The sequence below is a fragment of the Callionymus lyra genome, chromosome 3 (assembly GCF_982586985.1).
Source record: "Callionymus lyra chromosome 3, fCalLyr1.hap1.1, whole genome shotgun sequence".
NCBI classification, from domain to species: domain Eukaryota; kingdom Metazoa; phylum Chordata; class Actinopteri; order Syngnathiformes; family Callionymidae; genus Callionymus; species Callionymus lyra.
In genome coordinates, this window is record NC_141820.1 from 28,474,921 (window position 1) to 28,547,009 (window position 72,089).

The following is a 72,089-nucleotide window of genomic DNA, read 5'->3' on the forward strand; positions in this document are numbered from 1 at the left end:
ACACTGAGAAAATCTTAAAGAATGCAGCTGAAGTAGTAGTTCGTACATGAAATGTTAAAAGGGGTCCAGGACCGAAACAGGTTTAGAGACCACATGTAAAAAAGGTCAAAGTCTGGACAGAGAAATAACTATGTTATTTGTATGAGTAAGCCAGAGAACTTGTTAACCATTGTTACCCAGTGGCCCTGAAAACAAATGTTTGTGGTATTTGGTTCAAGGTGACCTTGGGATAACACAAGCATTAAGAACATAAACTAAGAACTAAAATACAAAAAAGGATATTACAAAGAGATTGTCACAGTAAATCATAACATAGTCTTGCAGAACGTATTCCTTAAGAAGTAATAATTGTAAATGTTACACACAGGATGAGTGTTAAAATCAGATAGAATGAAAATGACTTTCCCTGTTATATTTATTTATTTATTTGTTCATTTTGGGCATGTCAGTTTACAACATCATCATCACATTTAATATTCATTCAAATAATACAGTACATGTCCAAAAAGGAAAGCGGGAGAAGCGAAAAGCTTATCTAGTCCCGCCCCCACTGCTCAGAGAATGAAATCTTTTCTTTTTCTTATTTCATATTGATATAAAGAACATATTATTTATTTATTTATTTTAAAACAATTTGACATAACCTGTTACAACAGTAGGCAACATCAGTCTCATCCTGTAGCCTCTCTTAACCTTGTTGATACACACTATGGAACATCCTTCTACGTGCAAACTGACACAGGTTTCTCTAGTTCAACTCATTGTTTTGTTACAGAATGTCTTTTGTCATGTCAACACCATGTCTGACTTGCGTCTCGGACCTTTATCGGCCATCATGTACATTTAGTTATTGCACATACTTCTGTGAACTGGAAGATTATTTCAAATTAACAAACAATCAATGCAAATTTATATCATAGAACATGGATGACACAGTAAAAGAAACGTTGAATCTGGATTGTTCTTTTCTGAACTAAAAGTCAGTGTAATGGATGCTAGGATCAGATGATAAAAGCTTCACTGGAGAAATAAGCAACATTATTAACATATTGGCTCCGCTCACAGGTGATGGCAAAGTAGGAAGAAAATCCCACAATGCCCCATGGGTGTTGGCCCGGCCGCCAGGTGCTCGCCATTGAGCCCCACATTTTAACTTCACTTGAAAATATCACTTGAAGTCAACATATGTTCTGATTTAATGTTTTATTGGCTCATAAATTGATTATTAGATACATTCAAACTTGACTCAATTCAGGAGAGCATAAGTCTGGAAACCGTGTTGAACAAAATGTAACAGACAGAAATGTCAAGGATGGTGAAACGAACAATGTATGATAGGATTTACCAAATAAGTTCTCTTCAAGGATTTGTGTATTATAATTATTTCTGCCTCACCAGAAACTCCACTTTCCTTTCTTGTGTGCCAGATCAAAAAATCATCTTGGTATTTGGCCACTTCGTTTGTCCTCTAGCTCTTGCCATCTTGGCTCTTATTTTACTCTTGAGTGTTTTAGTTGTTATATTGTTCACACTCGTCCCATCTCCATTTTCAGATCCCTTGACTGCTTTTGTTCCCATTCGTAGTTTTTATTCAGTTGTATATAATTTTTGTGTTAAATTGTTTATTTTTATTATACTGTTCACGCTGCACTTGAGTTTCACTCTACACATAAAGTGACATGTTTGCCACCTATAATCAAGTTTTGAACCCACTTTTAGGTCAAATGTGAAACACAAGGCAACAATAAATGAAACTGCAAACAAAATGTTGTGTCGAAAGACGTCTCTAATATGAAAAAGCAACATCTCTGACATTCGGCGCGCTCTGAACTTTAATTAAGTGTTTCTTCTCAGAGGAACCGTGAGGGTGATTTATGGGACGACTCTCTGGGACTTTGTTGTAAATGTTTATGAATCTTTATGAAAAATGAACCCCCATTTCCCGTCAGGGGGCCCCCGTGGGCGCCCGTTGCGTGCGTGTGACATCTTCATTTTTCAAGACGAGGACTGTTGTTCTGTCGGGTCAGCATCATCTGAGACTTTGGGCGGAACTGATGTGATTTTTTTTTTCCCGCAGAACAGTGCATCAACTTCTGCAGTGAGCTTCATGTAAGACCTCAGTGGGTTTGTAAATGAATAAGCAAGGGGAAAGAAAATATACACCTGAGGATTGAAGGAATGATCTGGACGTTTGTCTGAAATACTAAAATAATAAAGTAAATCCCATATAAAGTGAGCCTGGAGCTCCTCTCAACATTCCTGTTCTGATTCATTAGATGGATGTTTGTGCAACATTGTTTCATAAAACTCTTCAGATGCATCAAATATCCTTTTGTTTTGGATTCATTTCCTGTCACGACTGGAAACATATTTGTTCATAACTGGAAAACTCTGCTTTGTCATTGAATGCTATGTTTTCTTAATTGTTAATATTGGATGTATAAAGTTGAGGTACAGCTTCACACCACGCTGTATGAAAGTTCTTGGGAGGATTGAGCAATATCTTAAAAAAAATGTGTTTGTTTTTTCATTTGATACTAATATTTAATTTTAATTTATTTTTACAACAAAAAAAACTCTTACAGTAATTTGTTAAGTATCTCAGTAATTAAAGTGTTAGTTATGATACTTAAAATACACTTTTGTTGAGCTTATTTAGTCGTGTTTTATTTTTACACCATTGAAGGTTATCATGAAACTCAAATCTCAATATAATGGTTTTCATTTTCATCAAACCCACAGTTCCAAGTCTTTTTTATTGTGAATAACCTTTAAAAATAGTGATTTAAAATTGTATTTTTAGACATACAACGATTCACACACACACAAAAAACTGAGTTTAAACAGTTCATTAAAGAGGAGAATAAAAACGTGACATACCATGGACCTTAGATTATAATCTGGCACCTGCTACTGGGAAAGACGTGGCTTTATACTCTTCAGCTGTAATTGCTGAAGAGCTGCAGCTGTTGCAGCAACAGGCGCCGAGGTTCTAAACAAACAGAACAAAACAGGAAGTGTGTAAAATAACAAGACATGACATTTTGGACTGTGGGAGGAAAACCAGAGTTCCCGGAGTAAACCCAGACAACAAGGGGAGAACATAGAAAAATCCAAACAGAAGTCCAACCTTTTTAATAAAAATGTGGTTGTAGTAAACCTTTATTACAATCCTCTGAGTACTTCGAATTCCCTCTCTACGTACTTAGGTTCGGTTAGTTATGTGCATCAGAACTAAAGTGACTTCTTCATGAAAGGATAGAACCTGGATGCCTCAGGAAGTACAAAGTTGAGAAGAAATGATAAAAACCATGCAGAGCGACTGTCACTGAAGAAGAGTACGTTGAAAAATATATGTTAAAAGTAAATCATTTGAAATAAAGATTGTGGTACCTTCTTTATTTCTTGATTCATTTCAATTTTTTTATACTTTAATTCAGTGTGAGCCATCGATGTCAGTTTGTGCCAACAGGTACATTTAATTGTCCACATATAAATTCAATCTATCAAACTATCCAAAATGGCAGGTCATCAGGGTAGACGTCTATCCTGCAACAAAGGCTTCATACAATATTTCTGTGCGATTCCCAAACAGTCTGTTAGTTTTAATTCACCCGGAGAGTATGTTCTCCAGGCTCCTCTGTGATTGAAGGTGCGAGAGGAAGCTTTTATGAGTTTCCTGTCCAAACCAGGGTTCCATTACTCATGTCCTGTCAACGCCGATCTCAATCCCAAACCCCTTCGACCCAAGCCCACCTGAAACAAAATAAAAAAACAAAAACACACTGACGTACGTCCCCCCCGCTGACCAGCAAACTGTTTCCCTTCATCGGGAGCCACTATTTCCAGTCAACTCTGGGAGGAAAAAGACTTTATGTTGGTGTGGAAATAGAAATTGGTAATTTTCTTCCGGCAATCATCTTCAAACAGATTACTCAAATGACATAAGTGGTTTTTCATTTGTTTTACAAATTGCTGCACACAAAAGAGTCCCTGAAGAAACCAGCACTCAATCAAAAACACAAAAGAAAATTTAATTTGTGAAATAATGTCATCGCTCGGGGAACAGTGATGCCGATAAGTGAGGTTTCTCCACAGTGAGGTGGCACAAATGCACTGTAACAGGCTGATTGGCCACTTTTGACCCATTAACATTGGAAAGCTTTCAAGAACAAGCTTTTTAAAGTCTCTTTTCTAACGTTGATGAAGGTAAACATCCCTATTTACAAGTAAATCTCTTGAATTTGAGGTTTATTTTTGACTAGTCACGGCCCTGGACTTTCATTTCACGTTCCCATTTAAACAACTTGTGAGATTCTTTTGTGCCCACCACTCTGTTCCCAGGTAATGGTTGGCAGGTGGAACTCATCCCATAATCAGCATCAATCCACCTGCTGCTCAAGTTCCAGAGTTCCATCATCTCGTGTCAGGTGAACTTGACACACACTGGTAGCTTCGCTCATAGCATCTGACGTTCTCTGGACTTTGATTCCTTCTGGGTTTGTTCTGTTTTCTGCCCAAATGTTGTTTTTCATTTAAAAACTGCTGTTTTCATTAAACTTCATTTAAGTGATAGTTCATCCAAAATTCAAACGTCACTCATTTACTACTCACCCTCATGTCGACTAAGGGTTCGGATTATTTTTCAGAGTAATCTATTACTTTTTAAAGTTGAAGACAAAAAGTCTATTTCATGGTCTTCGTCTTTATCTTGATCCAAAAACTTAAAAACATCCAAATACCTCCATACTGTTCGTCTGTAACTTCCATCTTGTATTGAAGCCTCGACAATCAATGGTTCCAAAAATGTAATAAATGAATTAATACATTAGACAAAGAACTACTTTGGTTGACATTCGCTTTAAATTACGTTTTTTTTTGTGTGAGTTTGTTATGAGGCGCTACACCTTTTCTCTACTTGGAGTTGGACAGTTTTTGATTTTTTCTTCAAAATTTTGTATTTATTATAATTGTGGTTGTTGAGTTTGTATTGACCAGGATTAATCTTTATTATTCTCATTTATTTTTAACTATCGCAAATGTCAAAGGTGACCCGAAGGTCCAAAAACAAATGTGTTTGAGGTATCCCTTGTGTTGCCTTTGGGTCAAGTTGAACGGCCTCCCTGGCTTCCATATATACATATGCAACGGTGGAGGTTGTTCACTTGACAAAAGGGTTAAATCAATTGACAATTTGGAGTTAGTAATAGTAAAGGAACATTCTCGTTAATTTCTTGAAAGCAAACCCATTTTTATGTAATTCAAATTCCATAGCAAGGCACTCGCAAACCAAGATGTGTAAAATGTATACAAAGGTAGCACAGGTCATTCATGGGTAATTAATGTAGAGCCATATAAAAGTGCCACAAATGTGTTTAGGGTGTCTTGCACAAGACACCCTAAAATGAAGTCACAGACTTAAAATGAAGTCACAGAGGTCACTTGAATCTTAAGACTCATGTTTTGGTTGATAAACACAGAGATGGTTGAATTCCCCAGTGGGACTCGTCTGCTACAAACATCTCCAGGGAGCCGAAAAAAAGTTTTACTCGGCTATCGGATGAAGACAACGTAAAGGAATAGAGAGAAAGTGTTTTCTTTAAAACAATCACCTTTTGAATATGTGTAAACAAAAGTTGTATAAAAGTGTCAACGAAAATTCAATCAGGGTTTTATCTTTAATAATCTTCATTTTAATGTGTTTATTCAAGTAACTATCTTTAGTTTATCATTAGTTGTAGTAACAAGTAATATACATTCAAAATTAATGATATTTAATCTGTAATTAACTTTGATTAAAACTAAGGAGCCGTTTTGGATATACTTTAGAAAACTATGATGTTTGAAAGTGTTGTTTTTGGGTCTTCTGATGCTCCTACCGTGACACACCAATAAACACTGCTGCCTACAAAATTGTCCTTGTCCAGTTGATGGTGTCAAACGCAATTGTATTCTACGACATTGGCCTGTCTTCCTAAATCTGTTTTCCCTCACTTATGCTTTAAAGGCTTTTTATAGATTCTTCTGTTTATTATTCTGATCCTCAAGGGAATTTGGGTTTCCTTCTTAATTCTAACTATTTTAACTATAGTTATTTTTGTTCGACTCTTTATTTTTCCAGTGTGTCCTCCTGGTTTGTTTGTCCACGTGTAAATAAACCAGTTCAAGGTTTATTACAAAATGAATAGAACTACAAAGTACATAAACAAGTAACTGCAGTCGATCCAAGTGGAATATTCCCTTTAACATCGTCGTGTCTGCTAAACCATATGTTAAATTCCAAACAAGGCCAAAGCCGAGCCCTGTGTAATCCTGAAGATGTTTGATTTTCTTTGAGGTTAAACCGCACACTTGTATAAATTATTCATCATCTCTTTATCTGCGGTTGTCCTTTTTATCCGTCTGCTGGTGTCAGTAAGTAAGCTTAAACACGGATCTCTGTGCAGCCAAATCACAGATAATCAATGTTCTTGGAGAGGAGAGGAAGACGTTCGGGCTGAAAAGACCTCAAACAAAGCGAAGATGAGACAGCAGGGTGGTGGCTCGACTTAAAAGGATCGTGCCACAGCCTCCAGCTGGAGCTCACGAAGACAGAAAACTTTGCTCTGTGCTTGTGTGTCTTTGCCATCGGTCACACAGTCGGATGCATCCGAGTGAAGTATCTCAGAGGGTTGACTCATCAAAACTATTTTCATATCTTGCTCTTTTATTTGATAAAAGCTTCAACCATCCACAAAAGTTGTTAAACATTCATGTATTAATGTGACTTTAGTTTTTAATTTGACCCTTATCAGGTCAGTGTCAATATGTGTCAGGTCAGCTATATTAAATAAAAAACAAAAGAGAAACATTTTATAAAAAATATATATATTATAAATGTGCTGTTATTGTACTCCTGTCCTGTGTGTTTTGTATGTTTTCAATGTGTTTATCTGGCCCTGCTTTCTGTTCTACTCTCAACAGTTTAATGAAACACATCCGGAATCAACACCAGCTTTATTCCAGTCCGTGGTGTCACATTAGGCAAAATATTATCCTGGTAACGATGGCCCCTCTACTGTTCTTCAATAACTCTTTATTTTCTCCCTGATGGTTTTAAATCTTTTTTCTTTACTATCGTACTATTGTAGTAGTTAATTCCTTATAAAGAACATCTAAGTTCTGGTAGATTTTACTTTAAAATTGCCTCTAGGTAAGATTTACCTGAAGAAAGGGGACACCACCATTGTTTTATAGTTCAAGGGAAACTATTAAATTTACGTGAATAATAATTAATTAATTCGCCTAATTAATTAACTATGAAACACTATTTTTAATCAATCTCATTTAACTGAAGTTTACTACTTTTTGTCGTGATTATCTGTTCTTTACTGAGTAAGAGGCTCTTAAATTGACCGTTAATTACACCAGAATAGAGACGTGAACAACGACGTGACGTTTTATACATTTTTTTAAAAAGGGATGAATAATGAATGACAAAAATGAGTATTTTATGGTAAGTTTCGGAAACGAGAATAAAAACGAAAAAGGGAATAGAATCGTGTACGAAATCTTACTAGACTACCCGCATATTAAACAACCCAGACACAAATCAATGTGTTCAAGATGAAGCGATCAGCTTCAACGAGGGAGCCAAGCGATTGCGTTCGGTCCACCGAACGTTCCGATGAATCACAGTGTCGACTTCCTGGTTGTAGACACCTCACGTGAACGCGCTGAACGCCTGGAATGTTCACTTCGCCGAGGGAAAGTCTTTAGGTCAGGAACACTTGCTTCTTACGGGAGGTAAGGATGATTCACGGGCTGTTGCTTCTTGATGGAGATTCGCAGTCTGGGAGACGTGCTGCGAATATTGGAATAATCGGACCGGTCTGGTCCAGATTAAAAAGAAACTCACGAAAACTTTGCGGAGTCTGGAAGGATGCTGGAAGCGGGTCCTTAAGCGCTGTCCTCAGTTTGGGCTTGCAGGAGCTCAAGTCAGGGGGCCGGAGATCGTCTTTTTTTTTTTTTTTTTTTTTAGAATCCCTTATTAGTCCCGCGAGGGGAAATTCAACCATTCACACATACTGATGGGAGTAGGCATGCACACTTGTGCCAAGTTCACCATCAGGAGCAATCAGGGTAAAGTGTCTTGCTCAGGGACACAACGACACAAGCTTGTCTGGAGCTGGGATTGAACCTGCAACCTTTTGGACTGCAGGCAACCACTCTACCATCTGAGCTATGTCGCCCCTAAGGCAAAGTTGGTGATGAACCAGTTTATCACGCGGGAGGTGATAAACTCTGATGTTACGAGGTACACCCTGATGTTATGAGGTACGCTCTTTCTTTTGGAGGAAACAACACGATTTCTCTAAGTTGAACACAGTTCTTATGTTGAAACTTAGTGATCGTAAAAAGGGGCAAAACCTTATGATTGGTTGATGTTTCTTCATTAAAATAAGACCAAACATGACAAATTTAGGATAAGGATTAGCAAAATGAAGGTTTTGATTATTAATTCTATTCATATATTTCAAATGTGATTTCTTTCTTCATTTTGATAACTTCAAACACCTTGCCCGTAGCTCCATTAACTTACAAGTATATTTCTTTAAACAGGTAATAAACATTTCAATGAATATTATCCAAGACACACACACACATTCTGCCTGTGAATGGTTTCAAGAGCAGCTTCATAGACTCTGCATCTGGAGGAAGCCAAAAAGTGCTTATCTGATTCTTGTTTGTTAGAATCTCACATGAAGTGTTGAATGCCTCAGTCACTGAAGGTTTAGCTTGATTGTTCGTCAAGCTTCTAATCCTCCTTGCTTCGGGAAGTCGGGCTAATGGACTTTATTGCCCTGAAATATCCCTCCTCTTGCTGTGATTACTCAGACAAAGTGGTGGAATTCTAATCTCACCTGGTTTGGTGTTGCCTTATCATCGGAAGAATGTTGACACAGATCCTGAGGAGTGTTTGAGTTTTCACAGATGGTTTCCAATGAAGATAGTTCATTACACTATTGTATTGCCAGTTCTGTTGTTTTAAGTCTTTATTTATATTTTATATCCTCATGTTTTATTGTAATTGTTGTAATGGTTCCTGACTTTTGTCTGTCTCAGAATTTCTTCTTTTTTTTTTTCATTCTAGTTTCTACACGTACGCTGCTATTAGTTGTGGGTTCATGACACTTTCCTGCTCAGGGCAGCCTTGGTGATTGTCTCGGTTATCCCACTTCATGACGATAAATTCCTTTTCTGTTTTTAACAAAATTCCTGTTGTGTTCTGACATCACTGGCAATAAAGATTTTCCAATTCTGATGAAATCCCATCATATCAATTCTTCTATTTCTCCATTGAATTAATATTACAAATGAAAATATACAAAAACCAAATTTCAATTTTCTCTAAATATTTGATTGCAATTGAAGACAGTCTGTAATAAATAATATAAACTGGTCAACTGGAAATGTAATATAAGTACCTTTGCAATATACTGTGGGTACGGAAAGTAGTCAGACCCCTTTCGATTTTTCCCTCTTTTTTTGTTGCAGGCATTCACTAAAATCATTTAAGGTCATGTTTTCCTCATTAATGTACACTCAGTACTCCATCTTGCCAAACTGAGCAATCGTGGGAGAAGAGCCTTGGTGAGACAGGTAAAGATAACCCGAAAATCACTGTGGCTGAGCTCCACAGATGCAGTGGGGAGATGGGATAGTTCCTAAAAGTCAACTATCACTGCAGCCCTCCACCAATTGGGGCTTTATCGCAGTTAGAAACATGCATAGAGTTTGCCAAAAAAAACACTCCCAGACTATGAGAAACAAGATTATCTGGTCTGATGAGACCAAGATTGAACTCTTTGGCCTCCATTCTAAGAGGTATGTGTGAAGAAAACCAGGCACTGCTCATCACCTGAACAATACTATCCCAACAGTGAAGCATGGTGGTGGCAGCATCATGATATGGGGTGTTTTTCAGCTGCAGGGACAGGTCGTCTTGCCCTTGCAGATGGTTGCAATTGAAGATGAATGCGGCCAAGTACAGAGATAACCTGGAAGAAAACCTTTTCGGGAGTGCTCAGGACCTCAGACTGGGCTGAAGGTTCACCTTCCAATAAGACAATGATACTAAGCGCACAGCTAAAATAACAAAAGAGTGGCTTCAGGACAACTCTGTGACCATTCTTTAATGGCCCAGCCAGAGCCCTGACATAAACCTAGTCGAGCATCTCTGGAGAGACCCGAAAATGGCTGTCCATACAGGTTCACCATCCAACCTGACAGAACTGGAGAGGTTCTGCAGGGAAGAATGTCAGAGGATCCACAATTACAGGTGTGAAAAACTTTTTGCATCCAAGAAGACTTGTGGCTGTATTAGCTTAAAAAAGGTACTTCTACTCAATACTGAGCAAGAGTTCGGAAAACTAATGACTGATGAATTTCTACACATCTTTTTGTATTGTCAAGATGGAGTGCTGAGTTTACAATGATGAGGAAAATAATGAACTTATATTATTTCAGCGAATGGCTGCAATGAAACAAAGAGTGAAAAATCAAAAGGGGTCTGATTACTTTCCGTACCCACTGTAAGTTAAATGTTTGAAGTGAATGCAGCAGAATCATAAAGGCAATAAAAGAAGACAAAGATAAAAAAAACATGTGGCTAAAATACATGTACATTAAAGCCACACTACTGTATATAGTAACAGTATGGAGTCCATAAATGTGTAATTGTCTCGGAGATTTAAACATATACTCTAACCCGCCTCAGGAGCCAACTCACTCCAACTTTTTTCATTAGATTCCAATTGCACTCATTATCCAAAATAGGCTTTTCAGTATCATTGGAACTTGTTTTCCATTCATCTTATTCTCTTTAACTCCTGCTGCTAGATCTGGCTTCGGGGCAGACGTTTGGCCTCACAGGCATTTCATTTTGACAGCAGAACCCACTTTATGGGGCATCCATTGTGCGTAATTGCTCTTATAATGGAGCGGTTCTTCGACAGTGAGAATGAAACCGGTCCCAGTTGAAAGTGAGTCTACTTGCAGATCGACATTTGAGTAGAAGTTTCCTGCAGAGCTGCGTGCACTGAAAGAGATGAAAGCCTCCTAATCAAAAGTGACCTTCGCCATCTTCCACTCACACATTCTAATGATGGCTTCCACTTCCCAGGCTCAGCCTTCAGATTCGCTCTGCTCTGTGTCATTTACTGGTGCTAAGAAAGAGTTGTGAGATGTATTCTAGAGGTGGAAGAAAAAAATACTAACTTAATAGTATATTGAGGAAGATCCTCGGAGGTAATCTGACCAAATCCATCTGGAGTCATCTGGGAAAAACCTAAATAAATCTGTCATATGTTACTGATGTTTTTACCCCTTATTGAAGGTGCTTCAGACATTTTGAGCTTGGAAAAATATTTGAAGTAACAAAAATACTTTAAATGTGTTAAAATACCGTTGCAATTTTACTGTACAGTACATCATATGAAACACTGTCTCGGACCCACTGCTGTAAAGCCCTTTGGTGGATGGGTGGAAACGAAAAACACAAACTCAAATCTTACCCTGTTTACAACCATTGGCTGTATATGAGAACCTGGGCCATTATTGTAACAAGTATCTGTAGTGTTGGTCTGATGAGGCTTCATGAAGTAGTGCAGAGTCCACTAGATGGTGGTCTCTGCACTATTTTTCATTGTTTTGAACAACTGTTCTAATGAAACATCACATAATTTTTAAACTGATGGTACCCCCTACTGACCACTAAACAACATGACACTGCTTCATGAAGCTTCACCAGCATATCACTAAGTATTGGTGCCCTTCCATTGTTTTGGTATGGTGTGGAAGAGAGACCATCAAAATACCAAGAATACTCATTTATGCTCCTAAAATATAATTCATACCAACTTTTTAAAAATCAAACATTTTTGTGATCGAACTTGTTTAACCATCTGATCAATGTTACCTGTTTATTTTGCGATGGTCTGGGGATAGTAAACTTGAACATGTACACCATGTGATATCATTTTCTTGCTATCGGAAACAACCACTCTCTTAAGAGGGCTTGGGAAATACTTTTGACTCATTAAGGAAGTATTATACTTCACACTAAAAGTTTCTTGATAGTTTTTTTTCAATTCCTGTAGAGGTAGCCATGACTGGAAGATCCCGAACCTTCCTCTATTTCAGTCCTCAATCAGCTCTTATTTCATAGTCACATGAGCACTAGAGGTATTCTACGGTGATGGGACAATGGCCGGGCAAAGATGCAAAGTTTAGTAGAAGACTACTGGCCCAGACAATAAGAACTATAAAAATAAATGTTTTTTTATGTGTCGGTTTAGTTAGAGAAGGGTTTTAAAGCTAATTGAGTTTGCACCTATGAAATATATTCCGTCACCTTAAATCCTAAAAGCAGTTAATGGTGCGTCCTTGTTTCCTGGAGTCACTGGGCCATGAATTAGCACATGCTACTGCTCCCTTGACACTGCTGTTGTAGTGGTCGTCCCCATCAGCAGACATGGCGGAGCAGGCCTATTAACTCAGCCTGTCCTAACAACGTCTGAAAGGTTCCCAGAAGACACCCAGGAACAATTATTAAACGCACCTCCGTGATGGCCAATATAAACCGGGGGACATAATAATGTTGCAACGCTTTCACAAGCTTGCAATGAAGACGTTGGCGCGGACGCTTTGTCGTATTGATTTAACAAGTGTAATAACAGAACAAGGTTAAACCCAGCGAGCCCGCTCAGAATGTTTTCTTTATTGCTGCCGAGGCCGCGCAGCTGGCGCGCCTCCGTCACCGACAAATCACAGATCTCAGAGCACGTGTGTTCCGATCTGTTAGTGAGTGAAACAGTGCGTGAAGTGGCGACGATTGATGAACACGCACTCACAAATCTCCTTAATGCTGCCACTTGGTTTTCTTTGTCTGTAGTGAATGCTAATGTTCCGAATGAGTAGGACATCTGCTTGTGTTTTATCTGTGTGTTTATACTACTCTGTGTGTTGTCACCTCCTATCTTAACACTTAAAGTTTGTTTCTGGAAGTCATTCTTAACAAGAACATGGACCATATTAATTAGAAACCCCCTTTATTAACCTATTTGTCACAGCTTCATTAAAACATTAAAACAACACTCTTTATTCTAAGATTGATAGTTTTATGCATCTGTATGCATAAGTTTGGGCTCCATTAACAAAAAATGTATTCATCCGTAATTTTAATTTCCTTTAGTGTGGCAACAGTATAGCATTAATTAAAAATGTAAATCAGGATACACAATGAACTAATTTTGGCCTAAGATGGTAATCCAAATACCCCCATTTGTTGATATAAATTACCTTTTTTTTTCTTTCTTTTCGTTGCTCAAATCTGTGGATTATGATGGCAAATTGAGAATGTTGTTTATTCTGTTTTTTTCAGTATTCCTGTGTTGATTTGGAACATTGTGTAGGATCAGTGTCATGTAGCAGTACCTAACCCTGCATTTGCGTACGTTAGACCAGCGTGACCATGATGGGGAGAAAGAAAAATAATTGTATACATCATCCTCGGATGAAGCTCCTGCTGCTGTAATCTTCATCTCTGGACACCATCACAGCCGCAAGATCTTCCTCGAGTTCTGTTTTGTTGGTCCTTATAAAGTTATCTGACCATTTTTATGTTTTTATCTTGTCATTATCATTGGTTTTTTATCATTTCTTCCTGCCATCAGTGTGTGATCGTGTGTGTGAATAGAGGGGGTGCGTAACTTAGTGTAAAGCTCTTTGGGTGCTGAATAAGCATATAAAAGCGATATATAAGTAAGAGTTAGGCCATTACGCCAGTAGCCTTCCATGCACCTATGACGTTCTCCAAAGTTGACACAGACTATGGAAATTGTGAGATCAGTTCTAAGAAGCTTTCCCTGAATTAGAATCATTGGAGAGCTGTTTTTTAATTCTCCTATATTGCTAGTTTATACACGAGACCAAGAAATGGGAGTAAAATTGATCCTTAACACCAATTTTTATGATATACTTTTTTTTATAGATTCGGTGAACTATTTAGATTGTTAAGATGGTGGAAATTAGTATGTTTAGGCAGTTAAGCAACGTTCAAACATATGTGAGAAGTAAGCTACCAAGGAAGCAAATAAAAATAGAGATGAAATAAATATTATTTTTAGGGTGTCCAACCCCTTTTACCCCACTGTAGATGACCGCTTACAAAGACTTTTAAAGTTTTCTAAAGTGACATAACAGAAAGCAGACGAGATCACTCAACCCCTGTTTCTCTTCCTGATTTATTAATGTTAATTAATTAACAAGGGTTTTGGGGTCACACTGGGACATCGATTTAGATACTTGAGTCAGATTATGACAATTAGAAAGCTGGAAGTAGTGACCTTCTCCTCCTACCCTCAGCCTGTTTTAGTAGGCCACCAAAAAGTCCAAAACAGGAAGTCAACTAATTATACATGCTTGACTTATTGTGGGTCAAAAAAAAACAACTTGATGCGGGGCCAGCATGTGGCAGCTGCTCACAGCAATCAGCCGAGACCTGATCTAAAAGTCCGATGTTTGCTGAGGGCCCTGCAGGACCCGGGCTTCAGACTTTTTATGCTTCAGCAACATCCCACCGGCCGCACGCTGTGAAGAATCATAAATAAACACACAGATGTTCTCAGATCACTTTGCTCCAGTTAGAGGTTTTGAAACTTTTGTTCCTGTAGGAAAAAAAAAATGTTTTCACAACTTCCACTCACAGTGTTCACGCATGTGTTGAATCATTATCAGCTCAGAGCAGCTTCAGTGTCGCCATGGAAACTGGATGGATGGTTGGTTGTATGGAAGGATGGATGAAAGGATGAATGGAGTGGAGCTGATGATGTCACACTGTCGCTTCAGTAGACAGGGGAGTGTGAGTTTCTTGATAGAAACATTTGTTCTGAGCCTTGAAGAGCAGCTGAGACACCGGCAGTGAGGATGTGGGAGTTTGATAGGATGTGCAGAACGACTGAGATACAAGCAGTAACACGATTACGAGAATAGTTTGAACCGGAAAAATACATTTATTATAAGAACGCCGATAGATAAACAAAAATGTTGTCACTTAAAGAAAAAAGTGTCTTTGTAGCCAGGACATATTAGTGTTATCTGTTATTGTTTGTAATAATGAAATAGAATAAAACTCAATTTATAAGCTTTTCATACAACACTTGAGAAGATTGACTCTTGCTGGTGTACCTCGTGAATATCACAATATTATGGAACCTTTTCATTTCTTAATTAAAGAATCATACTGCAATAAACACGGTCAGTGATTGAAGTTGTCTATCATTTTCTAATGGTTGTCATGATGCATCATGTCAGTTTCAAGCTTGTGTATGAAAAGGTATTGTTGTTTTGATGGATAAGTGACACAGGGGTGGATCTTTTCTACTTGATAAAACGTTTTATTTAATAAATAATCTGATTACAGTTGTTTGACTTTCTGCGTATTAAGTAAATCCCAATGTTCTTGTTAAAATAAATAAAAAGTGAAGCTTTCGATAAAAATCTTTTTAGAAATTACATATTTTTCAACATTTAAAGCTCATGAAATAGACACAGGTTTGTACTGTAGAATGACTATTTTATGTCATAGGTTCCATTAATCAATCACAAATCTCATTAAGGTAAGACATTTATAAATGAGCTTTCAGCATCCTGACTTTTTGAATCCAAAACAATCTTTGTAAAATAATGACCTACTAGTGATGATCTGATGAAGCTTCATGAAGCAGTGTCATCATTTTCCACTAGATGGCGGTCTCTGCACTATTATCCTTTGTTTTGAACAACTATTCTAATGAAACATCACATCATTTTAAACTGATGGCGCCACCTACTGACCTCTAAACAACATGACACTGTTTCATAAAGCTTCATCAGTCCATCAATAGTTTAAAGGCCCCTGTCGTTACCTAGGGTCAGGTAAAAGAAAAGATTACTTCTTAGACGAAACATAGAAATGTAACTTTAAACTAATATTCAAAAACAAACTCTGGGGCACAACTTTGCAAACCTCTGGAAAGATCCGACTGAAAAGGTGTTCTGTGACGTAGAATCGAGAGAAGACATAGAGTCGACATCTTAGAGCAGACAGATCGATGACCTCAATCCTTCGAGGAAGCTTGTTATTGTTACCTTTATGAGGAGACCTTGTTAGCGACGTGAAGGAAACATGGACAGATCGACATCCTCTGAAGAAGTTGTGCAGAACTTTATAAAGCTTTCACTGTCACAGATGTGGTAAGAAAAGACATTTGGCAAGTTGTCACAGGTCGATGCGGGGGAGTAGGTGGCGCCCTAGGTAGTTGGACCACTGGCTGCTGAACCCTCAACCTCCAGCAGCCAGTGGGAGACGACGAGGTGTGTTTCCTCTCAAAATGTAAAAACATTTAATGGACACAGTAAGTACAAACAGCTCACTTCCCTGAATGTCACATAGATCTTTTTTTAAGCGACAACACATAAGTTCTAAAACGTTGTTTTTCTCCCCTGTGTGTGAGAACCATGTCAATGTTGTGACTCATTCTTTCTTAGCACTCAGGTTTCCCCCCACTGTCACATACAGAAGTCTATTGGAAACTCGGGGAAATAGTCAGTAGGTATGAGTGTGTGTAAATGGTTGTATGTCTTTGGTTGTATGTCTCTGCAACAGACTGGCGTCCTGTCCAGGGTGTCCCCCACCTTTGCCTGAAGAATGTGGAATAGACTCCAGCCCCCCTGCAACCCCCATGGGGGATTAAGGAAGCGGTAAAGAAAATGAATTAATGAATATTATTACCAATTATTTCGAGAGAAATGCATTAAAAAAGTTAACTTTATTGATCTCCTTCGGGAATTTGTTTACTAGCACACAGCAACACAGATGGTAGATTCATAAAACAAGATAAAATAATGTTAAAGTTGTTGGATTAAAATTATTATAAACGTATACACCATACTTAAATTAATGCTAAAAGATAATCAAAATATAAAGGATAAGTTACTCGCTTGATCTAAGACCGGGAACGTTTGAATACACATTCACAATCAACATTCCACTCCAGACTGATTCCCACTGGTTCGAGGCAAGCTTGGATCAGAATTAGAGATACGACACCGGTAATTTGAAACATCTGTCTATCTGCAAATCACACCTTAAATTGTAGATCAAAGAGACGGAAGAGAAGATAACGCCCGCCCGATTACAAGAAAACAAATGAGGATGTCTCTCTACGGGGGATCGGGACACAGGGAACTTTAAAGGACCATTTGGCCAGAAAGAGACGACCTCCCGGACAGGTAAATTTGCCTTAAATATAGCGATGTTTCTACAGCTCGGGACCTTTTCTCTCGGGGCTATTGACCTGCACAGTCGCGGGGAGAAAGTTCGTCCGGTCGATCGTAATTGAAAACTTATGAAATTTTGTTTGACTTGAAACGGCGAATAAACGACCCATTACACACTCTGGATTGTTCATCTTTCTCCACGACGCGATATTAGAGGATGGAAGTGACGTCGTGTTGGAGCGACGGAAGCGACTCCGTGTTTTGATCGTTTTAATAACTTAAAGACAAATGACAGAAATCTAAAGATAAAGAAAATCGATCAAACAAAATTAACACAAAGAAAGGGATAGAAAGATTAACATAGAATATCATCATCTTTTCTCTCCACTCCTGCCCAAAAACTCAAAATAATACAGTCTAATAGTATGAGGAATGAAGGAGTCCCTGAGTCTATTAGTTTTGCATCTGGGAAGGAGCATTCGTTCTCCATCTGCTTCTCTGCTCACTGATGACAGTGTTGAGAGGATGACTGTCATCATCCATGATGGACAGTAGTTTGTCCAGTGATCTCCTCTCAGCAACCAGTGAGTCCAGCTTCATGATAACCACACAGCCAGCCCTCCTGATCAACCTGATTTATGAAGATCCTGTTTGCGTCTGCTCTCAAGGGATGTTTAGGAATCTGTGGGGTCAACCGAGATAATTCGTTTACATTCCATTAACCAACTGTTCCACTTTTTGGTTTTCTTACTTGCATTCCGGGGGGTTTGTAGAGATGTCGCTTCTTGTTCAGAATCAAAAACCTACTGCGGCACTTAGCATGTGGACATGATTGTGGTTTTAAATAATGTAAGTTTAACAGAATTAGAAGTGAAAGATTCAGTTTTCGCCGGCTTTTACCATCAGAATCATTGTATCCATGTTCAAGTTGAAGTGGGGTATCTTGTTATATAAATTAAACATTTTCTCATGTTGGCTTTTGAAATGTAGTTTTATTTTTAATGTACTTTTTTCTAGATTCCAGAACAATAAACATGTCACTTATTGTCTTTAATTTGAAGATGTTGTCACTGACAGACGATACAGAGATGAAAAAAAATAGCTGTACAAAGTGGTGAATGTGGACATCTAAACTATAAGACTTTATTTAATTCTGAAAAGAAAATAATACACACAATAAATACACAGAGCCAGCAACACACTAACCATAGTGTTTATAATAAAGACGTTCACTCTTTCACTGACATTTTTGGTGGAACTGACGGGTCAAGAAAACGACTGTGTCTCTGCTTGAATCTCTTCAAAATATTCTTCGCACAACCAAGAGACGTAATCTCTCACGCTGGGTTAGACCTTCCTTCCAGTTTCACACCAAGGAAGTGTCGAGGTCAATCCCATCATCAGTGACATGAAACGACAGTTCAAATTTAAGTCTCCACTGCACAGCCAAATCATCAAACCCCGTTCGGGAAACACAATTTGGCATCTTTTACCTCTTCATATATATCCACTCTTGTGACTGGATTAGTTGAAATGTAAAAAAAAAAATTATAAATTGAAACCCTCTGAATGCAGGAATGTTTCCCTCGAGGCGACTGGAAAGACATCCTCCGTCCTGTCACTGGAAAGAGTATCCCAAGTAGTACTACACCAATATCAGGAAGTAGCTTATAGCAACATCAGACGCACACAATGACGCACCACTTACAACTGTGCTACAGTTTAGTTTACATCAGTTTAGTGTACGTACTAACTAGTAAGCAAATTCTCCACAGATAGAATGTTTAAAATCAAACACTGCTGCTACACACTAACCGGTAATCACATGACAGCTTCTTCTTCTACTTCTATTTAACGATGTTTCAACCAGCTGTTTGAACGCTATCGCCGACACCTGCTGGCAGCACGTATTGCAACTTTGGAAAAAGAAATAAAGAAAAAATATGAGAATCTAAATAATCGCGAAATATTTAAGCTGGTATCAGCAGCGAAGACGTGTTTATCCTCGTACTGCTGCTGAAAATGCACCTGTAAGTATATGCATACATATGCATTTATATATGACGTTACTTCCATTTAAAACGTCACTAAGATGGAGCTGTTTAGTATGGTTAGTGTCCATCGAACCATGCTCAGTTTTGTGGGCGTGTTAGTACGCCACTTTAGTGTGCATGGCGCACTAAATTTCGCATACTAAGAATTGAGACGCACTAACGCACTAAAAATACTAACTTTTAGTACGCTAGTATGCGATTTGAGACACAGCACTGGTTTTTACCAGAAAACGGAATTGAAGAGCAACACTACTGCAATTTGTGGCAGCAGCAAGACTGTTTCTATCCATACAAACATGGATTGTTAAGGCTGGAAGTGAGACGAAGTGGATCCAGTACATTTTCAAAATTCGCATTAAGCTGAAACAAACGATACATCATATCCTATCTATGATCTCCAGTGTGAAAGATGATATCACTTCATTTGAAATCATGGACAGGATGATTGCTGTCGCCAAAAACAAGGAAAAGTGAGCGAGGCAATGGCGCGAGACAAGGAGCGATCTGGTCAATTAACCATACCAAGTTTAATGTTCCTTTAACTGGGGCTAGAGGTTGCAGTTGTCACGTGATCAACGCAGAACTGGAGGAACTGAGGCGCTTCATGTTTTTGTTGGGGACTCCAATAACTTTTCCTGTTTTAGTGGAAAATAGAGACGACTAGTAGTTTCACTTACCTTTCATTCATTCGGTGAAGTGATCCGACATCATCCAATCCGATTCTCTCCTTGTCTTAACAAGAAAGAGCTGTCTCGTCTGCAGTTGATTCAAAACTCTGCAGCGAGAATTCTGACCCGCTCAAATAGAAGAACTCACATCTCTCCGGTCCTTAAAACTCTTCACTGGCTTCCAGCTTCTTTCAGGATCAACTTTAAAATTCTGGTTCTTACTTTCAGATCTATTCATGGTCAGGCTCCTCCTTACATCACTGATCTGATCCAGCCTTACACCCCAGCTCGGGGTCTGAGGTCTGTGGATCAGAATCTACTTATGGTTCCACGCACACGGCTCAGGACCAGAGGAGAGAAATCTTTGGAACGATCTTCCTCTCTCTTTGCGCTTGATGGATCTACTGACTCCTTTAAGAAACATCTTAAGACGTTTCTATTTGTTCAGGCTTTTCCTTGAATTTCTCGAACTCCTGTGTTGTTCTCGGTGTTGTCTTGATCTTTGAAGTATGTACTTTTTTTTGAGTATTGTTTTGATTATTTAAGCGCTTTGTGACCCTGGTCTCGAAAAGCGCTATATAAATAAATATTACTTATTTACTTACTTACTTACTTCGTCAACCAGTATTCATTGAGTCTATTGGTTCCTTCTTTTTTTTCAATCAGTTTCACTCACCAGGAGGTTTGCGACTATCATTCATTTCGAGCGTCACTGACTGCAGCCTTAATTGCTATGCTAGTAGCGCTGCGATGATATTTGCTGAAGAATTGATTTGTATGTTGCCGAAGGCGGTTTCAGTTGTTGCTACCACCCACAGAGCAGAAAAGCAACAACATCAGTAAAAGCAAAACAGACATTTGTTCTGAACAAGGAGTAGCAGTTGTTATCTTGGCAGCCCTCTTGTATAATGGTGACGGTTTTTCTCAAATTTGGCAACACTTTGGCTGGGGATGTGCACATGTAATGAAGTGTGGGAAAACACATTTTTCCTTCATTAGGTCTTTCCCGCACCATTTGTCTATCTGTCAGAAACAGTTTGAAATGAAGCAGCAGTTTGTTCCTCGTCAAACATTTTCCAAAGCGTGAGGACATGAAGTGCAGAAAAAGGAAGTTAGCGCACTCGCCCATAAATGAACACTCATGGTGATTGACAGGTGATTTATTACTAATCTGACTGGCGATTTAGTCTCCTCATCTGGAGGAGGATATTAGAAAGACTCAACTGCTGAAGGCAGAAAGTCTAAGGATCGTTTAGCATAATAAAAGGTCTTGACTTTTTATTTTTTGTTCAGACCTCAGAAATGGACTTGTTAAACCCAAATTGTCTTTCATTGCATTTTCTTACATCTAAGACCATATTTTGGTCAAATCTGGAGCCAAATAGTCAAAAGCATCTTATTTTTTGTACCCAATGTGATTAACTTTTACGATGTTATGTTTAGTATTTTCAACTGTATTTATTTATTTTTTTAATGTTTAATTTTGCAAAACTATACCCAGGGCAAAATCATAATCCTAATAAAATGAATTCTAATTCAGATTTGCAATGAGCAAAAATATGGAATATTTTGTAATTCTTTTTTACAATCTCTTCTCTGATTTTATAAACAAATTAATATTTAGAAAGATGGCAAGCTTAAACTCTATGAATTCAAGAAGTTGCAATTACACTGTTCCTACATCGGGGGAGCCTGAAACACTCTTTGCTATCCTGCAGATTTTGCCTTTAACATTTTTTTTACTTCTTTTGAATTTTGTTGCTGCAGCATTTTGATTGAGAAGACTGTGAAATAAATGGTGGAATTCTGGTATGTTTGAGTCTGAGTTTTCTTCCTAGGTGTGCACTTGGATGGAAAATTTGTATATAAAATTCCACATGCTGCACTTTGTAAAGTTTTATTTGATTTTATTTGTGTATCACATCTACTGCTGTTTTTTATTTATTTATTTAATGGCAAGTTTCAATTGTCTGTTCATGTCTATGTGTCAGCTGAGGCAGAGGTTGCCAAAGCAGTCTGTATGTCAAAGGGACTAAAGTTAAAAAAAAGAAACTTCTGAAAGAAGATTTGAAATTAGTGAAATCTGAAAGGATTCCATTTTTTTCAAGCAAGCAGATAATTTATATCGAGACAGAAAAATCTAAATAGTAAATTTCACTGTATCATTGGAAACAATCAAAACAAATAAAGATTATTATTAATTATTAAAAGACCTAGCAGGGAAGCTCAGTCTCCTATCAATGATGTATTTGAAATATTTTTTAAAGTGTATCAACTCTAGTCCTTTCAAGTTCTGGATTTATGATTTCCTGTGATGCCATGACCCACTTTTTGGTCGCGACCCAGCCGTTGAGAATCTCTAATCTAAGAGAAAAATGTCTCTGGTAAACAGCAAAAGAAGGTCGTCTCGAGTCTCTGTGGTATTTGAGGAATATATATCCATGTATGTCTATGTGTTGGTCTGGTTGTTTCCAGGTCTTTAATAACCCACAGTCCTTATTTAACCACATCTACCTGTCCTCGCTTCACAGATATGCTAATGCATCTCAGATCGTCATTACTTATTTACTCCTGGCATAAATACGGAACACGTGTCGAGGCCACAGGCATGACAAAGTGTATTTTCTTCTCTAACTAGGTTATCCTTGTTTGTGTCAGATACTTTCTGCGTCAACTTAGCTGAATGTTGATCAGATCCTCAAGCTTTGACGGAAAAAGCTTTTCGCCTGCTGCTACCTGTCAATCAAAAGCCCCCTCAGTGGAGTCACCCGAAGCTCACACTGTCGGCTGTGTGTGTCGCGACCACGGAGTGTTTGTGAAAGCACAATATGCAGCTCATGCTGAATTTAAAAGCTTTGTGTTCAGGATATTGGCTTATTTTCTCCACTGAGAAGGGCAGTCTGTGGACATGAGCTGGCAATACTGATAAGCAGGCTTTGGAAGGAAACTGACAGAAGAATCTGTTCCTTTAGAAACAGTGAGAAGCAGTTCTTTTGCGGGAAAGTTTGACCTGTTTGAAGTGAAATGTTTGTGGAACTCATGTCAATATTGCTGCTGAAAAAATATAAATAAATGGCGAGACTGCAAAGGTTCATGTGTGAAGGCTGTTTTTCATAGTACATCAGTATTTGGGTGACTGTCAGGCTCCTCCTTACATCGGTGATCTGATCCAGCCTTACACCCCAGCTTGGACTCTGAGGTTTGTGGATCAGAATCTACTGATGGTTTCTGAACACGCTTTTGGACCAGAGGAGAGAAATCCTTCCAGGCTGTTGCTCCCAAGCTTTGGAACAATCTTCCTCTCCCTCTGTTTTTGATGGATCTACTGACTCCTTCAAGAAAAACATCTTAAGACATTTTTATTTGTGCAGGTTTTTACTTAATTGTCTTGGGGCTGTTGTCATTCTCCCTATGTTGTCTTGGCCTTTTAAAGTTTTTTTTAATAGTATGTATTTTCAATTGTGTATTGTTTTGTTGTTCAAGCACCTTGTGAACCTGGTCTGAGAAAAGGCACTTTACAAATAAAAGTTACTGTCTATAGTGTTTAGCTAATATTATTGGCCAACTTTTATTTATCCTTGTATTAGTATGTAACCTTCATAGCATTTGAAATACTATTGATGACAATTACCTCAGTTAAACAGCAAGTAGCAATAGAGTTATATATATACATATATTTTTTAGAATCCCTTATTTGTCCCGCGAGGGGAAATTCGGTAGTGCTTTTGACAGCCAATCACACGTATTGATGGGAGTAGGCTGCACACCTGCGCCAAGTCTACCATCAGGAGCAATCAGACACAACGACAGAAGCTTGTCTGGAGCTGGGATTGAACCTGCAACCTTTTGGACTGCAGGCAACCACTCTACCATCTGAGCTATGACGCCCCAATAGAGTTAGGGTTATAACAAAGTGAAGGTTGAAATGAACAACCAATGAAATTAACACAGTTAAGAGACCTTGGAAAACAGATGTGTTGTGAGCAGATGTCCTGCTAAAGTCTCAGTTTAGCAAAAAGGCTAAGGCAGCTTTAGCGAAATCTAGTTGTCTTGTGTCGCAACTGGAAGTGTGACTGTATACTGAGAGGCATGTGAAAAGGGTGCCTTGGCTTCCTGCTGTGAGCAGTTCACACTGACTCTGTGGAATATGATGCAGTCAAGAAGCAAAGGAATCAGGAAGCAGCAGAGGAATTGTTCTTTATGCCAACACACTAACACAACTATTGTCTTCTGTCGGCTCAATGTGACGTCATTTGGTAGGAAATCACATTCCAAATATTTCTGGTAAATACGGATAACATTGTTTTGCTGGCCATATTGGAGCACTAACTCTTGTTCAGGACGTCATCACCGGTTCTTACGCCTTCCTCTGCTTTACACTTTTTACAATTTGATTACATTATACTATGAATGTTGTGGGGGAGCATCAAGCAAAAAAGAAAAGAAAAAAGGAACAATAACAAGTAGGAAATGGAGGGCTGGGTCAAATGGAACAAATGAAGCTTAAATTGAAATCTTATTTGACCCTTGTTTAAAAGTAAAATCGTTTAAATATATATTTTCAATAATAGTATATACTTTATGGACAAGAAATGTTCACGAAATTGTAAGACAGTAAAATACGAAGTCTTACAATATTATAATTACAGTTTAATTTTTAGAAACTAATTATAATTTATATATAAAAAGGCTTTGTTTCTGCTAGCTAACAGTCTTATGCATGTGCGCCCCCAGTTAGATCATAAACTATCAGACATGATAAATCCAGTCTTCGGTATTTACTTAGACAGACAGTTTGACGATTTTGTGGCTCAGGTTAGTGAAATAAAAGAGTGGATGACTAAACGTTACTCCTGTTCATGCATTATTGCTTTACATAACTTTGGTGACGAGTATGGAGATACTGATCACACCTCATCGCCCTGCCTGGCGAGCCTCATCCACAGCCGAGGGACAGCAAATATTCCGTACTATTGGACCCATGGACACATATACAGACTGTGTTAATTTGCTGAAAGGACATTTTGCTGCTCCACAGAGCGTCATTGTCCGACGTATTGTCCAACAACATTCCGATGAGCCAGTTCACCACTATGTCGACCCACAGGGTTTAGCAAGCCTCTGTAAGTTTGGAACTTTGGAAGATGAAATGATCGTGACCAGCTAGCAGAACACACAATTGAGAGTGAACTGTGTGATGAATTCCTAACATCTCCAGATGACTTGGCACTCTCAAAAGCTGTGGAATTAGCTTTTCAACTAGAGTCTGCTAAACATTTGGCATCACGGCTACAGCCCCCCAGCATGCACCTGACAACTTCAACACTCCTGCAGACTGTGTTCCCGGCCTTTTAGTCCACCGACTCCACTTATCTTCATGAAGACATGGAGTAAACGTCTTGGGTAGACGGGGGACTACAGCACAACATGTGGAAATTGTGGTTTTACTTCCCATGCCACCCTTACAGCAACTTGCCTAGCCATAAACAAAGGTGCCAACGCTGCGGTAAACTTTTCCATAGTGTGTCGCTCAGCTCCAGCATCCATAAACACATCACAGAGATCCACCAAGTTCAACTTAATTTCTCTGTGGGTTCCTGCGCCAAGCCATTTAAGTGGTGCACTGTGGAGCTGGATGGAGTTTGCCTGCACTTGATGCTTGACTGGATGCGCATCTCCCTGGATTTCTAACCTGGTGGTGGTGAAAAAGAAGTGAGGCCTGCGTCCCTGTGTTGACAGGCAGGTTAACAAAGCAGATAAATACCTGCTGCCCACAGTTGAAGAGCTGTCCGCCAAATTCCACGGCTCAAAACTCAACCTCCACCAGGGTTATCTGCAGGTCCCTCTACACCCAGGCATTCGCAACCTCACTGCTTTTGTGACCCATGTGAGTGTTCCATTTCACCCGCATGCTTTTTCGCCTCAGCTCTGCCCCCAGCTGTTTACAAAAGATAATGACCACCATCTTTGCTGGCATCCTAGGTGTGGTGGTTTCCTGGATGACATTGTGGTTCACGGGGCAACACAAGCTCTGCACCATGAACGCCTCAGCAGGGTATTTGATGCCCTCACCTCTCACAACATCACACTCAATATTGAGAAATGTATCATTGCAGCATCCGCCATCGAATTTGTGGCTTTCCAACTGACCAGCTGGCCTGAGTCCTCTCCAGTCCAATGTAGAAGCTGTGATGCGTCTGCCTGAGCCCTCCTGCCCTGCTCGTTTCTTGGCATGACAGCCTTTTACCTCTGCTTCTTGCCCCGATACTTTGTGCCCTCCTCAAACAAGATGGGCCCTGGTTCTGGACCCCTGCATGCACTGCTGCTATATGCCAGCTAAAATCCCGGCTAACTCCTACACCTGTGCTCGCCCAGTGATGCTTCAAATACAGCTGTTGGTGCAGTCCTCTCCGAACTTCAAAAAGGGACCGAGTGTCCAGTGGCTTTTGCTTCACGGTCACTAACACCTGCTGAGCAGAAATATTCATTCGGAGAGAGAAAGGCCCTTGTCTGTCAATGGGCATATGAAAGGTGGCACCTGTATGTCTGTGGACGACATTTAACCCTGAGGACGGACCATCAGGCACTTACTGGCCACGACAGGGTCAAGACACAAGCCACTGCGACTCTAGCTATTTGCAGTCGTTTTTATTGTATTTATGTTGACCTTGTGATGCTGTCAACAGTGGTTTGGACTCCCTTGTGTTAAAAGTTATTGTCTTCTCGCTGTGTTGTCAAAACAACTTTCTGCTCACATCACTACTATGTACACGAACCAGTGGCAGTAAATTCACTTCATGATCCTGATGAATCGTGCGTCTGAAGTTGGCTTCATATTCTGGTTATGCACTGAGACATATTGTGTCGTAACTTTGTTATATTTGTGTTGTCATACCATCACAACGATGCACTTGACAAATGCTGCTTTCCATATTTCTTCTTTCGTGGATTCATCTACATATTTTGCTGAGACTAGATGTTTTTGGGATGTAGAGGAGAATGGAGAAAATGTTTCCCTTGCCTCTGGCCCTAACCAGCTGGGATAGACTCCAGGATGGAGAAGCATAGACAAAAATAGGCTCAATGTTTGTGCTACATTATCAATACATTTATTTTCCACACGACCCCTGCAAGCCAGTGAGTAGACCAGAAGTCATTTTCTGCACGTCCAGTCCATGTGCTCGGTAGCCCCTCGGTTCATTTCCAGAGTGTCCCTGGGGACCGCGGCAGACCGGCCATTTACTCAGCGCTTGCTTACAGCTCGGAAGCCTGGCTGAGGCGGCGCAGCGAGGAGCACCAGGGGAGTATCCGGATGACAGAGGACAGAATGTGAGCTGCCGCTGAGTGCATCAGACAGCAGGAGGAAAGAGATAAAACATCTCGCAGTCGCTGTCCTCACCACTTATATGACCCGTCTCTCTGTGTCACGGAGCGTTTGACTCAGATATTTACAGTAGCATCACTGATGCTGGAGCGGTTTACTTGAGAAATGATCAGTCGTAATAACCGTAACGGCGCTCTGCAGGAGTAGAATTACTAACAAACAAGAAGAAATAATTAGATCAGAGACTTTTTCTGCTACACATATTATCAAAACCACAGGTATTGAATATCATTCACATCCTATAATGATCTCACACGGTGTGATTGAGATTTAAACACACAAATTTGGCAAAGTAGGAGCAAAATGCACTTGAAAGTATGTTAGGATGAATGAAGCAGCTTTTATTTTTGAACTAATCTCTGTCTCATTTTCTGCTAAATATCAACGTGGTTTTCAATGTTGCTGAATCAACCATTAAATGTACTTTTTCTTACTGTTAATTCACTTATTTACTGTATATGGGCCAGTACCTTCTTCTATGGCTCCTAGTTGGTACAGAAGGCCATTATCACTCTTTTTTATGGACATTAATGTTTTTTTATGGACACACTTTTCTCTGATTTTATTAGTATCATTCAAATCTGACTGACTTATAAGACATAATTTACATCAGGCCAACACTTTTTGTGTGTTTTCATTACCATACCTACTATGCACTAAAACCACTACCCTAGTCTGGTTTTAGCACATTGGCCCCGCTTAACATCCTTAAGTTTCAATTCCTTCAGGATCAGAATCAAGGTTGTAACACAACACAGGAATTTGTTGTGGTGGATTTACAAGATATCAAAATAAAATAATACAAATTAAATCAAAAGAGAATAATCAAATAAAATACAATACATTTTTTAATTAAATAAAATACATTACCCTTTCTGTGTGGAGCTTCTATTTTCTACCTGTGATTCTTGGGTTTACTCTGGGCACTCCGGTTTCCTCCCACAGTCCAGAAAAATACAAAGGTTGATTGGGAACTTGGTGAAATTGTCCATATGTGTGAGTGTGTTTGTGAATGGTTGTGTGTCTTTGTGTGTCCTTCGACAGACTGATGTCGTGTTCAGTCTCTCGCCCGATGAAGACTGGGATATACTCCCGCCCCCCCGTAACTCTCAGTAAGGATTAAACGTCACAGAAAATAAATGAATAACTAGCTAGTTTCCCATTTTCTTCAAATGTCCAAAATTATTGTTTAGCCTTTACTCTTTGAAACAGCAGATGTCAAATCATGTCTAAGTATAAAAAGTCGAAAGATAGTTGTTCTCATTAAAACATTTTTTACCGAATTATATAAAGGTTAATGGTAGAAAAAGGTCAGTGTCAAAGTCAACTGTGGCTCTTTCTACGTTTCATTTTTCTAAATCAACTCCAGATAAACAAAAAGACAATATTGAGTTGCAGTGAAAAAAGCGGATCCCTGGTTTAGTGACAAAAATAGGAACATTCATGACAGACAAGAGGCAGTTTTGTGCCGCACGCATGAGCGGCTCCATGTGCTCGGGCTGGTATTTGGCTCGGACCGGACGTCAGCAGGGCTCAGCGCCCAGAGCTGAGGCAAGCAACAGCTCCGCAGACCGACTGCAGCGAGGCAGGTGATTTATTCCACCTGTCAGCTCGGCAGATGCTCCAGTAGGAACCTCCAGTGCTTTTTGGGCTCGGGCAGATGCCGCCGCTCATATTTGGTGAATCCCAGAATGAAGCCAAAAGGCTCAATGACAATTAGATCCACTCCAATCAATGGCTGCTCCCAACAGGCGCGAGTCTGAACGCCAGTCACACGTGTGATTGCACTCGAGCTCGCTTTAATCACGGCAGCGGCACATGTGTTCAAACATGTCTGCTGGAGAGTGAAACCAACCTTCAAGTGGAGCGTGCCTCTTCATCGCAGGATAAATATTTAATGGACAAAACCAAGTTCATTCAAATGAGGTTCACATAATCCATAAGATTGAAGTGGTTACTTACATCCTGACATCTGGAGCTGCTGTGGTTCTCGCATCAGGACCACTGATAACTTTCTCTTAATTACCGTCCGCCTTCATGTTTATAATCAGTTGAGATTTGATTTGATTTTTTTTGTCGGAGCAAACACTTCATGAATATGTAAACAATTATACTTGTATAAACCAGGTAATGAATCATTTGAATGCTTCAAGGCCTGACTTTTATTGTTTTAATTGTTTTCTTGTTCTTGTGTAATAATAGCAATAATAATAATGAGGTGCTTTTCAAAACACACACGGACATCATACTGATGGATTTAAAAACAACTTTGAAAAAGACAAAAGGGTTATACAAGTTAAGAAAGTTACAAAAGTTTTCGAACGTTGAAACAATAAAACATCATTTCAGTGAATAAGCCAGTTTAAAAAGGTGTGTTTTTAGCTCACTTCTTATTAACATTTACCTCAGATAAATGTGACAATAAAAATAATTACTGAGAATCAAACTTCAGACTTTAAAAACATGTTGTTTTATATGTATCCTTTATCATCATACTATTCCATTTCTAATCATAAAAAAGGAAGTAATAAATGTTGGCTGTAACTTGTTTTTTCATCTAGATTTTGTCGTTCTTAAAAAAAAATGCAAATAGATCATCATCCATTTCAATAAATTGTAGTTAATAAACATTGTTAATTTTGCTAGGTAAGACTAGTAGAGTTGTGAGTGTGTAAAGCGGATTCGAAAGGAGCTCCTTGATGGAGGTATGCGCCGTCTAAGTGCATTTCTACTTGGTTTAGTGCTTGTTCAAAATTTAGAGTAGTCAAATTGAGATTAAAAATAATGATCTGATATTTTAATGTCATGAATAATACATTTGTCGTTTTGAGAGGACACCAAAATTAAGATTGTTTCTTTTGGTCGTGTTTTTAAATGTCATTGCATCGGGATAGTGTTTTCATTGCACTGAAACAACTTAATATATTCTTGTCCTATCTGCATGATTCAACATCTGTTGTTTGGTAATAAACATGAATAATTCAGGGTTAACTTTTTCATCACTTTTGTCTGCTTGTTATCTTTGGATAGACACAATTATTAAAATATAATTCACAAGCAACACCAGGCAATAGTTTTTTTTGAAAATAATGAACACTGGTTAGCACAGAAACGCTAACATCAGTCCTGATGTTAACTTTGTTTCCTTGAACCATAAAAATAATTTCCGTCGTCCACCGGTGAAAACTAACCACTTTCCTTTGATCTGAGTACTCATGTGTATTAAAGACCTAAACAATGGAGGGATGGGCTACGATAACAGTTGGTGCAATTATTAGAAGATAGAGGAAGATTAGGATGACATTCAGTCTTCCTTGGTCTGGGGCTCCATGCAAAATCTCACTTTATGGTGATCAATGAACTTGAAAAAGGTGAGGTTTCAGCCCAGAACTACACAACAGGACCTGGTCAATGACCTAAAGAGAGCTGGGACCAAAGTCTAAACGAAAACTATTACGCCTTAATGGAAAAAGACCTTGCAGTGAACGCTGGGTCCTTCTGCTTAAGCCAGCACATATAACTGGTGTGTCTGAAGTTTGCCAATGACCATCTGGATGAACCAGAAGGAAGGTTACAAGGCCATGTGGTCAGATGAGACAAAAAGAGAGCTTTTTTGTTTAGATTCCCCTCGCCATGCTGAAAGGAAGAAGAAGGATAAGTACAACCCAAAGAACAACTCCCCAACCTCACAGTATGGAGGTGGAAACATAATTATTTTGGGATGCTTTTCTGCAAACAGGACGGGACGACTGCACCGTATTAAGGGGAGGATGGATCAGACCATGTATTGTGAGATCTTGACCAAGAACCTACTCCCCTCAGTAAGAGCATTGAAGATGACCCAGCCAGGGCAGCTGAGGACTCGGTCAGTAAGAAGGCCCTTGAGTGGACTAGCCTGTCTCCAGACTTGAACCCACCGGTGTGTCTTATATCTCACACTTCTACACTTACACTTAATACACATAATTCACACTCAATTGGTGCACTCAACGGCAAGAAAATTTAATGTAGATCAATGGTTACTTTCCACCCTTAACGGCTGCCATCTTGGTAACGTAGATGGCGCTAAACGGGAGCTACGTCACTGACTACGTGTCTTCGGAGCAGATACCGGAATAAATGTCTTAAGAAAACACTAATGTCACCACAAAAAAACACAACAACAATAATGACAAAATGAAACACAACTTAATAACTTGTTTCAATTGGCAAAAAGCGCTGGCAAGTGTCTGAGATAGTGTTCCAGCAGCTGGTTCCAAGCAGCGTCAAAAAGTAGTAGAAGAAGAATCTGTCGAGTCATTTCCAGTAAGTTTGTAGTGGCAGTGATTGTTTTGAGACAGTACTCACCTTTCGAAAATGAGTGCACTGCTTCACAGTACACTGTATGACAGTGCACTTGATTGGAGAAGTGAAGAGAAGTGCATGATTAGATCCAGAGCATCAGTCTACCTGCAACCAAGTTCAGAGCTCTAGATGAGATGTTGTTTTTGTCGCAACTAACTTTACGTTCAGCTGAACCTTACATTCATGTTTATATTGTCTGCAAAAGTCAAGATCAAAATAAACCAAACAAACACTAGATGGCGGTTCCTGTGCTATTTTCCTAGAACATGAAGTACCCGGGAGAAACCAACACAGGGACATACAAACTTAAAACAAGAAGAACCAATTCAAGTGGAATTAATCACTACATCCACTGTTCAAGGAAGAAACTTGACATTAAACGTAAGTATCAAACATTTAACCCTCTGTTCTAATGAACCATCACATCATTTTAGAACGGATGGCGCCACCTACTGACCTCTAAACAACATGACACTGCTTCATGAAGCTTCAGCAAGACATCACTACAGATCACTCTGATTTAACATAATCCAGTTTTTAACTGTATTATCTGGGAAGATTAGTCAGACTATTTTGGGTTTTGCTTTTTTAAATTCAGAACTTAGCCCGACTAAGACAATGATTGGATTTTCTTTAAGCATTATGATTACTTCAGTCTACTTTTGTTCACCACAGTCCCCTGTTTCATTTACAACAAAAAGGAGGGAAATTAAAAAACACTTTTGGAAGTAAAAATGAAAGTAGTGATGCCTAAATAATGAGGGTGAGGGGGTTGGGATATTAACTGATAACGACAGCATGTCTGTCAGAGCTGCACCGTCGGAGGCTGATGTCTTTTTGACAACAGCTGAGGTGTGTAGCTTACAGCAATTTTAAGACACACAGATTCATCGTGGGGGTTTTTCTGCACATGAGATAAGGCTGAGTGTCGAGTCTGGTTACCGCTGATCCGCCGCTGTTTTGCCCCATCGCTGATATAATGCTTGTCACACATGCGCCCCCACACACACCGCGGAGCACAGTCATCTGTCCCCGCTGAGCGTCTGAAGAGTGGAAGATGAGTTCAGACAGTCGCAGTGCTTGTCTGGATCGACCTCCTCCACCAGCCTCTGGTCCAGAGTCAGCTGCCAAATCTAGGCAGCGCTGTCAGAGCTGCAGCGTTTTAAACCAGAGATCACCGCCGTGCAGCTGATGCGAGGATCATTTCTCGCAGAATCCGAGGGCATTGTGTTGCGGCAGGAGGAAATCTGCTCCAGACGCAGCGGGCAGGCGGTCGAAGCCAGAAGGCTGGAAATGTAGTTTGAGACGGTTCCAGCTCGACAGAGTTAACGGCCTTGTTGACCACAGCGGGTTTTCCTTTTCTGCCAGTTTCCCTCCTGATGTAAAGATGACTTGGTTGTTAAATGTATTTTAGGTGCTGAACGAATGCTACTAGAACGTGAGCATGTGTGGTCTACATTAGCTTTAGTTTAGATGTTTTTCATCTTTGTGTCCATGTTACGTAAAATTCACGTTCAGTCAAGAGCTTGCACGAATGCGACAGTGGAGAAACAGTGTGTGTGTTCTTTCCTGTTAAACAAAGCAAATGGAAATACAGTATTTTAGATCAAACAAACATACATTAGAGTCGTTTAAACCCAACAATTCTTAAGTAAAGTCAAGTTTCATGGCCAACTGTTGTGCTACAATACTGGAGCGAGGGAGGCAACATGTTTGGGATGAAGGTTTGAAGCTCTACAGTGTTTCAAGGGACACACAAGCACAATTCGGAGGCGAACCAACGCCTTCAACCGCCCACAGAAAGATGGTTTGGCGGTTGAATCGCATTTCTGAATTTACGCAGCCTTAAAAAATATTTCGAGGTCAAAAGGAACTGGCGTCTCGCTCGTCCACTGTACAACCTGTGGTCGGTGCGTTTGGCCGCCACTCCGTTCTGGATTAATGCATGTTTGTCTGAACATGAACTGAGTATTTTTGTGAATATAAATTTTAATCAATTAATTTTAACATGTGTTTTCTGCATTATTTTCTACTCCTGGGCTTACTTTTTCATCTTTTATGCCAGTAAGATCATCATTTGTAAATTAAATGATATACATTTCATTAGATAACCTTCGATTACATATTGACATAAGAAAATTACACTGGAAAAAAGTATTTTACATAAAGTGGACTACAAAATTTAATAAACATTTTTCTTTTTTCATTTTTTCTTTTGCTCACAGAAGTTATTCTCTGTTTATTTATTTTTACATCATGGCATAATTACATTAGATCTTTCATGTGCCTCGGTTTTTCCCATCATGTTTAGGTTATTTTTTCTCCTCCCTTCTTTCATTTGACAAGAAAGCTCCTCACAGCAGTTACTAACATAAGCGTTCAGGCAAACTAAATGGTAAAATCCTCATTGAATCCATCCTTCCTGCAGCCCTCCCCCCCCCCCTCCATCTCCTCCCACCTGCTGTCAATCATAAATCAACATAGTCAATAAAAGAGAGTTTCTTGTCGCAGCTGTCGGGAGTCTGAGCCCCGCGGATTCTGCAGAGTTCCACGGTTGGCAACATAAATTCAAGTCGTCTCCTGAAAACACAGGCAGGATCTTGATGGACTAGTTTCTCTGTTGTTGTGCGGTGTCTTGGACTGAGAAGGATCAGAACAAACAAACACCGCAGTCTTCTGTGTCTGAGTCGGCGCACACCCCTCACTCTCCTCTTCATAATCCAAGTATGCAGGAGAGTCTCCCAGTGGGGCGACTCCACCAGTTGTAGATCGTGGAATGACGCCGTCATGACGCCGACTCATCTATCATGTAGTGCTGATCAATAGCTGTAATAACAGCTTCAACACCGCCTCACTTTCCCTCTCAGGTGCCGTTGCTGATCGATGGCTCTGGAGGATTCAGCTCTGGTTACGTTTGACCCTCATGTTCTCCGAGCCTGGCCCCTGTGATGTCACGGTAACAACTAACCATGATCTTCATCTTGAATTCAAGCTTTTTGTCATTTCAACCCTGAATTTAGTCTGGGAGGTGTTTTAACTGCAGTAACTGTGTCAGGATATACTCATTTAAGTTTGTCTGTTAATGCTGTCGCTGTTTCTCATAATTAATGGTTTGAATAAGAAACAAAAAAGATCATATATTTATCTCCTTAAGTAACTCATTATTAAATGTATTTAAGTTTTAAAGTGAAAGATCACGCAAATTTCACTCATTTTCTACTCATGTTGGGACTAGTAATCTATTCCTTTTTATTGTTATAAGAAAAATTAATATCTATCTTAATGTAGTGACTGGAGCTCAGTTTCATCTTCAGCCAAATATACACACCTAAAAAAAAATTCCAAATGGTTCTCGTCTGTAACGTGAGCAATTGTTCCGTGTCGATATTTTAAGCTGATTTGTAGCAGTAGTTTCAACAACAAGATGCTACACAGACAGGGGGTACTTCGGGTAAATATTGCGAGACTTGACTAATGATGGTCTGGTAGTGAAGCTTCATGAAGCAGTGTCATTCTAGAGTCCACTAGATGCACTATGTTCCTTTGTGTGGAACAACTGTTCTAATGAAACATCACATCATTTTTAAACTGATGGCGCCACCTACTGACCTCTAAACCTCATGACACTGCTTCATGAAGCTTCACCAGCACATCACTAGTGTAGACAGTACAATGAAAGCACCCACGATATATATACTCGGAGTAACTTTTGTTCGAATCTATCTCAACATTTCACGTGAGTAGAACGTGAGTTTGTGAGCCTACAAACTAATTCGTTGATCAAACAGAGCAACAGTTTAATCACCAAAGTCCCATCCTTGCGCTTCTTCTTCCGTTGTTCTTCGTCAGATCCTGCATTTGCATCTTATCTCCACTATTTACTCCTGAGGAATGCTTCTGTTCCAGAAGCCCAGGCGATCAATACCGGTGGCGGGTTTGGACCGTCCCCCTCATGGATTAGCTGCCGGGCAGCATGCGGTCCAGCAAGCTGCTCGTTTGTCAGAGCTCCTCCGAGTAAATCCCCATTTTCCTAAAGTGCTTGGTTGAAGGTCACCGGATGCTAATGCAGCAAAGCCGCGGTCTCCGTGGACTCAGGCTTAAGTCCATGAACACAAATCAAGACATAATGGAAGCAAACTTAAGCTTAAAATGTTGTTTTATTATCAGAATGAGGTGTGTTTTATCCTGAGGGTTTTCTCAGCGTTTGAGGAGTTTCTTTATCTTTATCTTTATCAGCCAGAGGTTGTGAGACAAACATCCCACCAAAGAGGGTTAAATGTTTGATACTTACGTTTAATGTCAAGTTTCTCCCATGAATAGTGGATGTAGTGATTAATGCCACTTGAATTGGTCCTTCTTGTTTCAAGTTTGTATGTCCCTGTGTTGGTTTCTCCCGGGTACTTCATGTTTCTGGAGGAAACAGGAGTTTAATTGGTGACTCAAATCCTCCTGCAGTTTTGACTCTGCTTGTCTGAAAGTGCCCTGTGAGGACTGTAGATTTTTACAGGGTGTCTTCTCGCCTTGCAGAAAAATATTTGAAGTAAAAATTACATGTTCAGATAGAGTGAATGTAAATCAAGAAGGAATAGATAAGAAATCATGTTGTTGAAAAATGTTGTTTGCAAAAAATATATTTTGTTATTATTTTTTGTTATTATGTTGTTTTTTTTTATTATTATTATTTTCTTTCTACACAAAGAGGATAGTTAGACAACATAATTAAAATAACAGAAAGAATCATAGAAATCATTCAATTTTAGTTTTTCACTAAAATCAGGACGTTCAAAGTTCAAAGTGTGGCCTGTATTATTTACTATATTTATGCTAAATTGGGCAAAGGTAATAAACAAGTGATAGGAATCAAATGTCTCGGCAAGAAAAAATGATTTTTTTTTTAATGATTGGAAGGTAATTGATTAGGAAAGATGGAGATGGAAAGGTGATTGTCGAATGTATATCAAATTGTTGTTGCTTCATAATTATTACTAGTTTAAAGAAAATGTAGTTATTAGGTTTTATGTTTTCAGAAAGCTATAAAAAAAAAAATTTAGTGTAATTTGTAGATTAACAATGTCTTAACTCTTAACTTAATGCTCTTTTGTATAACTTCATTTTTCTTATATTATTACCTTTTCATTTTCAATACAATATTACGTCGCAAAATTACTTTTTATACTTATTTTTGTTGTTGTCTCAGTATTGAGTTCTTTGATCAAACTTTCTTCCGAAGACTGTTGTGAATGAGCATCTTGAGCCGTGTCAGGGTGAAGGAGTGACCTCTATGGTTTTATCTCGCACCAGAAAAGCCGGCGGCGCAAAACAATATCAGGCAGGTGCTCATAATGTATAAATCACAACAGAACCACCTTCAAAAGACTTATAGTTTACTTTACGCTGCTAACACAGATGTTGCAACAATTTATAGTCAGTTCCGCCGGCAGTTTGAAGAAGCCAAAGAAAACTTCATCACTCTTCAGTTCTCTTTTATTCTCTCCGAGTTCTTCTGAAGTGTTTTCACAGCCTTTCACTAAATCTCCTTGATGTTCCTGAACACAGAAATGCATCAGATGTGAGCGTCGCACATAAAAAGGTCGAGAAGTTTCACGAAATGCCTTCAGCCAAAGAAAAAAGGGCCAATTTCTCTCTCCTAAGATCTTCGGTAAGTCTTGTATCAGGTAAAGTCTTTCTTGACTTCCAGAAGTGTAACCAGGCAACCAGAGTCGACCTTGTAGATAAACATCCCTTCATTTCTGCTTTTTCGCTCATTCGAATTAGCCTTCCAAGATGCTGAATATGAAGACGGAAAGAAAGACCTTGAAAATGGCAATGAAAAGCAAAAATGAAAAGATCATGAAAAATGTTTTTTGCGCTTGAAAAACTCTTAGTCTCAAACTCTCAACCCATATTGCAATTTATTTTAAATGTATTTTACCGAATATTAATGCATACCAATTATTTTATTTGTTTAATTACCTTTTAAAGAATTTGAAATATTATTAATATCATATTGCAAAAAGCACAGAAGCATTGAGAAAGTAAGAAAGTACATTTTTGTCATTTTTATCCAACTCTGAAGTTTTCCGTCATGTTTTGTGATTTTCGTGACACACTTCCTATTTCGTTCTACTAGTTTGAGTTACTTTAGAACCTCCACGGCTATTGCTGCAACAGCTGCAGCTCTTCAGCAATTACTCCATCAGCTGAAGAGTGTAAAGCCAGGCCTTTCCCAGCAGCAGCTGCCAGATTATAATTCCTCGCTACATGGTACGTCACTTTTGTATTCCCCTCCTGTTGGACTTTCTGGATTTGTTATTTTTGTTTGTGTTAGTTCGCCCAGCGCCCTTTTGCCGTGTTTATTAGCGTGTGTGTGTGCGCAAGACCTTAGTTTGTTCTCCACCTGGTTTGTTGGTCTGCTTTAAATTGGACTGTGATATGGACACTGACTGGTTTTGGACAATTCTTCGTGGAACTCTCATTTACTTTGTTTGAGTTGTTCTCTGAACAAACTTGTGTTTAAATTGTGTTTTTGCCTGTTGATTGGTGATTCCACTCATTCCCGGACCTCACCCTTTCATTGAAAACAGTTCATCCGTCCTTGGGTTACTTTGGCAAACAGATATATTGTCTGAGAATTCCCTGAGAGTCACTAAACTCCGAACATCGCGACGACAATGTAAGTAAGTAAGTAAGTAAGTAATATTTATTTATATAGCGTTTTCCAGACAAGGTTCACAAAGCGCTTTAACAATCAAAACAATACTCAATAAAGTATATACTTTAAAGATCAAGATAATACTGAGAACAACAGAGGAGTTCCAGAAAATCAAGGAAAAGCCTGAACAAATAGAAACGTCTTAAGATGTTTCTTAAAGGAGTCAGTAGACTCCATCAAGTGCAAAGAGAGAGGAAGATCGTTCCAAAGCTTAGGAGCAACAGCCTGAAAAGATTTCTCTCCTCTGGTCCTGAGCCGTGTTCAGGAACCATCAGTAGATTCTGATCCACAGACCTCAGAGCCCGAGCTGGGGTGTAAGGCTGGATCAGATCACTGATGTAAGGAGGAGCCTGACCATGAATAGCTCTGAAAGTAAGAACCAGAATTTTAAAGTTGATCCTGAAAGAAAGAAGAAAGAAAATGTCAGACTATCTCAACAAGGTCTACTCCATTCTGCGCAGTACAGCTCTGTTCATTTTCTCTTCTCAATGCACTCAAACCCTGTGATTAATTTCACTTCTATTGTAACAATACGTGGCAGCTTGGACAATGGTTGGAATTTCATCGATTGCATGAGTGAAAGTAGCTTGAAAGTGCGTAGTACTTTCTATGACGCTGTCTCCAGGGTCATCAATGGACTGAATGGGTCACTTAGCTCTTGTATTGTAACATGACAGCCACAAAGAAACTCTTTCTATGTCTTACGCAGCATAGTGTTGTGTTTGGCGTCTAAAGTAGAAGTTTAATATGGGAGACGCTGGGTATCTTTAGCTATCGCCCTTAATAAGAAGGCAACAATTTGATTCAGAATGCATTGAATTATCTCTTCTCGCTGTTTGGTAATGATTGGTTTCAGATCCCCTCTCTAGCTCCCTCGCTTGGTAGAAGTTCCCAGTTGTATGACTAATGTGATGCCTCAATAATTGGCACAAACCATCTGGTCTCTCTTTTTGAAGCTGTCGGACACCAGCATGGACTCTTTTGGTGCCACCCCAGACCTTGTCACTGTGTTAAGATGTGACACCAGTGTCGGGCGATGTATTTGGAAGCATTGAGAGGAGACACACTGGATATAATCTCTTTCACAATCTATCTGGCCACAATGTGTGAAGCACCACAGCATTATATTGGGTTGCTAAACAGAACATATGTTAAGAAAGATGTATGAAAACGGGAAGTAACAAGAATTTGTCACTGGACCATTGGAGCTAATGTCACCAATGTTGTGCACGAGTCAAATGGATTGAAGGATTTATGAGTTAAGTATATTAAATGTTGAAATGAAGGAGAATTATATTAGATCAGATCGTGATATTAATGGTAACAGTCCCCGAGCACATTTGAAACTGACATAACCAACCTGTCATCATTGCTTTTTATTAGCTTTTTTATTTCAACAACTGAAGAAACAGCTTAATGTTACTGAAGCAACATAAACCATCCACTCCAGAATGAACAGCTTTTTCAACCATACCTTCTTAAGTCAACATGGCTTTTCTTCTGTCCATTAGTTTACTGTAGCTACTCTCCACTGTCCTTGCGTTGGTAACATAAACACTTAAGTTAATATGGGACTTGTTGACATCACTTGGTGTTAATGGCATTTTAAAGGATTGACTTATTGATGGGTCTCTTGTGATAGGCAGAATCTTCCAATACCTAATGGTCTCATGATGGTCTTGGTGTCCCCACAACCCTCAGGTCACCATTACATGATGCAAACAATTAAAATGTATGGTAATAGAAACATTTGTTCTCCTTTAGAGATAAGGTGAAAAGGTCAACTCAAAATAGAAAAACATTCTGGGTCACTCAAGCTAGAAAGACATCCTGGACATGCCCAACCGTGAGAAAAACCCCTTGCAGAACCAGGACCAACCTGCCTCTGTATTCTCTGAAAGACGTTTGTTGTTGGGATCCCTTCCCTTTTAGAGTTATAGGCTAAAATGTACGTCCATTTTAACATAGTGACTGAAGCTCAATTGTCTTCGTCTTCATCTTTAAAAACACTTAAAAAACATCCAAATCCCTACATGGTGCTCGTCTGCAACGTTCCAACTTGTATTGAAGCCTAAGCAAGAGGAATTGTTCCGGAAGAATTTAAACAAGTGTGTAATTCAAACATGTTTTTAGCGGACACTGCTATGCTACCTGCCAGGCCAACATCCCACACAGACAGGAAGTACTCTGGGTAAATATCGCCAGCCATTCCTGTGTAGACAGTAGACTGGAAGTGTAGGCTGATGGCCCTGCAGCGTCCGCTAAAAACAAGCTTACAATACCGACTTAGTCGACAGGAGGGTGAGTAGAAAATGAGTGAATTTTGGGTGAACTATCCCTTTAATAGGGCCATGAGGGTATGGAGGCTAGCTTAGCTAAAAGGGGTCAGAGGCAGGGGACACCCTGGACAGTTCACTATTCCATCACAGTGCTACTTTCACTCACAACTAAGGACAATTTCGATACACCAATTTTGGGGTCAGTGGGAGCACATACTAGCAGTGCCAGAATTTAAAATTACCCCCAGGATGGACCCAACGCTCCCTCAAAAAGACAGAGCTTGAGAAATCTGTCATTGTGTTCTGAGGCGACTCCCCTCTTATTAGTGGAGATATCTAATAAATGGGGCTTTAAACCGAGAAAATCCCTGTTTCACATCAGGCGTTCCTGCTGACACAGCCATAAATATCATCTTGGTTGAATAATAACAAGCGCCCGATGTATTTCTTCCTCAACAAAAGTCCAATTATCCATTTAAAGTCATGTTTTTTTTTTCCTCCCTTAATCCAAAATCCATAAATATGTAAATCTAATGCCGTCAAGCCCACTCTCTGTGTTTATTACCGCACAGTTGGTGGCGAACTAGTTGGGTTGTCACCAATCATGCTCGCAGGTTCCTGTTGTTAAATCGAATTTGAATATACGAGCCGAGAGAATCATTTCCCCCCTCAGCGAATGATAAAAACTGCCTTTTGTCGCCAAATTGATGCTTAAACAGCAAATGAATGAGTAGGAAATGTGAAATGATTCAGCAGCAAAATGCGTTAAATGCACTTTGAGACGGAGGAGCTACATTCAGTTCCAGTAATTCACTGTTTTCTTTTTTTTTCTCTTGATGTTTGTCCATTACCGACGATGTGTTCGGCAGGAATTACCAGCATAAGCAGAGAACTGTGTGGATGATTTGGAGGAATATGATGATGGGTCAAAGACAGGGGTGTTAAAGAAGAAGATGGGATGAAGTTGTTGGTGGAGTGGGAAGTTTTTGTCGTTACTTTTTTCATCATGTTGCCTGAGGGGAGCGGTTTCAAGGCGCCTCCGTGAGATGGGGAGGCTGCAATCTTCCCTTGACATCACAAATGGTTTTTACACTTCAAACTCGGGCCCGGGTCAAAGTCCATTTTGACTTTAAGTCTACAGGGTGTTTTGCCAAACTTTACTGGTGGGAAAGGTTTGATATTTGGCCTGTGGCAACTCAATGCCAGATGCAGGAAATGATGCAACTGGAAGAAACAATGGAAGTTAAGAAATTCAATTAAACCCTGTTAAATTAAAAAATCAAATGCAATTAATATAAATGAGTAAAATAGAATAAATAAAAATAAGACTTTTGTTGTTTTATGTTGTAAATTATTCCAACATTCGTGATTTATAGCAATTTTATGATTTCAAAGACAATAAATACACTCATAAATATAATTAAAAAGAACAAATAAACATCTTAAAACTTTATAATTGAGTTACTTATAAATGATAAAAGATTATTATTATAATATTTGGAAGCCATCAGAAATATCTCTCTTGCACTGTGGATCAATTTAGTTAAGTTTTTCTAGATAAAAAAAAAAAACTGCAAAAATAAAATAGAACCAAATATTAAGTGAATAAAAAATACATCTCTGTATTGTAACTTTTAATCAGTGAGAGCCCTAATTTTTCCAAAACAAGATGCTTCTATGAAGTTGTTATTAAATCATTTCTGATAAATTACAGGTTTATTTTTGAAGTATAATTGACTGAAATAAATGTCTTGGCGTGTCATGAATCATATTTTTCATAATGACAAAATGTGGGGTTTTTTTTCAAAATGAGCAACACAGACATTATTAATCAATAGTGTCCTCAATTTTGAATCATTTTCCCTGCCAGTGTATTTAATCATCTTGAACCCAGCGTTGGCTCACTCGCGTCCACTGCATAAAAGGACTTGTGCATAAATCCAGCAACCACTGGCAGTTTCGATAAAGAAAAGAATCTAAAGTCGCCTTTATCTTCTTCAAGGCAGTCACGAAGTGCTACAGTGTTTCAGGGAGGATCGTAAAAAAAACGAATTAGCTTCTATTCATATCAAGATTCCGCCTTTGTTGAAAGTGAAGCCAGAGGCCAACGTCCATGTCGCATAAATCCCACACTTTTGTCAAATCCTTTGAGCCTTTTTTTTTCATTTTATTTTATCCAGTATCCAATCTAGCATCTTCTCTTCATCTTCCCCCGTCCATTTAGCAGGTAGAACACTGTCACTCCTTCTCTTTGTTCCGCTTCCTTTCATGCGCCGTTTGGACCAAAGCCCTCTCGTTTATTGCCATCACACGAAGCAGAGGAGGATGAGTCACACCACGATGACCTTTTCACTCGATAATGGTCAATGAGCGGCGGAGGTGCTGCAGCTTTGCCCGCCGTAGTCGGACGGCGGTCAGGGTGTGAAAGGTGGCGGCCTGCAAACAAATGGCTGGGAGGGAAACATGCCGCACTTTTCTCCCGGGGGCTTCAGCGCATTATGTATGTGCCCGCGCTCTTCGCCTGAAGGCTGCCATTATTAAATAAACCAGCCACGGAGAATGTGTTCTTTACGTGTCCTTGTTCTGCAGCACGTCGTCCCTCAGGAGCAGCTCATCTGCTTCTTATGTTTGCCGCACTGCCGAGGTGCTGATCAGAGAGCAAGTTCACTCTTTATTCCTGTGACACGTACAAGGTAAATTATATCTGCGGGAAAATGGATGGCAGGCGGGGTTTCATGAATTCCCTTCTTGGAGAATTGCGAGCAAGACACATTCCCGAGGGACGGAAGACACATTCGGCTCAATCTAAAAAGTGTTACGACAATATCAATTCAATCAGAGGCTCAGTCAGTGAGTTTCAACTGAAATATCGTCGTTTCTTGATTTGTTTTTCAGCGTCCAATTTAGGTTAATTTAGTTGACTTTTTGAGCCGCGCCTCATCAAATTGACAGTGTTGCAACCATAAAGCAATTCTGACACAACTAAGACTTGTTTTTCAATGGTTCACACAACACAAAAACACTGAATTCCGTATCGTGGGCGGTTTTAAATTGTGTACTGACCTATTTTTGATTGTCGGGACTTTGGTTTCTCCACATGTAATATATGAAAGAAAATTTTCCGAGATTTATTTTAATCAGATAGATTTCCAAAAGAGCAAATTCAGTAGAAAGTATATTTGAGTCGTCCCACTTCTTCTAGAAACTTTTTTGAACCTGACCTTTAGATTTAAACAGCAAAAACTAAGTAGCATGAGCAGGAAAAAAAAAACTTTTCAAAAGTGTATAATACAACTTCTCAATATAAAGTTGAATCAGCATGAGCTCCTTGCTCTTGTTTTCTCTGCAACACAATGGTCCCATTTAGTTTATTTTTAACTGATTCTCGCTTGTCTAACACGTTATTGTTTGAAATAACCTTAAACGAAAGAAGCGTATTGATGTGTCAAGAGTGACAGGTTAAAATAAAACATATATCACTCAAATTATATTAATTATTTTTTCTTTCAATGCGGCTCGCTAACTAACCCTTGCACGATATTTACCTGGAGTGTTTCCTGTCTGTGTACCATGTTAGCCTTCTAGCTTTCGCTACAAACAAGCTTGAAATATAGATTTGTTCATTTTTGTTTCTAAACAATTTAGCTTGTTGAGGCTTGAATACAAGATGGACAGTAGAGACCAGCAGTATGGAGGTATTTGGACATTTTTAAGTGTGTCTTTTTGGACGAAGAAAAGTGAGCATGCTATATGGACATATATTTATGGCTATAGCTTCAAAAAGGGAAGGATTACTCTGAAAATAATCCCAACCCTTAGTTGACATGAGGGTGAGTGGAAGACGAACTATCACTTTAAGGGATGAATGTTGGCACAAGAGGCTTAATCGGCCGACACCGGTTAATAAAAGGGAGGCTTGTACTGACAGAGCAAACACAGCAGGTAGCAGCTCGCTAATAGAATCTTTTCAAATTCCGTTGCAGCACGACTTTCTATCAACTCTCCCCACGTTTGAATGGCAGAGCAATTTAACCAAGTCTGTCCTGGTAAGTGTCGGCCTGCGCCCGTGACGGGCCTGTGGTCGGACGTGTCCATCAGATGTGATGGCCGATGTAGGCTGGGAGCGCATGAAGAAGGAGCGCTGTTTGCACCGGGGATGACGGAGTGAAAACACTGGTTACGCTGAGCGGCGGCAGGTCGCTCGTTTATTGAAATGGAGCGACAGCAGACACGCAGACTTCCCACTCGAACACCCTAAACTCAATCCCACTCCATCCATTTGCCTCCATTCTGGTGATGCATCTTGGTTAGTGTGACTTAGATTGCATTTTCTACAGATAAAAGGCTTAAGAATAGACTGAATATTCTGAATATGCTTCTTATTTTCCACGGCGTCAGCTCCTGAATCGCTGGAAATGATTTATATTTCATGTTGCTGCATGCTGTTTCACATTTCCTGCTTTTCTGCCACATAATTATTTTAGAACACTCTTGAAGCTTGTTCTGTCACTTTTTTCCTGCATCTGACATTTGTTATTTATAAACAATGTCACAGTTGTTGTTGTTGTTGTTGTTGCTTTTGTCGTGTCGGATTGACTAAAAATACATGACGGCATGAAATCCTAATGCCAGACAACTTTGTCAACAAGATTTTATTTCAACTATTACATCCACGTGATTATTATCCTAGTTTTCGATACACTTTTACTGATTCTCTAAAAATTTAAAATCCTTGTTTCTGCTCCTACTTCTGATGCTGCCACTATCTTCCTTAAAGGTGTTGGATAAAATGGACACTTGAATAATCACATACATTTTCTCAGGGTCAAGGTGACCCAAAGGCCCGAAAACAAATTTTGTTGTCTCTGGGTCAACGATACATTTGTTTTTTAGGCCTTTGGGTCACCTTGACCCTGAGATAACACAAGGGTTAAAACAACAACATTTTACTGGTTGTTAATCAACCTATTAAATCCTATCCACTTATCTGATCCGTGTTTCACAATTAAAAACCTTTTGTTTTGTCCTAATGGACCAACTCTTGTCTCACTAAATAATTATTGAGATTTATATGGAAAATTCGACTGACGTCTGTCATTAATTCAACACACGTTTTGGCTTTTAAATGCTGTGGACGTGATTAAAGGTAGTGATGTTCTGATGAAGCTTCATGAAACAGTGTCATTATTTTCAGAGTCCACTAGATGGTGGTCTCTGCACTATTTTCCTTTGTTTTGAACAACTGTTCTAATGAAATGTCACATCAATTTTAAACTGATGGCGCCACCTACTGACCTCTAAACAACATGACACTGTTTCTTGAAGCTTCACTAAGCATTGGTATGCTTTGATTGTCCATCAGAAATACCCACAATACCCATTTATGCTCCTGAAATATAATCCATACCAATTTTTTAGAAGCTTAAATGATTAATGTAATTATTACTGCTGTTAAGATGAACTGTATAACCATAACTTGGTGGGTTATAAAAGCAAAACAAATATAAACATATATATATACAAATATAGATAATGAAAAAAAAGTTGTACTTCCTACATGAATTGCAGTAAAAAGCGTCTGAAAATAATCTGTGATCAACAAAATGGTGTTTTTGAGATGTGGGGGGTGTTTGTGGCAGCTTTAATGAAAGCTCTAAGAAAGATTAATGACGGCTCTACGAGGGAACGCAGCGAGACAAAGCTGGAGATCTGGCATCAGCGTGACGGCTGAGTGGAACAATTAGAGCTGGATAAAAAATAAACGTGGCTGATTTTACTGACGTCAAATTCACAGGTGACCCCTATTGTCACCTCATCAAGCATCAAAACAGACTTCTGTACAAATTGTGTATTTGTAAACTCGCGTGATAATTAGATGTCATTGTTAATTACACAGTTGTGTATTGGATATTCATAGGCAGGTTTATAAATCTGAAGGTCGTGTCCTACACATACTTTTACAAATGAGGCTGCTAATGCCTGAGTTCTGTTTGTACCGAGTCCGTGTGTGCTTTTAAATCTTGATATTAAGACCATGTTTATTTTTAATTTCTCACCCTGGACTTTATTATACAAGACATAATTGTGTTAGAATTTACGGCTACACTCACACATCTCTGCTCGTATGCAACGGACTGAGAGGGAAATGTAAATCAAGGGGCGTGTCTTTAACATCTTATCATGTCTTGAAACAATAACAAACTTAATCACGAGTGTGTACACAAGTCTCCTCCGTGTGTGCACAACAACTTCATTGTTACCGACTACCTAATCCTTCCTCAGGCTCCATCTGTGGAAGATAAATATTCTGGGATTATATTAAGTTTTTTTTTTTTGGGGAGGGGTGGTGCCTGCAATCCTTCTTCCCCCGCTCAGAGATAAAACAGGGTTTAAAAACAGGCCTGATTAGACTCTCTTGAGATCACCGTCAGCATTTTGTAGCTAATCTTCCTCGGAACATTGCGGCAGGTTGGCTGTTTGGAGAGGAGGGGAGAAAAACCAGCCCAGATCAATAGTGATTTGTGTTTTTCAACTTAATCTCGGAGAGCGCCGCGGTGGTCAATGTCTGTAAATTATTGCCACATGAGGAAATGCATTGATTATCGATCGTCATCTACGTGTTTCTGTTTGCGACGCTGGACTCTCTGCACGCTCGGTTTGTTTTTATTTAGTTACTTAATTGTGCGACGTATTTGTGGACTTTTCCCGCTCGATGTGGTCGAAATGAAAATGTCAGCTGATTTAGAGAAAAAGCAGCTTTGATATGGTTTTATGGACTGAATTATTAGTTTGATTTTCACACAGATGAAGACAAATGACTCTGAAATTGTTTTTTAAATTCGTTTAAATTAACAGCACGTCTACCGCAGACCCTTGTTGTATCCCTTAAAATCTCATTGCATTAGTAAATTTACATGTGGTGTTCTGCTAAGGTCTATTTTTGGCTCAGTTTAAATTGAGTTCTGACTGGATAAAACGTGCCTGAAATAGCCTTTGCCTGTTTTTAAGTAACCCTCAAGAATTCAAAGTAGAAAAAGTAAACATATTCTTCCTTTTGGTCAAATCAATCTTCACCACTGAAATAAACAATAGCAAGCAAATAAGTGATTACCCATAGGTGTCATTGTGAGTAAGTAAGTTTTATTTTGTACAGCGCCTTTCTCAGACCAACAAAACAATACATAGTTAAACAAACATACTTTAAAATGCCAAGACAGCACATTGACAAACACAGCAGCCCCAAGAAAAGAAAAGCAAAATCCTGCACAAATAAAAAGGTCTTAAGATGCTTTTTGAAGGAGTCAGTAGACGGAAGCTTGTGCGTGGAACCATCAGCAGATTTTGATCCACAGACCTCAGTGCCCGAGCTGGAGTGTAAGGCTGGTCAGATCACTGATGTAAGGTCGAGCCTGACCATGAAGATCTCTGAAAGTAAGAACCCGGGGCCTCATGTACTAAGGGGTTGTAACCACAGAAAACGTGCTGAGCCATATTTTAAGTCAAAGTCAATAGTTATCAATACTGAAAAGAGCGGTAAAAAGTTTGTAATTCCCGCAAGGTCTGTAGGTCGCGTACGCCGGGATTGGCTGCTCAGATGCCTCACTAGTCACGTTGAGATGTTCTAATCAGATTAACTTTAAGAATAGAATAGAATAGAATAGAAAATGTTCATTCATCCCCAGAGGGGAAACACACTTTTACAACAGCACAGTTGAAAAAAATAAAGTGCAAGGAAAAAAGAAATAATAAAAGAGATAATAAAAAATAAATAAAACGATCTTAAAAATATACAAATTATTTACAGTATTAGAAATTTAACACTAACAATCTTGATCATAAATTAACACAAAGTAGTTGTAGTTACACGAGTGGATCTTAAATTATTCACAAACTTACCACATTCACCATATTGATGATTTGTATTTATTAAGACAACATAAATTAAATATGTAAATGAGGGTGTGGAAAGGGACGAACAAGTTTGCGATTAATTCTACGTTGATTGGGATGTACGAAGGAAAAGTGCCTAAATTCGTGTCGCGCACAGATTCATACATCCAAATATTTTTGTGCTGCGTCATCTTCTTGATTGCAGTTTCCGGACATATTAAGTAGAAGATCTACGAACTTCTTAGTACATGAGGCCCCAGAATTTTAAAATTGATCCTGAAAGAAACTGGCAGCCAATGCAATGAGTTTTAAGGATCGGGGAAATGTGAGTTCTTCTACTAGAGCGGGGCAGAATTCTCGCAGCAGAGTTTTGTATTAACTGCCGGCGAGACAGCTCCTTCTTGTTTAGACACAAAATAAACTGTTACAATAGTCTAAACAAGTAGACACAAACGCATGGATTAAATGTCAGACAAGAATCATTGACCGCACCACAATTATCTGTTCATCAGGTTCTGGGCTTTGGCTGAAGCATTACTCTGGTTTATGTCTAATGGTGTCATTGCCATCCACTCGATCAGACTTCCCCCTGAGTGTCTGGATTTGCATATGTTTTTGTCATTGCTTTTTTTACATTTTAACTTGCGTGACCGGAGTTCTGTAGTTCCATCTTGATCTAGGTTTTGAAGGTTTAATCATTCACTCTTATGGCTCCTCAAGCATTTATTAGAAACTAGCAAAACATTGCATAGAATCCAATCACTTAAATCTAGCCACTTGTTTCCATGCTCTCCTTTTAAATAGGTTTCTTCTGGGCACTCGGGTTTCCTCCCATAATCTCAAGATACATAGGTTCAATGAAAATTTCTAAATTGAGGCTGGGTGTACATGTCTGCCGGAATGTTTGTTCGTCTATAATATGTATGGCCTGCAACAGTTCAGCAAACTTTTCGTGGAAACCTTTGGATCCACACAACCCCATTAGTGATTTAGAGGGTGAAATGGATGGATGTACTATTCTACCATTAAAAAAGCTCAAAGGACACTTTAATAATAGGAGATATAATAATTACACTGGAGAGACTTGAGGGTTCTGTTATTGTTGTTTACACTTATATGTACCAATACTTACCTCTTCATAATTGGAGTCTTTAGGGTCTTCAGGGGTTCAGGGGGATGGGGGTATTATACACTTCACACTGGTTCCATAATGACCAATGCTATACCACCTTTGCTAATCCAGATCATTCTTTTTCCTGGTCGTCACTATCACAGTTCCTTTATGCTTAGTTCTCCACCCCACTTCTGACACCAGTTATCATGGGTTATATAGGCAAAATGTCTCAACCAGACAAGAGTTAATCCCTTCATGGTCCTTGACGTCACATGGGGCTCATTTCATATACTTCCTTCTTAAATAATCTTTAAAAAATAAAAGACTTGAGAAATCATTGTTCCCTCAAAGAGCCAAGCATCGGACCCGCCTGTCCGTCACTCAACTTGAAAATAAATATCTCTGGAGGCGAGCGACTTGACGTCATTAACACTCAAGATAATAGTGCCAGACTACTTTCACAGCTCTCTCGTCTGCTGCAGCTCACCATTGTGTACGACAAAAGCTCTGCCAAAAGAAGAAGGATTATAATGCCGCTACCATAAATCGTTCTTATCATATTGCAGTGTCCTTAAAAATTACAACAAAAAAAAAAATGAAAAAGAAAGACTCAAATCAAAGTGAGAGTAATTTACCCTTCGACGCTGATGAGAAGATGCAGTTGTTGTCTAACATCAGTTTTCAAAGTGTCTGATTAGAAGTGAAGGATTTGAATCATTTACCTAGCAACAGCTTTTCTGCCTCTTTTCATCTAATTGCTCCACATGAATTAAATCAGACACGACTCGACGCAACAAATGCCATTTCCAGATTCCTAATGGCAGGTTATTTTGAGATAATTACAAGAGATTGTGCCGCTACAATTACCACCAGGCCGCTCAATATTTGTCTTCTTGTTATCGTGACTCTCTCCCTATTCATGTTCTCTCTGAGGATGCCAGCAAAAAGGCAATGCTTCCGAAAGCTTCAAATTGAAGACACCCGGGCCATATCTGTGTTGTAAACTCATTTTATATTGACAACATGAGATTTAATCCATTGATAAAAAAAATGAAAATGGATTGATGTGGATGTAAGTAAGTAAGTAAGTAATATTTATTTATATAGCGCTTTTCCAGACCAGGGTCACAAAGCGCTTTAACAATCAAAACAATACTCAAAAAAGTATATACTTTAAAGATCAAGATAATACTGAGAACAACACAGGAGTTCCAGAAAATCAAGGACAAAGCCTGAACAAATAGAAACGTCTTAAGATGTTTCTTAAAGGAGTCAGTAGATCCATCAAGCGCAAAGAGAGAGGAAGATTGTTCCAAAGCTTAGGAGCAACAGCCTGAAAAGATTTCTCTCCTCTGGTCACAAGGAAGTTACAGTGATTAACTTTCCTTTTCCTCCTTTTTACTTAGAGGTGGACGACCCTGGTGACCACAGGCATGTGAACCAAAAAGGAGGCACAGTGGAACCCATTGGCCCAATTAAATGGCTGATATTGTAAGGTAAGGTAAGGTAAGGTAAAACTTTATTGAGGTCTCCTTCGGGAAATTGTTTTCAAATTGTTGTACGGTAAAGATCATCATTCAATGGAGTGATATTAGCAATATCAGGTACTGACTAGTCTAGATTCAGACAGAAGTGGGGCTTCTGCATTAGATGGGAAAAGAAAACAACGTTACTAGTCGTTCAAGTTAAAGGGCAACTAATGTGTTGCTCTAAGTGTGTCTTAAATAGATGTTGGACCTCTGTATTGTATCATCAGTATGTGTCTGTTTGTGCAAAACTCTATTTTTATTGCAATATTTACAGTGGATTGTGATTAAGCCCCGCCCACAAAAAACACTTTGTTTTTCCAAGAGGTTCAAAAGTGAGTTAACTGGACTGTGTAGAGTTGTAGGAAGACGTATCATCCCTCACACGAGAGGTTTCTTCAGTTCTAAATGAGTTGGGGTGAGGAGTCAGTATAAATCCTGCTAGGGTCAGGAACAGAGAACAATAGGGAGAGGTGTGGAAACAATGTTTGGGCTAAACACCATCAGTGTGCTTTGCTATAAAGAGAGAGCAGTGCTGGGCTCTCCAACCCCAACTTGGATCATGTGATGGTCACACCTGGCTGGACAGTGAGGGTCAGTGACCCCTCTGGGTGTTAACGACTCTCACTAATGGGTTTCTACCAGCCTCACCAGGTCAACCACCCCGATGGGATTCAGCCCATACCTTGATTCTACATCCCTCCCGATTGTTCTGTTCCTGCCCCAAGAGGATATATACTGGCTCCTAACCCCAGCTCATTTGGAACTGAAGAAACTTCTCAGAAATGAGAAGCGTCTTCTTAGAAACTCTACACAGTCCAGTTGACTCGCTTTCAAACCACTTAGAGAATCATGACCTGGATGAATGAGAACCTGCATGTTATGATCTCACTTTTATTTTGTTCCTTCACTTCCTGTTTCTTCCCCAGTCAAGTAGTGGCACACAGCTGGTCCTCATGAGTAATCCACTACTTCAACCAGCTGGTTTGTAGTCGGTTTTCTCATTCCCTGCTGTGGATTTTTCTTGTTAGACCTTTTGCTTTTTTCCCTCTTTGCCCCTGTATCTGAGTGCTTTAGTTTGTTCTTCATAAGCAAGTGTTTTTACCTCCTCGTTTTTTCTTCTGTTTCCAGATTCCCTGGTGTTTCCTTTGTATCCTGTTTTATTACCCGGTTCGGTGGGAGTTTAGTTTTTTGGACTTTTGGACATTTTAGAGATTTTGGACTCTGGTTTTCTTTTATTTGTATTGTTGTATTGCTTTGGACTTGTTATTTATTCATTTTATTTATTTAGGATTAGTTGATATCGTGACATTTCACAGACAAATCTCGCTTTCCATAACCACATCAACTCTGCTGTCATTTGGTCAAGCATTGATGTTTGTCACTGCGTGTCATAAATCCTGGAAATCCTTCAAGGGACTCATTGTATAAACAAGGCAGGTGTGATTACAGCAGGCTGAAAGCGTGTGAAGTCATTATTACTTCATAATGGACTTCGCTCTCGTAACCTCTCGTTCACTGAGATTTTAGACAGGAGAGAACTTTATAAAAAAAAAGTGTTTTAAAACAATGGTCATGATGAGAGACTGTGTCCTGGAGAAACAGTCTCTTAACACATAATTGAATCAGGAGAGTTGGAGTTTGGTCTTTAGAGAGAAAATGAAGTTAGGCATCAATGATAATCGAAGCTCACCTTTTAGAACAAACAGTTCCTGATGCGACATCATGGAAGGGAATAAAATGATGTATTTTGCTGCAGTGAGACTTTATCAGATCTTCGCGGCAGCTCAGTTATTGCGTGCGTGGTAATAATGTGTTTGCTTAGCAGACGGCGGCGCCTTCATCAGCCCAGAGTTCCGGCTGTGCCGAGCGGCAGCAGGCCTCGGTAGGTGATGATGATATACAGTCGATGCGATTCTGATTAAAATCACCTCGGGAACTAGCGGCGAGGCATCGATGTGGAAGTCCTCCATCTGCTCTAATTATTCACAATAAGCTTTAAAACTGTGTTCAGAATCGCCGATAATTTAAAACCCACAGCTGGTTCGCTGGAGAAAACTTGCTTCTGTCAGAACTTTTGATTATGGGTGTTGTTAGAGAGAAATAAAATAATTGATGCAGACCCAACAGACGTTTCACACACACCAGAGTGCGCAATGATCTGCTCTCATGAATACCGCTGGAGTTAATTGAGCATTCAGGTGATAAATGTCTTTTGCTACTTTGTTTTCCATCTGTTTCCACTTTTTTCTTTTCTAGCCTTCTCGTGTTTGGCGAGGGACGGCACTTTACCCTCGCCACTCAACACCTGAAGTGCTTTTGAGCTGTTTACTTTGATTTTTAATAACATCACGAAGCACCTGAGAAGAGGCGTTTATGTGTTCACGACCACATCGAAAACGCAGGAGAGGAATAAACTCGTCCGGGCGGTAGACTCATGGTCATGGTTGAGCAGCGCCTGAGGTGAGACGTTCTCCTCGCTGCTCTGACAGCAAAAAAAGGTGGTCCGAGGTCACGGTCTACACCGGTCCTGACAGCCGTCGAGGCTTCTAATGAGACTTCGTTCTCCGCGGCGATTCCAAGCAGAGGCCGGAGTCGAAGGAGATTCTGAGATGTTGATTACAACAAGTCGGCAAATAAAAGAAGGTTTTCATGAAGGAATCATTTACCTCCTTTTGATTCTTATCGCACTTATTTTGTTCTGCATTTCTAAGACAATCTTGAGTGTAACAAAACGATGGAGATGATAAAAAGTGGAAAGATTACATTCCTGTGGTGATGAGTTTAAGTGCTAATTTACTAATCAGATAGAAAAATCATAAGAGCTCCTGGCATGTTATGATGGAGGGAAACGTCTAAGCTTTCGTTCAGATTTGTATTTTATTTTTTCAGAACACTTTATTATTGATTCAACTCCCACTTCTAAAGCTTGACACTGGGTAAGAGTGAGCATCATTGGGATGAGACAACTGGGATATATTTTGGCTACAAGCATTGTACATCAGTTCACAAGGAAAACTACAATCCCAAATAGAATCCACTTTGAAACATTGTCAGGCAGCATTGATATATTGAAGCAACATTGAAGGTGCTTGTTATGATCAACTTTAAAACAATGTTGGATTTTCAACCAATAACTAACTGTGAATCAACATCTTTTTACCTGGACATGCATTGAATACCTTGATCTGTACTAACTGGCCACAGGTGTCCAAATTCTCACCACAAATGTCTCTTATCAAGTATTTGTCTTATATTGAACTAATATTGATCGAATGGTTACGGTGGATCAACACTGAATAAACATTAATGACTCAACACTAACCAGTCTGACTAATATTAAATTAATATCTAGAATATTAAATCTTTCTCTCTGTTGTCGCATCAATAAGCATCCACTGTGGAATGTTTTAATCTTGATGCCTTTTTCCAATCTTGAGTTTGTGAGTGAGTTCTGAACGCCACATGTTTTTCTTGGTGTTCAATTTAGAGTTTCCTGTGTTTTTTGAGTTTGTATTTCTCTCTTAAGTAGTGGGTTTTTTTGGTATTTATTTTTTACTGAGGTACTGGATGGCTTGTAAATTATCTTTTGTTTAGTTAGTTGACTTACTTTGATTTTTCTCACCTTTTTTCGTGTTCTGGGTTTGTCTCTGATATGACACTTGACATGTTGTTTTTTATCATTTTAATTTCTTAAAATCTTTTTTATGGGGTAGAATTTTCCGTTTAGGTTTACGTCAGAGTATATTTTTAATTATTTATTTATTTTCTATAGGTGTTTATTGACCACCTTGTTTTTATTTTCTTTTTTTCTCAGTTTGTTTTATTCAACCCAATATTATTTTGGCTGTTGGACTGATCATTAGTTTACATTTTTGTTTGATTTCTGTGTCATATTCAATTGTTACACCTTGACGTGTCTGTTGTCTGTTTGCACATCACTCGTATGCACTTGAGTTCCTCCTCTCAGGGAAATCTGACAATCACTTTTCTGTGACTTAAAGATGCTCTCGCTTCTAAACGTAAAAAATATATAAAAAAAAGTCTGATATAAGAATCTATTTTATTCATTCAGGATTTAGTTGACCCTATAAATGTTCCGTAGCTGTTCACTTACATTGCTTCTCTCTCTTATTTATGTGGCGCCAACACACTCCTCCTTGGTTTTGTGTGCTCAAAGGCAACTATCCCGCCTCATCCCTCCAGTCCTCCTTCATCGAATATTCCATCCAGCGCGTCTGCCCGGCTGCTCGGGCCCTCAGGCATCGCCTCTGCTGCATGATTTATGGTTCTCCCTGGCTGCTTCCAACACTCCGGTCCTCATTCCACCACTCCCCTCCGCGCTCCCCTGACAGGAGGGATGAGTAAACTTCCATGACTGGGACATCCTTGTGCACTTCCCCGAGAGCCCGCCACTCAAACCGAAGCCTGGAAGTGTGAGGTTTTCTAATGATCCCCTTATTTGAACTGACTCGTGGCGAAGGTTTTGAACATGCAAAGTTGCTGACTCCTGTGGCCTCCCTGGTGAGATTCTAAACTTAGGTTTTGCATGAGAGGAAGAGAAAATAGTCGGAACCCAGGGAGAGGAAGATAAATTAATTAGAGGAGCACCAACTCGGCTCCATGGCTTCGCTCGCCAGCAGGTTTTAATCACTAACAGGATAATTAGAGGCACGTCGAGTTCTGCTAGTAACGGCTTTTTTTTTGCCGTAACTTTTTGGTGTACGATCCCACACGGAGGTCCGGGCTCACACAGCTTCACACCAGCAGGTTACAATTCATGCTCGTAAATAAATAACCAGCGTGTTCGACAGCTGAGCTCCTGGCAGGTTTGGCTGTTGCTCTCTGGTTTATTCCAGATGCTTGCCTGCTGTCCTGAGAGCCACAGGAGCAGGAAGATCGGACTTCAGGACCTGGCTGTGAAAGGTTGTTTTTGAATATATTGTGAGGAAGATGTTCTATCATTAATCCAAGTTTAAGTTGAACAAAATCACTATCAGAGAAATGTGCAGAAAATTTGTAGATTTTAATTTGGTGTTAAAACAGCTCAAGTATTTTAACTTCTAAATTCTGTGTCAAACCTCACAATTTTTTATTTCTGCACGATAAAACTGTCGATACACGGATTATCATTATAGGGTCAAGTTGAGACATAACGTAAAACTCCTTAGCGAACACAAGGTTGATTTTTATTAATATCCATCAAAATGAGCACATTGTATCAGATATTTTGTTAACTCCTCATTTCAAAAATAAAGGTTAATAGATTAGATTAGACTTTATTGATCCAACAACAGGGAAAATTCACACGTGCAGCAGAACAAAAACATTTAACAGGGACAAAAGAGAGAAAACCAAAGAAAACAGACATGAAGGAAAGAAAGAACAACATCAACTATCACTGAAACACTTTACCAGTAACAGCATAATAAAGTGGTACGAAGCCTGACAGTAAAAGAAAAGTGCATTATGCTGAGAATTATTGCACAAAAGCTGCCAATAAAAACATATCTTTAAATCTGAATTTTTTTTTTTTTTTTCATTAGTCTGAAGTCTTAAATCTGCACAATAAAATATAGTTGACACCAGACAAACTACCCTACCATGAAGAATTTTGAATTATATTTATTATTTTTATCTATCAGTTCTTATTTTTTATTTAATATTATTTAAATTCTAGGTTAAACCTTTTATGCCATTATAATATAACTATATTCAAATATGTATTCCAATTGTATGCTTTTAGCAAATAATTAAAATTTAATAAGAGCAAATTAAATAAACAAGATTTTCCTATTCCATTGAATTTAGTGGGAAAGATAACATTTTCTCTTGGTTATATTTTAAATTGTGTTAAATTATTTGCCAATATTGAGGGATTTAGGTACACAGAAATAAGATGTTAACTTGAGTTTTTAGTGTGAGTCCAGATTTGATCAATAGATAAACTACAGAACAGGAGACAGCCACTACAAAAAAGATTCAAAAGAGCCAGAATACATGAACAAAAGCGTGATTAAGAAACTGGAAAAGAAAAAGGAACCAAGAACAAAGAAACTCTGGGGCATGTATCTGACCATTGAACATGTTATCATACGCTAGCATCAGTTAATAAAACAACAAAGTGAGTAGATCCAAGGTATCGGTCAGGGCTTCAATACCTCCTTCTTTAATCCGTTTTTTATGAAAAATAACTCTTTTGTCGGTTCCAAGTATTATTGAAGACTGTTTCAAATGAACAAATCACTCAAGAACAACACTAATGGGAAAAGAGAGCGACAAGATACATGTGTTGCAGTGTGTTCTTCTTTGTTTGTCTAATCACAGAAACCTCATTGTGTTCAATGATTCATGTTTAAATATCTTGTGTTACGGATCTTGGGTGTGGAGACCACGTTCACCAAAGAATCGACTGTAAAAATGAAGATGAATGTCAGAAAGAACAGACACACACATGCTTGTGTTCCAGTCGACTTATTATTATTATTATTATTATTATTCATCTCAAACACAATTATTTATATTTAAATAGTGTTATATCTGCAATGTCTGTTAATTTGAAGACTGTAAATTCATATTTTTTTAACTTCAAATCTAGTATATAACTAATACTTGGGTATAAATGGGAAACACTTTTTAAGTTCCTTCAAGATCTTTTTATAACAGAATTTACACAAATGTTCACTTTCTAACTTTCATCATGTTCAAAATAAACAACACTTGAAAACCAATACGTTTATTTGCCTTGGTTTTCCACAGTCTGGCTGATGTATTCAACCATTAAAGTTTAATGTTCGTAAGGGTCTTATTTAGTTTCGCTGATGGGAAATACAACCGCAGTGAAAAGGCAAAGTTGGAGGTACACACTAATGAGCCTCCAAAAACTACGTCACATCTTCGTTGAAGCAGAGAGACTTTTAAAACTAAAGGAAATAAGGTGGATTTTTACAACAAAATAACGGAGGCTTGTGACGCGACGAGCAGGCGCATGGACTTTATCTACAGATAAAATTAAGACCAGAAATTGTTTTGATCTCAATCGTATAAAAAAGAGATAAGACTAAAAAAAATACAAAAGAATATTTAAAAACTACATTTTGGCCTTAAATAAAATATTCTTGGTTTTTCTCACGCTTATATTGACACATGTAATACTCAATATTTATATTTTCATGATAATAAGCTCTAGTTTGTTTTGCCTAAATCTAGCCAATCACAGAAGGCACTACGAGATATTAACCAATCAGAAGCAACATAAGGCGGGTCTTTCGTGTGATCCAGTCATCGTAATTTTAATAGAAATACAGCGCTGACATCAAGATGCTGTCCAGCTAACTATTGCTCGGGATTCGTCACTCGCCAAATTTTAATCTGGAGAGTTATCGCTAAACTTCAAGGTAACTTCCACTCAGTAAAAGGAAATAAATGTTACGCTTTCAAATTAAGAGCATTGAATCAGCTTCCTTGTAATCCTTTAATAACACGGTCGTACTCTATACTGTTTGAAAATGTACGTTTGCTCATCCTTTTTAAATAATTTATCTGTTCATTCTTTTTTCTGTATCTATTGATTGATTAAAACGAATTTAGATTTAGATTTTCAGCCAATGCCAATTAATTGACATTAAATATGACAAGTTAAAGATTTTGAATATAGAATTTTTAATAAATTGATAATGAAAATATAATATTTCAGCTATGATTCTTATGTCATTGCCATAGATGGTCGATGGTTAATGAAGCTAAAAATCAATATTTATCCACAATCGAATACTGCCAAAGATGTGGAGGCTGTAGACTAACATCCCACATATATACTCAATAAAAGGTTTTTTCAATATCAAACAACTACTATTCTGTAAAAATGAAGATGATTGTCAGAAAGAACAGACGCACACATTCTCATGTTCCAGTCAACTTGTGAAGGAGAACCAAGAAGTCCGTCCCCTAATAGCGGCTGGAAACCGAGACGAGAGTGCTAATAGTTCCACCTGCTTCACTCAATACATTAACAAGACCACGTTGCATACATGCAAACATATTCATTTATTAAATGTTAATTTGTGTAAAACAAAAATGTTTTATATAAATAGTATAAAATAGAGTAAACAAATTTAACATCAGATATGTGGGTTGTGTTTGTTAGACATTTTTATTTGTTCAGGCTTTTCCTGGATTTTCTGGAACTCCTGTTGTGTTATCAGTGTTATCTTGACCTTTAAAGTATATACTTTATTGAATATTTTTTGCTTGTTTAAGCGCTTTGTGACCCTGGTCTGGAAAAGCGCTATATAAATAAAAATGACTTACTTACTTACCTGCTGCTTCCTGATCATGGACAGCTTCAGTGGATAATCCGAGCAACAATATGTAAAATAATTTAAAACCAAAGAGTCAGGACTGTTTTTGTATGCACAGAGCGTGATGACGATTTGGGATCATTTAGGATTAATGACAAACAGTGGTTGGTGAGTTCTAAAGGATTCTGTTGCTCAGCAGTTCCTACAACTTCCGTCCTTTTGTTCTCACAGACTAATCTCTTCCTGGGGACGTTTGTTTGACGTTCAGCTTCAACCGAACATGCTCAGCTCAGTGGCTCATGTCATTACAATATCTACATTCTTTCTAAACTTGTCCCAACGTCTGATGCAGTCAACAAGCCCCGAGAGACGGAGAGGAAAGAATGATGGTGATTGCCTTTGTCTTTCTACAAGTTATATGAGGATGCCGCCTTGGTTCGTACGCTAATGCAGAAATACGCTGCACCACAAAGACCCCATAAATGGATCGTCTTATTTATTTTTAATCACACGCTTGCACCTCTCACAATAGATTTTCCTGCAGTGCTGGCTCGGCTGATTTATTTCCTGGAACAATGTGGTCACAGGGAGACGGTACATTTGGGGTGAAGCTGAGTGTGCGGCGTCTCTTAATGCAGCGCGTCTGTATTTATAACTTTGACTTCTTTGTTGTGGAATCAGGAACGAGCCGCGGCCTGATCCTAAGTTCATTATCTCATTTACAACGACGCTAAGTGGAAAACATTGTCTCTGGTTAAGTGGAATCCTGGTGGACACATCATTTTCCCCGGACGTTTCTGTGCTTTTTACTGGTAAAGGAAGAGAAAAGGTGCAGAAAGAGAGAAGATGCTGCACATCTCTGATTCTTATTTGATCTTTCAAATACATTTATTTAGAATATGTGTATTCTCTTTTGATGCTATAAACCAGCCCCACATGCTGCAAAATAAGACATTATTTTTTTATTTCTTGTCAGTTATGTAAACTCTCGCGTGTCTTCTCTTAAAGTGATAGTTCAACCAAAACTCAAACTTCACTCACTTTCTACTCACCCTCATGTCGATCTAGTGTGTCGGGATTATTTTCGGAGTTATCTGTACCTTTTTGGAGTTGAAGGCAAAATGATGATTAAAAAGAGAGCTAAGCCAAAAGGCAAAGCTCTCTGTGTCTTGGTCCCTCACTGATGATCACTGAAAGTCGGTCAAGACCCCAAAAAAACAACAGCACGTACAAGCTTCTAAAATGAATGTTTTCTTTAGGATGACCGGGCTCTTTCTTAGAGATTAGGAGAGGCTCGGAGTAGAGCCGCCGCTTCTCTGGGAAAACAAAACGAGATGAGGCAAAGAATGTATGTCAATGCTAATGAACAAACCAAATACTCTCGTGCTGCTCTTATGTCCATCTTGACTCAGGTTAAATCAGGGAATAATCCCAACCATTAGTCGACATGAGGGTGAGTAGAAAATGAGTGAACTATCAATTTTAACGATTTACATTCCACCTATCAGAGTGTATCACTGAGCACAATGACGGATATCATGGAGGCTTTCTTTAAGAAAGGACAGAAGACACTGTTTCTGCTCCAGAATGTTGAGGTCATTTGGGGTGCAGGGAACACTCCTGGGGACCTTCTACGACTCTATGGTGGCATTGGTGGTATTATAAAAACATTTACTATATTAATTTGTGTTTATAACTACCTGCACTACTGTGTTGCAATTGTACTCCTGTTTATTGATGTTATTATATGTACTATTATTGTATTTATTATTGTTTTTATTATTGCTTTATTTTATTTAGTGTAAAAACATACATATATCTAATTATATTGTATGTTAATTTATTGTTATGTTTTTTAATTACTTTCTTTTTTTTAATATGCTATTGTTTTGATTGGGTTTTTTTCTATTAATGTATGAATATTGACTGTTTCTTTTCTGAACATGCTGCTGTGACTAGTGATGGTCTGATGAAGCTTCATGAAACAGTGTCATGTTGTTTAGAAGTCAGTATGTGGCGCCATCAGTTTGAAGATAATGTGATGTTTCATTAGAATAGTTGTTTAAAACAAAGGAAAATAGTGCAGAGATCGCCATCTAGTGGACTATTGTTTTGCATCTAGGGATTTACTACTTCTACTACTTGTTATTCATTTGTAGGGGCATCAGGTGTGTAATGTATGTGATCCTGACCCATATAAATTAAGATTTAAGCAACAATATGTAGATTCAAAACAATTATTTACCCCCAAGTGTACGAACATAGTGTTTTTTGTGTGTAAATCTGATTAATTTAACAAAATAAAGTTGTTGATTCACTTTCTGTGTTTTGCTTCATGGATACTTCAAAAATTATTGAGTGCTTATATACAGTAAATATAAAACATTGACTCTTCAAGTTAAAGAGAGTTCTACTCTGCAATTCATAATTGTTTAAAATTGAACCAATCCTTACATAAAATATTTGTAAAAAGACATTGTAACACCATTTAAAATGTTGTTTAAGCTGAAGAAGCCTAAGATGAAAACTAGATCAGAAATCAAATAAAAACAAGTGTCAACAACGTGATCGATTGTTAACAAACCATCTTAATATCCTATAATGTCATCTTGAGTTTGTAAGCAATCTCCACCAACAGAGCCTTTTCTTTTTATAGCCTCGTCTACGTCCTCAGTAAAGAGTAGCAGTGAATTGGATTTCTCTTTGGCAGGAAGTGGCAAACTCACTTTGATGTTCCCTCATTGAATTACACGGCGAGGATGCGATCCAGCGGCTTAAATATACGAGAGGTGTGTGGCAATACATCAAAAAGTCTCCAGTCGGCCCCGATGAGAGGTGGGCGTTGTTGAGGGTCAGAAGGAAATGTCCGCACAGTGGAAGCGTTTTATTTAGGCTTCAAAGATATCTCACCTCAATGAAGGAACTTTTAATCTCAATGACACGGAGCCTGGAGTGAGAAGCATTACTTTATATCCAGAACGAGCTTTGGCCTCAAGAGCTTTGATGTCATTATGCAGCTTCGGAATCTGAAAATGTAAATACATGATCACGGACCTCACACTGCCCTTTGGGTCCATTTGGTGAGATCTCAACATGTGTCCAAAATGAATCCAAATCAAAACTGTTAATCAAAATGTTTTCAACAAGAATGATTTAATTTTATATTCAATATGAATCCACACTTTTTGGTCATTTTATTAGAAAATGTTCAAAAATAGAATTCTTAACTGAAATATCCCATTTTAATTATTAAAATCATGCCTTTGTTTGTATTTTTTAAACAAAAAAAGAATGAATGACCATAATGCAGTTTTATATGCCACCCCATAACATTACTGTTCTATTATAAAGACACTGTTTCTTTAAGTGACATTTCAGACAAAATATGACATAATTGAAACCCTAGAATGAGCCAAAGTCTCAAGCAAGCAACACAACATTTTTTATATTTTAATTCAAATTTACATTAACAATTGTGTAATCTGAGGGTCAAGTTGACCCGAAGATCTGAAAACAAATGTGTTTTAGGTATCCCTTGTGTTGCCTCTTGGTCAAGTTGGCTTCCTTAAATACATATGCAGTGGCTGAGGTCGTTCATCTTGACCCAGAGGCAACACAAGGGATACCACAAACACATTTGTTTTCGGGCCACCGGGTCAACTTGACCCAGAGATACCGCAAGGGTAAACAACCATTTACTCTGTCTTCCACTTCTCATGTAATTGTTTAATGAAGGGAAATTTTCACGGACGGGAAGATTAAAGAGGTCAAAGTTCATCCGGCGACGATGGACTGCCACATATTTGTCAGTCCCCCCGTCGGTCTTCTGAGAGAAGCCGGAGTCAAAGGGCAGGGACGCAGGAAGACAATCGAAGACTCTGGATGAATGCTGAGGAAGCGATTGTGCTCTTAATGAAACTAAGCGATCCCATCTGAGCCTCCAAATGAGCTGCTAATCAAGAGACTGGCACTCGTCTGAGCCGAGCTGGGCTTGAATGATTACGGCAAACAGTAGGAGGAAAAAAAAAAAGAGCTGCTCACTTGGACAAGTGAAGGATAGCTGCTGATAAGTGGCAGCAGCATCTTCATTAATGGTGACCTTGTGCCAGGTTTACAGAGTTGGTGAAGATGAAGGGTTGTCTTCGTTTGATGTTTGTACTGATCGCAGCAATATTCTACAACACGTTGATTCCATTTTAAAAAAGAGTACATTTTGTTTTGTTCAGCTATATGCTTCAAACATTTAGGAACAAAATGACTGTATGTGAGAAGCTTTCAGTGCTTTCATAAGAAAGAAATAGTTTGAAAGTAACATATAAAACAGGAAATAGCTGCATTTACATGACACCTCGACAGTGTATGTGTTTATTTAGTCGTTTATTTATTTTTTATTATAGAAGACTAGGTTGAAACATAACTTTTTATTTGTTCATGGAATTCTTTTTTGCATCTTCATTTGCCCTCTATTATTTCTCGACCATCAAATTGAAAGGAAGGAAATTGGAAATAATATATATATTTAAAGTTTAGTTTATTTTTTGACAAGACTATGTCTCTCGCTGGCCTTGGAAGAGCTGGATGACGGAGGCAGGGAGTGGAAAGTCTGGGTCTCCTTGCTGGAGATGCTGCCCCCACTACCCTGGAAGAGACTGTCTATGAAGATCATTTGTACATGTTCTTTCTCTTTAACCAAAGACACAATTCACCAATTAAATCATTATAAATTAGAAAATTAACTATTCTTACTTCAAGTCCTCCAGATGGGCTAAGGGGACATGTGGAACATTTGAAGACTAGGTTTGGTCATTTGGACACAAGAAAAGGTGGGGGAAAAAAGAATAATAAGGTTTTTATAATTCCCCAAAATATATCTTTTGCATTCAACAAAACTAATGTCGCCTTCTTTTCTTGAAGGGCAACTAATGTGAAAACTCTCTTGACTCACTTCACATGTTGAAGTCTTCCTCTGTTAGATGCAGTGAGTCCCTCATCATGATGATGTTTTAAAGTTATTACTTCATTATTAGCGAACGAGAGGTTATGAGAGCAGAGTCTATTATGACGTAATAACGGCTTCACTCCTCCTCCAACCAGCTGTAATCAAACCCACTTTGTTTATACAACAAGTCCTTTGGAAGTGGAGACTTCCAGGATTGATGATGTACAGTATCAAACCTTGATGCTTGACCGATAACAAGAAGGTTGGCGTGGTTATGGTAAACAAGATTTAATCGCCAGAAAAAAACAGTGTTTTCAGTGGGCGGGGCTTAAGTACATTTTCTAATGTAAATATTTAAATGAAAAGAAGAGAGTTTTGTACAAACAGACACATACTGATGAGTACAATAGAGTCCAATATCTATTTAAGAGAGACTTAAATCAACACATTAGCTGTCCTAATGTCCACATTAGCTATTGAAAAACTGCTAAAAAGTATTGTTGGTCCACTAGTGAAAATCTTGACTTTAATTTTGTTGGCAGCCAAGCTACAGGCAGGAAATTGAGCTGGCTGTACACAATTCACAACAGCGGCGTGGTTAAAACTCTGTTGGTCACCGGGGATATTTGTCTCATAAAAGCTACAGTCATCTCAGCCAGCGAGATTATTTCTGCCTCCCACATGTTTGTGGAGGAGATCCTTCATCCGGCAAGCCGTGGTGTTTATTTGTGCTCTGTTGTCAGGACCCACAAACAGGAATCACTTAGCTCGTAAAAACACCTCTCGGGTCAAGGGATTTTCACAATCTCAAATCAACCCAGGAGTGGGTCGCGCATGTGATTCTGATGATCGTCCATGTCTCTCCCAGGACAGGGGGGGGGGGGCAATCTTTGCATCGTGATGAAGACGTCCCGCCGACTCTCCATTAACATGGACGGCGTGTCGGTGATGAGTCTCGTGATGACACTGGAATAATGTCAGGTAGGAGAGTTGCCGACGCTCCGCCTAAGAGGAACCGCCGACACAAACAACAACAGACATGAAATTCATTAGCGGGAAAGTGCTTTCTTCAGCGTCTAGACGCCTCGAAGGCCTCACACACGCACTCTTTCAGCCATCACTTCATTTCCATTCCGAGCGCTCGGTTCTGGTTGGTCAAAGACCTGATTGTTCTGGGAGGTGATGGAGGCAGAGACTCACGCTCAGAAACCTCTATTACAGAAGAGGAGGCTTCTCTCAAGCTTCTTACATCACAGCTCCGGGACTGAATCGATGTGGGCATTCACATTTAAACCCTGGATGAGGTCGACAAGCCTGAAACTGGATTATTTGGGTTACCGCAGACGGACCGGTGTTGTAGAAAATTCCGAGTATTGCTCATGACACTGCCCAACATTTTTAGCTGTAGTGGCTCTCGGTCCGCTTTAGGATTGATTTTATAAAAACAATTTGATAACTCCTAGAATATGAGCACATGTATAAGTGGTTCGATGAAGCTTCATGAAGCAGGCTCATTATTTTCAGAGTCCACTACATGGTGGTCTCTTCCCTTTTTCCTATGTTTTGAACAACTTTTCTAATGAAACATAATTTTTAAGCTGATGGCGCCACCTACTGACCTCTAAACAACATGACACTGCTTCATGAAGCTTCATCAGACCATCATTACTTTCAGCGATGTTTAATTTTCCTTTGGTTGACCGATTTTGAGCCGATCCCCCTTGGACATGTGCATAATCTAAAAAAAATAAAAAAAATAATAAAATAAATGTTAATGTGAAGATTTAAAAATATCTCCACAATACTGTCTTTTGATTTAATTTTGGAGAAAAGATAGTTGAAGGCATAATGATTGATTTTATTTAACATTCAAACGTTGCATTATCTCAGGGTCAATGTGACCCGAAGGCCCGAAAACAAATGTGTTTGTGGTAGTGCTGGTTGGATGAAGCTTCATGAAGCAGTGGCATTAATTTCAGAGTCCACTAGATGGCGGTCTCTGCACTATTTTCCTTTGTTTTGAACAACTGTTCTAATGAAACATCATTTTTAAACTGATGGCGCCACCCACTGACCTCTTAACAACATGACACAACTTTACAAAGCTTCATTAGCCTATCACTAGTTTGTGGTATTCCTTGTATTTACTCTGGGTATGTATTTCCGACAGCCAGGGAGGCCTCTGGGTCATATTGTCCATGAGTAAACAAATGGGTTAATAAAAGTTTATAGCTGTTGAGAAAGAAATAGATAATAGATAGACAAAATGAAAAGAAAAAAAGCATAAAGCCCTAAAATAAAGTTGCTTTGGAAACATCTCTAAATTATATTACTTGCATATATACAGTCAAAGGGCCCCATGTGGCCCCTGCATCCAGACATGTAAGACGAAGTGAGCTCCATTTCACACACATCATTTCATCTCTGCGCCTGAAACTAGTCGCCAAAAGCGTATTTACTTTCCATGCAGCCACCACCACTGAGACAAAGCACATGAAATATTCAACACAGATCAATACTCATTCTAAAAAACACAGTTTCCATATTAAAAAAGGCCACATTGCATCCAAGGATGTATTGCCAATTTTATTTTGGAGACAGTAGCCATAAAGAGTGCAGCTAATAAGGGAGAGAAAAGTCAGAGGAATAATATTTCTGCTGATTCCTCTGATGTCCATTTCCACATTACCGTAAGTGTGATTAAAGTAGCCGGCAGGCCTGGTGTCAAGAACACACTCTCGGTGAGCACATATTAAAGAATTACGGACGAGTTTTAGCTCCAGAGTTTGAGAAAGGAGACAAAGGAGAAGCTAAATTGAATTTCTGGTTAACAATAAATTCAAACCATTTAGTCTATGAACCCACAGGTTTGTTGAACGGGAGAGATACTAAGGGTGTTTGAGACCCTTTTATTTAAAGGCTGCTGCTCAATAGCTTTATTAAATCAGGTCGCTGGGATGCCTTACACACAGGGGCGTGGTTCTGGTTCTGGAACCTTTATGGATTCTCAGGACACAAGACCAGGTTCATTCAATAAGAACTGAAGTGAGAGGGTGTTCAGGTAAAAAGCTACACAAACAACTTGAACCAACTTCACATTTCTCACCGGGAATGAACACGACTTATGTGTGAAAGGTCTTTGTGATAGTTTTATATTGGGTCATCAACCTGGATTCTAACTTTCATTGACAACCTTTTTTGTTGTTTTACAGACCAGAGGTCCCCAACCACCGGCCTGGGGCCCAGTACCGGTTCAATGAGGCATTTGATACTGAGCCACACAGAAAGATAAAAAACATTTCTTTAACCTTTTTTTTAATTGAGTTTTAAAGATGTTTTATGGAAGGAAAACTAGAACAATAGTTATAATACATTATATTTGAAGGCAACTTTCTTTGCACTCAAGGACACCAAAATCAAACTAAAAATGAAACAGCAACAAAAGCAATAAAATCATTAGAATAAAGAGGACATAAGATGGAGTATACAGACATGAATCGGTTTTTTTTAAGTTGTGTTCCGAAAAGGGGGAATGTATTGATGTTTCTGAGGTGGGGACGAAGTCACGATGTTAGCATGGACATTTATTTTTTGTCTATAACTCTAATAAGAAACTGATTACTGAGGGTGAGTAGAAATTGAGTGCATTGTAGCTGAATTAAAACTTTAAGCCTCTGAAGGGAAATTTTGAAAATATTGACGACGTCGGTTCTAGCCTCCATGATGTTACAAGGGGGGAGATGGTCTTCAAAATAGCGTGAGTAAAGACACATTTTGAAATCAAAGGTCTACCAAAAGAGATTGACATATCAATACCCAATCATTAGGATCCGACTGGCTGGAATGTTTTGTAAGTCTCTTCACATAAAAGCATAAGCAGTTAATTTTCCTGTTCCACGATGAGGACATTAAGCAGCTATTATCTGCACCTGCTAAAAGGCTCATGCTGGCGATGCATTAGTGCGAAGCTACAATGTGCATCACGAGAGCTGTGTTTCCCTCTAACAGGTTCCTGTCATGTCTCTGAAGTTCAAGGAAGCAGCCAAGCTTCCTCCTCCCTACCGTGATAACGGAGCCACCGCCGTATCATTCGTAGACGTGGACACGAGGGATGTTGGATCACCGGCGCCCAGGGTTGTCACACACTCCGTCTGGTCACATCCTCCGTCGCCCCATGTGAAGGATGTTGACGTGACCCGACTGGTGAATGGACGGCCTGTGCTGAGGCATTGTTTGTGTTCCATATGGCGTCACTCCGTGGTCAGCTCTGCTGCGGGGGGAAATATCAGCGAACAATATCGGGGCCAGGCTTGTTTGCTGCTATGGGTTCATGTGAATGTCACGCCATGTAAGCGCACTGTGATGAATATCAATCTATACCGGCCCCCTTTTCTGGGATGTTTTCCTCTCTTTCCCCGCAGTGTTGACAAATGGAGGCGGATGATGCAAGGCGTTTGATTTTCGCAGCGCCGACGTGGCGCCTGAATAACGCAAAAGCCATCAGAGTAATGAGGTGATGCTGAGACTCGACCCTTCTTCATCTGTCTTTATTTTGCTGGGTTCCTAGTCACCATACATTGATGTGATTTAGTTTCCACCCCACTGCTCTGATCTGCCTTTTCCTGGAAGAAGATACTTTAGAAGCAGTGCTGGAATGACTTCTGAATTCAAAAACACTGTGAGAGTAAATATGAATAAATAAGTGACCGGGTAAATATTTTATTTGACTTTAAATCAGAACCAGAGTGCATTCCAAGTGTCAGGTAAAATAAAGCTGTGTCTCTTTTTGGCATTTTTCTTGTCAGTATGTATCAATCAAGGAAGCTTGTATTATCAGGTGAGTTCCGTGAAGCTGAGATGGAAGTCATGTTCACGAAGTATGCTGACGACACTGCTTGTTGGATGCATCAGGGACAACAGCGAGGACGACTGCAGGAGCCGATACGTGACTTTGTGGACTGGAGTGAGAGGAACCACTTGCATCTGATAATCTGCAATCTAATCCATCCATCCATCCATCCATCCATCCATCCATCCATCCATCCACCCATCCATCCATCCATCCATCCATCTCCATCCATCCATCCATCCATCCATCCATCCATCCATCCATCCATCCAGCCATCCATCCATCCATCCATCCAGCCAGCCATCCATCCATCCATCCATCCATCCATCCATCCATCCATCCATCCATCCAGCCAGCCATCCATCCATCTGTAGAAATAAGGCGACTATTTCTAGCACATCGAGGTATAAAAATGTGATGTCTTTACAATTTTTTCGCCATTAAACTTAATTTGTGTCATTAGTGTGGCGAGTATTGACCAGGATAAGCTTGCTAAGACCTATTATATTATATTATATTATATTAACCCTTGTGTTATCTCAGGGTCAAGGTAACAAAAAGTATTTGTGGTATACTTTGCAACACAAGGGATACCACAAACAGATTTGTTTTCAAGCCTTAAGGTCGACTTGACCCTGAGATAACACAAGGGTTGGTAACTTACTTAATTTGTGAAAAAACTTATTTTTATAATATGGACCTTATACCTGCTCAAAATTTCAGGAATTAAACTTATTTAATCAACTTAATTTTAAAAGACAAAGTTGCGATATTGTTAAATATTGGTTCAGGTTTCCATCTGGATCCATAAATATTTTGGGGAATTTGTCGAACTCAAAAAGTTGTTCTTCCTCACTGTTTTGTTCAAGTAGGTAACAAGGGTCTCCAAGCCTTTTTTTCAACCTGGGCAGGTTTGAATTGGGCTTTATATCATCAGACCAACCTTCAGATGAAAAGAGGAAAAATATATCATATAGAGTTTGTGTTTTTCACTAGTTTACAGGTTTATTTTTTGAGTGAACTTGACTGAAATAAGAGCCTTGGCGTGTCACGAGTCACAGGCTAATGTAACTTTGGAGAAAACACCATATTCAGACCATACACCATATTCATTCATTTTTCAGACAGAATCAGAAAACCTTTATTGCTGTATACACAAAACTGGACTCTTTTGTGGTCACAAAATAAAATTACATATAAATAATGAAAACATAACAAAGTTTGTTAAATTGGATTAAACAATATTCATGATCCGGATAGTTGATAGAAAAAGGCTCTTAAACCGTGATGTTCTGGTCCATATCAATAATAGAATAATAATAATAGAATAAGTTAAATAGTTACATTAATTATTTTTCTTTTTGTGCCGCCGGGTCACAAATGACGTACAAAAGTTCCAGTCAGTTAAAACTTTTGTTATTCTGGTGAGCCATGACTCAAAGAACTGAAGGGAATGACTTTGCTTTCACGTCACATTTCACTTCTTCTTTTATTGTTGAAGAAACGTTTATTGCTTCACTTAGTTGCTGTTTGTTTTGTTTTTTTACTTCTCCTGGCTGTTTATGGATCCTCTTTGTTCTTTCACTTTACAGCCGGTTTGTTTCTAAAACCCGTAAATCCAGCTTTGTTTACACCAAAAGATATTCTGTTTTCTCCCCTTTGATGCAGGATTCTTTAATCTCAACTGTCACGTTTAAACCGAATGTTAAATCATTTAATCTATTGTTTCCCTTTTCTTATTGGCTTTGTTAATTTGTAAAGTAATTATCGCTCCCAATTCATTTCTGCTAAATATGGTAGTTCAAAAGAAAGTATTATATAATTTGAGGAGAAACAACATCAGGTTCACTACCTCTGAAATTAATCCTTATTTTATGGGGAAAACGTCTCCAGTGTTGAATGAGGACAATTACAACTGAACGTTGTACGAAAAAAAGAACTTTATTTCAACATTTTATTTAAAAAAAAGCTAATTATGTATTTAGTTTGACAACCTCATAGTTTCCTGAATTAATATATACCTCACAAGGGTCTTTTTTTTCTACAAAGACGGGGAAAAGTTTGTCGGAAGTTTCAGAGTTTTACCCCGAGAGAATTGTTCAAGTCATACTAGAGATTGAATGTTTTTTACAGCCCTAATCCAAAAAAGGATGCCAAGTGAAATCTGGCTGCTGGAAGTGTTTAATAACATTAAATTAGATTTTAACTTGAGCTGTCATACAGAGCGACTTACAATAAGTACCTTCACACAAGGTGGTTCAAAGACAGTAGCATAAGAAGTTCTTAATCTCAAGCAATCCAATAGAGAGCAGCAACAAACATTGATTGAGAGTGAGGACGGCTATCTCTTACTTACTGTATTTAACTCATATTTTAACACCAAAAAACAGTCCCTTCATTCAAGAGATGTATCCCAGCAATGAGTTCTAGCTAAGCCTTCATGTCAATCAGAATAAGAATTGTAAAGTTCTCAGAACTTAAACAACGTCTGAAAAGATTTTAGGAATTAAAAGTGGATGCCATTCATTTTGTAGCAAGATGGTATGTTGGGGGATTCTTGCTTATCAAATCACATTTGTTAGTTCTATATTATACCCTAAAATTCCTTGGGGTTCCCACCATTCGGCCTCAGTGGCAGTGGATCATGTCAAGGCCTTGTTCTGTACGGTATATTTTCTTATTTTTTGGATATGAAGCCTTCATTCAATATAGGTAACTATAGTTCAATT